This window comes from Abrus precatorius, unplaced genomic scaffold, assembly GCF_003935025.1.
Source record: "Abrus precatorius isolate BTA unplaced genomic scaffold, Abrus_2018 Scaffold7, whole genome shotgun sequence".
NCBI classification, from domain to species: Eukaryota; Viridiplantae; Streptophyta; class Magnoliopsida; order Fabales; family Fabaceae; genus Abrus; species Abrus precatorius.
Genome location: NW_020874417.1, coordinates 31,851,621 through 31,923,709, shown reverse-complemented (window position 1 = coordinate 31,923,709; position 72,089 = coordinate 31,851,621). Strand labels below are relative to the sequence as shown.

Here is a 72,089-nt window from a genome sequence, read left to right as displayed (position 1 = left end):
CACTTATTTGTTTATATGTGAAGGTGTTTTTATCAAAAACAATGAATGCTTGTTTTGGAATGTGATAACAAGAGCAATGATAGAAGAGAATGAATGGTTGATAGACGAAGGAAGAGAAGGTAGGTTCATAAATTTACTCATTTCTGGGTCTTGGATTATTTGATTCATGAGTTCTTTGCATTACCTTCCATTTACGTGTAAATGGTGGCTAAAAGATAATGTTTAATCATATATTATATTATGTTAAGTGTGTTTTGTTAATTGTATGATATAATAATTGTTTTACTGTCGGCCACTTCCACCAGATATTATAGGGTTAGTTACATTATAAGAGGACGTTTGTAAATTGAATTTGATCGATTCGGATGGAAAGGGACATTTGATTTAATTTTAATGTTTAATTACTTTGAATTTGAATTTAAATATGATTTAGATCATTTTTATTTTTCTTTAAAAAAACTGAAATATAAAATAAGTATAATAACAGTCAGTTTAAAATATTTATACCTTATAGCATAAATCAATTGATATAGATATACAAATCAATATATTTCATTTTAGATTCAATTTATCGAATGAAAAATTTTATAATGATCACCGTAAGAAAATTCATTTATTGAAGAAAAAATGGGCGTTAATATTCTCTGTTAACATGATATTTTTCTAATAAACTATTATTTACGTAGACTTGTAATATCTATACTTGTGCCTTAATTTTTACTAAACAAAAGATACCAATAGAAACTAATTCAATGTCAAATATTTTAACTTTTTTTTTGTAGTGGTTTCTAACATTTTTTTAATAGAACTTATTGTTTGATATAGAATACACAATTATAGAAAGAAAATAAGATATTAAAAGTAAATTTTCAACTGATTTAGAATTAATAAATGTATAGATAACATTAAAGCAATAAGATTTAATTTATATAATGAAACTACAGTGAAAATGAATTAGTATTGTAGTTTAATAAATATCTCATAAAGCAGATAAGCAGCATATAGATGGTAATTTCATATAGGTCTGCGTGATTTGAAATGGATTTAGGATACATTTGAAAATGTAGCTAAATTAAGTGTTAATGAACTTTCATTATATGTGAAATTATATCATGTATTTTATATAGTTTTTTTAATAAATTAAAAAACTTTATCACCTATTTATACTTGTGTGTTGTCACTTTTCCTTCAAATTAAATGTGTACATCGTTGGTATAAGTTCTACTTTTGAGCCCTTTAAATTTCTCAATATGAAGTTCATATCTACAACTACTTATAATGTATTGTCGCCTCCAACTAAAGCGTAGCAAAAGACAAAGGAAGCTAATTTGACATGGTAGGAGCTAGGAGAGTACACTTTACTGAATCCTTTAAGTGATTAAAACTTTGAATGAATAGTGTCAACTATATATGGTGACAAAGAATCACGAGGGAGGATTAGATGACCCCAACGAGGAACAGATTGCTTAACAACATAATCTTAAACATAGTTAAATTATTAAAAAACCCAGTTCAGAATTGCATATTAGCATAATGTATATACCAGTAGCAAATAGACCAAATATAGAAATCAAGTAACGTGAGAGTTTCTACCTAGCTAATTGCTTACATGTGTTTTGGATTTGTTTGTTTTATCTTGTTTCTTACATATTGTCGAATCATTCTGCTTGTTTAGTTTCTTATTGTCAATGGTTTTTTAGTACAGACAAAGATTCACGATCAGTGTCATTAGGCCATTAATTAAATTATTAAAATTTAGAAGAGCCATAGCTTTCCAAAACGTATGTCAATTCTTCTCCTGATTCGGTTAAATAATTATGGCCAACTCTCTTCTATAAACTTGTTCATACAAAGAGAATTATTTAAACCTGTACAAAGAATATTTTCTTTATATTTTTAGCTGATATAGTACGTATTAATTAACACACTCCTTTATATTTTTACATTTAAAATAAAAACTAAACATTTGCGTGTAATTCAATGTTCAAATTAGATAAATCTTGATATTATATTATAAAATACGACTTAATTTACTCTTAAAAGTTATTTCACAGTGAAAGATTGATTAAATATAAGAACACTTTAACATTTTGTTCTTTTAAGGGTTTAGGGTTTCTTTAAATGCAAATGGATGTACGCTAGCTCGGGTCCTTTCGTCGTTTCTGATTGGAAGAATGCAAATCACATCTTTACTAGGTATAGATGGCTACCCTGCCAACCCACATGCGTCTCTGATTAGTTCACACGATAATTAAGTTTACATAACTTTTAACATTATATATATATATATATATATATTCTCATATTAATGTAAATCTAAAAAATTTTACACTAAATTAGATGTAATTTTGATCTCATATTTTTTAGAGATAATTAAGTTTTTCAACTTTTAAAATTTGAGAAATTTAGTTTCTGTCAATTTTTTCTACTTAAAACTATAAATCCTTATTTTAAAAATATATTATAAATTATTTTATCTTGTATTTAACTTAACAACTAAAAGATTAAATTTTGCTTAAAGTTAAAAAAATCTTTAAAAAAATTTCATGTTCTAATTTCATTATAAATATTATAAAATTTTGGTGGAAAAAAACTTAGGATTTCAAGTAAAAAAATTTGATAAGAACCAAATTCACATAATTTTAAGAATAGAATAATTTAATTACCTTTAAAAAAACTTAAAGAAACAAATCGTACATAGTCTAAACTAAAGATAATAAGTGTAATTAAAGAAAAAAATTATAATAGTTTAACTTATGAAAAAATTAATTAAGAGAGTTTATGAATAAGATTGGATCAACTTTTAGACAAAATTTCTTTCAATTGATCATAAAATTATATTACAGGTGATTTGGATCGGCTTATTTTTAAAATTCAATTAGATTTTTTATAATTTTAATATTTATAAAGTATTAAATAAATCATGTTATTATTTATTTTAAATTATTTTTAAATAAAAATAGTATTTTACATAAATAAAAATTTATATAAAAATATATGATATGTTAAAATAACAGGATATATTTGTAAAGTTCTAAACAAAATGTAATTTTATCAATATATTTTTTTATATGTATGATTTGAATTAAATCAGTGTTTGAAATGAGAAGCAAAATCAAATATAACACAAAAAAATTTAATTTTTGTGATTTTTAATTTTCTTTTTTCTCATTATTTCCTTATTACTATTGAATGCCACGACAAAACTCTTTGGCATGAAAAGGAAACGAATCTAAATAATTGATTTTGGACCCCAAAAGTTTGAAGGACACTTGCCAGACTACACTTCCACCGTCCTCTCTTGTTAGTTCTTTGTTGGAATTATGTGATAATGATTATTGACCACTCCTCTGTCAAACCCATTTATAGATCAGTGGCTATGTATTATGAAACTTCTAAATATATTATAAACAAATTAAAGATATAAAATTTTAAAATTTATATCATTATAAAATTAATAAAATTAAGTAACAAAATTGATTGTGAAAAAGTATATGAGAATAATACGAATTTTGATTAAAAAATAAGAAAAATAATAAATTTATAATTTTTAGTAGAAAAAATATGCCTTCTGCATAAAATTAAATATATGTAATTATTAATAATTTTGACAAAGAATACGGTAAATAATGGATTAAATACTATAAATTTTCTAAATATAAATATTTTAAAAAATTGAATGTTTATTAAAATTAATTTTCATAAAAAATCTAAAAATTTATATAAAGTGATAAGGAAAAGTTTATTAACAAATTTGATCTTCTAAATTTAGAATAAAATTAACAAAATTGTGAATAAAAAACAAAATGAAAGGAGAAAGATGAGCAAGAGAAATAATAAAAGAAAATAGTAAAATAAATTAAGAGTATGTTAAAAAACTATTATTATTATTTAGTCATATTATCAAAATAACAATTACACTAATTTAATAAAAATAATAATAAGACAAATTAATTATATTTTTATAGTTCAATAAATACTTAATTAAAAATATAAATAATAACTATCATATTATATCTATCTTTATTTTTATCCTCATCATCAAACACAATTTAGTGTGAAGCAAAATGGTTAAATTAATACAAAATCTTCATTGCAAATATCTTAAGATTTATGAGATTTCAAATCATACACTAATTCATCCTATTCATTATCTCCACAAGCTTTTCACTAATTTCAAAAGTTGTATACCTGCTACCCTAAGAATGGTTCCTAATTTTTAACTATATATGCTCGAACAAGATTCCAAGAACTTGGATAAAATTTAAAATTGACAATCATAGGATTACATTTATACGTGGAGAAAAAGAAACAACAAAAATGTACCATCAATAATTATTGAGTCCTTTCATATCCAAATTGGTCATCTCTTTTGTATATGAAACTATTTTCTCCACTGTTACACACCTTGATGCATTGAAAAACAACCTTATCGCTTAAATAGTTGCACTCGTGTCTATTAATCTTCCAAGCAAATCAAATTGGGCATCATCATCGTTAAAAGAAATATATTTTTAATAATAATAATTTTAATCCTTTGAAACATTATCTTAAAATAATAATAATAAAGTTAAATATATTTTTAATTCTTTAAAATACATCAACTTTTAATTTTTGTTCTTATAGAATAACTTCTTTATTTTAGTTTTTATATTTTTAAAAATTATTCATTTTAATCACTCTTATTGATATAATTTCATAAAAAAAAAGTATCATTAAAAATTAACATATAGCAACGTATGAATTATTTCACTATCATTTATTAGTGACAATGAATTAAAATTAATAATTTTTAAAAAAAATTATAGAAACTAAATTTGAAATTTAGTGTATTTTAAAAAGATTAAAATATACTTAATACTTAATAATGTAATATTCATAATTAATTTTGCTTAATTATAAGTTCCGCGGGAAAAAGAAAATATTTATCGGAAGAGTCATTCGTTGCTTGCTACTGCTAAGAGGTTTATCACATTGTAATGACTACAGTGTTACATATTATATCTTTTTAAAAATAACTGTCTCAATTTTAAAATAAAATTATTATAATTTAAGTATTTATCAGAAAAGGAAAATATAATTTTCCAAGAAGAAAAACCATAATAATAATTGTTTATGTATTTCTTCCTTGTAGCTTTTCCTTATAGAAGATATTTTTTGAGAGAAAAAATCAAATTATTTAATGACAATATTAAAGTAAATTATACGCTTTTTTAAAGAATTACATTAATTTTCTTCTGATTTAAAAGTTAGATTATCATCTCTTCAGAATGTAATATATGTTATTATTATTATTGAATGCATGTGGTACAACAATGTCATCGTTAAATTTGGTTAGGATGTAATGTTACATAGATTTTGTTAGGTACGTGACCCCACTTGCATGTGCTTTAAATTATTACCAAATGTACACACTGCACTCTTTATCCTTTTCTCGGATCTTTCCCATAATTTGTGGAAAGTTATTGTTTGTGCTACTAAAATTATATAGTTTTTGGGTCCTTTTTTATACATTTTTTTAAAAAATAGAGTAAAATAATAAATTATTTAAGTAAAATTTTAGATTCAAAGTTTTTATATATATATAATTTTTTTAATAATAAATTCACATTAAACTAGATTCAAAATAATAATTCTTAAACAAATCCCTTCAGCATACATGTATGTCATTGACATTACCTAATCAATCATTGTCTTTTGCTGGTGTGTGGTACATCATACATGGACTCAGGTTCACAAAATTCACAATGTGTCTTGGGAAGACCAGAAAGATAAGCAAAAGCTAACCGCAGTTTCTAGGATTTTAATTAAATAATTTAAAATATAAAAATTTATTAAAGATTATTATTAATGTATTTTTATTACCTAATTTCAATGTATCTAATGATGACCTGCTGAAATTTTTCCCAACTAAGTTTGACCCTGAACCTGTACATATATCAACGGTCTTCAGGCCCGAAAGCTGAAAGCTGAGTATGTGCCAATATCATACTAAAGTAGACTGCACACACCTGAAAGGTATATATACATTGGCATCTACTTTTAGTTGTTTAAATCACTAAAAATTATTATTATTATCTTTTGTCTATCAATTTTTTAATATACGCATATTTAAAAGAATATACTCAACATGAATCAAAAAGCACATATGGGTATTTATTTTTTACAATCTTTTTAACTTATATAATATTCTATATGATAATAAGTTATATGTAGTAAATTTGTATTAAAAAGTATAGAACTGAATACATTAATACTATTAAATTTTACATTTTCTAATATATCACACACATGTACAATGTTACAAAAATTGTACTTCTATTCCAAGAACAAAGATACTTGTTAGAAACCAAGTACGGCTAATAACACCCGGTCAACACACAAAAAATGATGGAAACTAATTTCCTAATTCAGTTTTGTTTTCTCCTTTTCTTCTGAATTGTTTTTTTTTTAAATTAAAATTTATATTAAGAGATATAAGACCTGTTTGATGTTTTTTTAATTATGTTATTAATAATTAAAAAAATGGAATATTATTTTCACTTTATTTTATGTTTTAAATATCTAGTTCTCACCATTTTTTATATAAAACTCTCTCTAAACATAAAATAAAACAAAAATAACATGGCATAATTATAATTATAAACAAAAGGAAAATGTTAAACATGTTAAATTTTCTTGTGTTGCGAACAATGACCTTTTTGAAAACACTAATCAGATTTCACCAATTACTTAAATTACTTCAAACAGTTAAATATCCATTTTTTTCCCGCCTGATATGATAACTTGCCCAACATAGATTTAGATGGGTTATTAGTAAAGCTATTAATCAGCATATTGCAGAGTTTCCACCTATTTAGGCACATGCTTGTATGCATAGAACCAAAGTAGAGTTTAGATACCTCATCATCTATAGAACTTCTGAACATAGACCAAAAGCTAAATGCAAAATTGCTTCCTTAAATAAGTAACATTGTGATGAGAAACATTACAAGTACACCAAGAGTTTAGCAAAATAACACTTGGGCTGTTGAACAAACGCCCCAATGTGGGACAAAAAGGGTAACGCTGTGAATGCAGTTTCAAAGGGTTTTTGGAACATTTATACCTACTATGTTAGCATCTTTCCTTTTTTTTGGGTCAACATGTTAGCATCTCTCTTGAACATTGAATGAAGTCACAAAAAGGGTACCACTACCATCCATGAGCCATCCCAGCTCTTGCTTTCATGCATCCTGGTCATTCCAAAGTCCCATCACCCTCAAAGTATCGATGGTCTAAGCCTTAGAATCATAGTTACCACTATTGCTCTAAGTATTCAATGGATTATGCATTAGCATCATAGTCACCACGATACCTCAAAGGATTCAATGGACTATGGTTATGCTAAGTTTAGAGCTTTATCAACAACAGCATTCTCTATGCACAAAGCACCATTCATCTAATATCAAGTTTGCTTTTTTCTGAAGACACCCCACAAATAATACTTGGCTTGAAATCCTGCCCAAAGGATAACTCAAATTTCAATATAACATTAAGTACAATAAATAATTAGATCAAAATGTGCCATAGAAAAGCAAGAATAAATGAAGCTTACTCCAATATTGTATTGGAAGCACCGTAGAAGGGAAAATTAAAAGCTCTGCATTTTCAGCCATAAATCTTAAGGCAAGTTCAAGCTGAATGATATGATCAACCAACACATCAAATACCTTTTCGGCTCTGTAGGGGAACAAATATTTAGATAAATCAAATTAAAGAATGAGCACAGTAACATCACATAAAAATTGTCGAAGAAATCACCTTTCACTGTCAGGAAAGAAAAAAAGGGCAATGCTCTTATCGGTTGGCCCCCCATTCATGAAACCTCTAGGCCACACCATAGATCTGGGAAGCAATTCAGCATGAAGCACATCTGGGATGAGTACTGTCTCCTCCACAACTTTGGAGCATGCTAAATTGGACAAATGGGCCAGAAGTCCACTGACAGTACCAATAGTTTCATCACACAAGTACAAACTTCCCCTATTAAACAGAAAATCCAACTTAGAATGATATTCACCAAAATAGCTATAGAAGATCATCAATTCCAAACAAAGGTAGCAAAACAACTTTCATACCTCCAGATTGGATCAATGATAGGCTGTGCATCAACATGACCATCTAATTCTATACAAGTTAAATCATTGGTTGTAGCTCCTTGAGAAGCTGGAACACATTTGGAACCTAGATCAGAATTAGTTACTTCCCTTGGAGCTGGTCCACACTCATTTTTTAACTTGCTTACTTCTTCACAGGTTATACTACGTTGAGGATGCTCAAGCTCAGATAAATTGCGACTATCAGCTGACAGGTTCTTTGTTTTAGCAACTAAGCCAGAGTTAACTTCTCCTTTCTTCTGCTTCTCTTCAATCTTCCTTTTTTGCTGTTTATTGCTTTTTTTCAATTTCTTTATGTACTTTTTTAGTTTACTTCTGGCTTGGATTGCATTCTTTTCCAAATTTTTGGAGTTATTTGTTTCAGATAAGAGAGGTTTAGATTGGTCAAGAGAAGGTGGCACTACTAGCTTTGCTTCACAATCTTCACAAAACCATGTAACATCATCAGTAAAAATCACAGGCCCGTCTAAACAGTACCTGAAAAAAAAGGACAGTTAAGAAGTCACAGGCAAATTGAAGCCTTAAGAACTTGAATTTACAACTTTAAATTAAAAATTTTCTATTTTATAAACCATTGGCAGAAAATTTCGGATTGAATTTCAAGTTCAGGGTACTAATACACTTGTGTTGCATATCTATTCAGTAATCATTTGGTTTACCCAAACCCAACTATAATGAGTGCACTCCCAAGTCTCACCTTCAATACCAAAAGAAATTTTAAGATCATCTGATAGAGACTTCATCAGCTCCGTATGATGGTAAAAAGTATACAAGTAAATCATAATTTTAAAAGCATTTTTATTATAATTAAAAAACATATCTATGCTTTACATACATATACCATGCATACAAAAAATAACTACATATTATGGTAAAATCACAATCAGGGTACTAATATCAAACAGATCATTCCAATTATATTTTGGTTTGTCCAACAGTAGAAAGTACATCCCCACCTCCAATACTCAAACAGAAATTTTAAGGAAATGTTCAAATGACATTAGTTGTCATGGCATCTGCAGCAATATGATGATAAAACATGCTATAAGTGCATTCATGAAGGCAAAGAGAGGGAGTAAACAATAAGTACCTATGCAGAGCATAAGCCTGACACTTGGTGCAAAAAACCAATGCCTCTGGAAAACCTCGATGGCCACACTGGAGACAAAAAGTTTCCTACAACACAGGTACAGAGTTTTACTGAAATGGTTCATTAGAGCAAAAGTCCACCTCCAAATATGCACTCTTTTATAAAAGATTATAACAGATGGATGCATATAAAAGCTGTATCATAACAAGGCTTATCTTTTTGAGTCAAGTAAGTGTTGATGGAAAAAAAAATTCCAAACGCTAACAAAACTTGCCCCAATTCATGCTCCAATATTTTTGCAAGAGATCAGAATATAAACATCTATCAGCAGAAATCTCCAAATGGTAGCCAAACCAATAGTTCTTCAGATGTTATGAAGTTAAATCAACCACCAGCAGAATTGTTATTGTTAGTTTGTTTGTACAATTGGATAATCCAAATCCGCCAAAACCATTAAATTAAACCAAAAATGATACACCAGACTCACCAGAAGCAATCATTTATAAATTATAATTACAAAATCATTGTGTAGGCCAGCATGCATAGCTCTTAGCATTTACCAATTATTATGAGAAAACCATGGAGCAGGATGAAGTAAACAACATCGCAGCAAAATCAATAAAAGAAAAGAAACTTAAATCACCTAAAACCACTTTCCTTGTCGTTTAACCAGAGAGAGGGCGAGAGACCCATTAACCAAACACACTAAAGTTCCAAAATTTATTCATAAAATCACCATTTTCACAGCCCACAAAAATGGAAAAAAAAAAAAAAAAAAGGAAGAAGAAGCTGACCATTGTGTTGTGAGAGGATGAAGTAAGAGAGAGAAGATCTGTTCGATTGTCCTTTATCAGTTACCGAGAACAAAATAGAAGCCAAGCCAAGGCGCCAAGCATGTCTGTGTAAACCCTGACCCACAAAAAATTATCGGGTGATCCAGGAGTATGTAGGTTTACCCACTTATAGTAAGACACGTATGAAAATTTCACCATCTATTAAAATAATACAGTGTTTTGCTGCGTGAGTGGCTGAAAATATATGCTCGGGACCACTGAAATTCTCCCCAACTACTCCAAAACACAACTGCAAACATTAGCCTTTTTGGCTCCTCACTCACTTTGTGCAGCGTTTGTACAACTGGTGTTGTTTGTTATTTTATTTTATAACCATTTTTTTAGTTAACCAATTGATTAAAAAAATAGATCATCTTGGGGACCTTGGAATGGTTTAAAAATTGGGAGTGAACGCCCATTGTTTATACAAATTGATTGGGATGGGTTTAGTTTTATATCTATTCAATCTAAAAATTTGATAGAGATGTTTATTTGAATATATATGCAATTTGATTAAGATATCAATAATATATGAAATATTATTTTAAAATAGTTAGATCACTAAATTAATGAAATATAAACTTAAGTAAAGTACATGTTATAATATATATTTTAAAATAAATAATAGTAATATAAATAAATATATTTCCACGTTATGCAAAATGGTATGTGATTATTAAAAATGTAAAATTAACAAAAAATGGGGTCAAGTTAGATAACTTGAAGTATAACCTGAATACAATTTTAAAACACGGCAAATCTAATTTAAAAAAATGCAAACTCATCAAAAGTAACTTCAAGCAAGGTCAAGCTGATAGGAGTAACGGGTAGTATCCCTACTTCTCTTATGACTTTAAATATTTATAAAATTTTATTAAAATGTAAAAATATCTTATTATGTTTTTTTTTTTAACACATGACTTCATTTTTAAGAGGAAAAACTAGTTCAACTGAGCAACAATATCAGGATAGTAACGTATCTACATTTTGGAAGTTATTTGATGCTGTCATGAAAAGTGAAACATATAAACAATATGCCTGACACAAAAGTGCTAAATTTGTCTTACTCAATATCACATCATATCCAGTTTGGGTGTAAATCTCTCTGCTAATTTTTAGTTTGTCTCCTAACTTGAACCCCTCGGTTGTTCTCTGTCAAGCTAGTTGCTTTCTTGGAATGTATTACATATATGCACTACATATTTTCAGCATCAACGAATCATAAACAATTAATTGACTCTATTTGACATTTTATATTACCAAATAGTGCCCCTTGTGTCATCATGCAGTTGTGTTCTCAGCCAATCCTTCTTCCACACCAACTTAATGAAGAATTTGATAACCATGATCCTCCCAGATTTGCTTCTTACGATTCACTTGCCAAAAATGGACTGATTTTAAACAGCACATTTTATTGACTGAATTAAAAGCTGGAGATGGCAGAGCCTTTTCTGAAATTAAATATATGCATAGATAGAGCGTGTACTTAAACCTGGTCATCAAAATAGTAATGATCTGATGCAGCAGTTGATGGTCTTCATTTATCAATTGTGCAATCACACAAGACTTAAAATAAGAATCAACACAGATATGAGATACTTGATCCACGTTGAAAAAGTATGTGATTCTATAATTGTAATATGGGTAATGAAAATTAGTTATCACATTATAAGTCACATCACCATCATTTAACACTTCTTGTAAGCAATGTAAGGTGACATAACTTCCATAATTGAAGAAAATGTGCCTCAACCTGGCTAAAACAACTAGCAAATAATAGGAAATTAAATGGAAATTCCCAAACAGCTCTTGTTCAAGCCAACTTGAATCTCTAGATGCAAGCTGTCTACTCTTCACAAGTTTGTTTTCTGACAGTGATAGTTTGTTAGTTCTTTGTGAAGCCAGTTACAAAACCTTACAATATGCTTTTCGTGGTTGAAATTTGTTTGAAAGGATGTCCATTCATGTTCATGATGTTATCCTAATGATAGGTCCATCTTACTGAGTCTACATGAGATCAAATGGTCATTGGTTTCAAAGTCTAGAAAAGAAGCCAGTGACAAAAACCAAAAAGACTTGGTTGCCAATTTCAATTGGATATTGTTATTAAACAAGAAAACAAGAACTCTTCCTTATGCCTAAAAGCAATATAAGATCTGTAATCATATACATTCCTTAGCGCAATGATTTCTCACAAATCAAGAATCTAAAATAATCTGAACATCAATGTACAAATCTTAGTAAAACTGGCTCCTAGGAGTCATATATGGACCCTCGTCTGTACTGATCCAGTCCCCAACAACATTTTGTGTTTCAGGTGTATCATTTGGACAAATAGGCCTAATTCTCACCCTTGGTTTGTTAGGAGGCAACATTGGAGGTGGGGCTTCCTTCTTAAGAATTCTAGCTGCTTCTCTTACTCTGGGTCTTTTCTCATAGTCAGGGTGCACACAAACAAGCCCCACCAGGAGTATCCTTTCCATCTCAAGTGCATCAAACCTTCCACTCAATCTTGGATCGGCAGCATCAATGAGTTTGTTTTTTTCCCACAAGTTCCACACATAATCAGCAACCACAGTGCCATCATCTTCTACAGGCTTCCTCCCCGTTGCCACTTCTAACACCACTACTCCAAAGCTATACACATCAGTCTTTACAGTAGGAACACCAGAATAAACATATTCAGGAGCAAGATACCCCATTGTTCCTGCAGGTATAGTAGCATCCCTTGTGCTACAACTATGTTCATACACTTCTGCAAGTCCAAAATCCCCAAGCTTCGCATTGAAATCTGCATCAAGCATTATATTGCAAGTCTTCACATCTCTATGAATGATTTGCCTCTCACATTCTTCATGAAGATAGGTAAGAGCAGAAGCAACCCCCAGAATTATGTTAACTCTTTGCTTCCATGAAAGTACAACTGAAGAATTGAAGTTTCTATGAAGAACTTTATTGAGGCTCCCATTGGGCAAGTACTCATAAACCAGGACCAGCTCATTCCCCTCACAGCACCATCCCTTAAGCTGAACCAAATTCTTGTGCCTCAAGTAACCCACCATTGTTGCAAATTCAGTTGCAAAAGGGTTGTGCAAACAGTCTAAATCATTAACGCTCTCAAATCTCTTCACTGCCACAACTCCTCCAAGTGGAAGATACCCTTTATAAACCTTTGCTGATGCACCTTCCCCAACAAGTCTATTTTGATTGAACCCCATTGTGGCTGATTTGATCTCTGAAAGTGACAATCTGGTTGGCACTTTAGTTGTCTGAAATCTACAACTTTGCCCGTCCCTAATCTGTCTTAAACCACCCTTTTTCTTTGTCAAGAAAACACACACTGCCACAGCAGCTATCAAACCTGACACCAGAAATGATGTTAACCCTCCCAATCCAAGAGCCATCTCCCCAACTCTGTTCCTCCTTTGATGCCCATCATTGTGCTGATTTGATGCTCTTGAATCCCCAGCATAACACAAGAAACAGTCTCCTTCTTCCACCATGTCAATAGGACTCACTGAAGGGGAATACCCATAAGTTTTAAACTGCCAATGATGAACAAGGTGAACACCTGAACCCTGCCCATTAGAGGCAGAAAAACCAACATGCATGAAATCCTTAAACTTCTCAGAAAGGTCAATTTGTGAAGCAAGAATTGGAGTTGTAGGCCTAGTTGAAGAATAACCAACCCACACACGAACCATCTTCATGGCATCCCTATACTCTACCCAAGCAGTGATCATTTTCCCGCTCTTGAGGTCAATCCCACGTGACAAAGCATCCACAGAAGCAAAAGACACGACACTGTTAACATCAATCCCAACATGGTTTCCATTAAGGTCACCAAGTGAAGGGTCCAAACTGGTGTCAAATTCCACAGCAAAGTATGAAGCTTTTTTGTCCAAAACGTGTGAGGGAAGACCCATGTAACCTTTAGAAAGTGTTGCAAACTCGGTAGTTGAGGCTATGAGAAAGGCAATGCCATCACCTGAAGAACAAGAAGGAGATGATGAAACGATTGAGAAAGAGAAACGGCCTGAGAAAGAAACAGTGGAGTTAGTTTCAGGATCAAGAAAGCGAACTGGGTAGACATAGAAAGCTCTTCCTATCCCTGATGATGATGAAGAAGAAGAGAAAGGGCACGTGGATTGTTCTTTGGTGAGAGTGATACCGTTGTTGCTGAAGAAAGCGTCACCATAGAGTGTGACGTTGTCTGAAGGCAAGAAAGGGAGAGAAAGTAAGGGGTGGGTGAAGAGAAAGAAAAGGAACCATAAGAGTAGAAGAGAGTGATAAGACATTGTAAAAGAAAGGTTCTTGAGAAGAAGTAGTGATGATTGTTTTTGAAGAATATGGTTTCATGGTAACGGGGAAAGTTAGTTGTGGTCGTTGAAAGCTCGTGAGTCAGAAAGAGAATGGCGTTTGACTTTGAGGACACTGTGTAAGAGTTCTTGTCTTTTGGAAAAAAAGAATTATTATTTGATAAATCTGTGGAGGAACAGAGATACCAAAAAAGAGAGAGAAAAGAAAGAAAGATAAAAAATAATAATATTATTGGTTGGTTTATTATTTTATACAGATCTTCATGAGAAATGGAATTTGGATGTCTACACACCGCACTCATATTTATACATGTAGATACTTTCATTTTCCTTTAATTCAGGAAAATTCTAGAACGTAATTGAAGTAAAAATAAATAAATAATTTTAATGTATATATTATATTTTTATATGTATTAAATAATATATATATATATATATGTATATATCAGAATCTATTAATATTAAATGTTAAACTTGAACATTTAAACATTTAACAACTTTTTACATAATATAAAATTAATCGATCCAACTATTGATTTGAAATTTTTTTTATTAAATATCCTAATTTTAATAAATTGTATATAAAAATAAAATTAATAAATATTCAATCTATTAATTTATTTTAACATATATTGTATTTTTAAAATATAAATAAATATAAAATTTTGAATAACATAATTACAAATATTCAAATTATGTATAATCTAATACAGATGATAAAAAAATAATATAAGATAATTATTAATATTACATTTTATAACAAAATATTAAGTAGTATAAATGTGTAAATTTAACGTATGATAATAATAATGTTAGTGAATCCTAATTTATATATATAATCTGTAAAAACAAATGAGAGGAAAGTTTAATTGTAATTTTTATCCGGATATTTTAACATATGTATAATTTTGGTCCTTTAATTTTAATTGCTCACATTTAACTCATAATTTTTTGAATGTTCAAATTAAATACTTCTCCCAAATTAAGACTTTTATTATATTTTGTATATTTTATTTTACTTTTTATATGAATTAATTAAATGTCACACCTACATTATATTTTTACTAATTATTAAATAAAATTTTAAAATGAAAGACTTACTAAGTTAAGTATTTATAAAATTAGAGAGAGTGGTTGGTAACGGGGTCGTTTTGGTTGGCAACGTATCCTTTAGCCGCATTTGGAGATTTCTTGAATTTTGTCATCAGCCGGTGAATTTTATTTATTTGTTATAATTTAGAAATATGGAAAGAAAAACTTAATTAAATAATATGACAAAAGAAAGTAATATTCTGAAATAATATAACTCATCTCACTTGGATGCATATCCATCAAAATTTTCACAGTTTTTCTTGCCCAACATTGAAGTTAAAGAGACAAAAGAATAACTTGAGTACACTTCTAGAAAGTCATTATAAAAAAGTATAAAATAAATAAAACTCATCTTGTAAGGTAAAATAATTTATCCTTTCAATCTTTAAAAAAGTTAAATTGAAAAAACTTCTAGAAAAATACACAAATATAAAGCATTTTTAATTTATGAAAAAATATTTTTTTATACTTATTTTTTTTTCTTATAAAAACTTTGAAAGTTTAACCAGCATCTACCTTTGGTCATGCACTCATTCCACATTTCTTTTGGTCCAAACTTCCACATTTAACTGCTTAGCCATTACATTATTAATATATTTTAATAAAATATTAAAAATATAAAATATAATATTTTAATATATTATTTTAATATGTTTTGCGAAATAAAACAGCTATGGAGAATTGTAACACCAGACAGTTTAGACTGGATCTGTAAATAAATGACAATGCATTCAAGCTGAAAAAAGTATATGTAAATGAATTAAGTAATGGATGAGACTAGCAGGAGAGGCAAATAGATATTCATTTCCTTCCATAGAAGAAGCAGCACATATATATTAGAAGAAATATACAGCAAATTTTTAAGGTATTTTCATAATTTAAAGCTACTTACACAAAATATTGTAGACTTAGTATCAATGATTTGTAGCCTATTATTCATGAACAGCAAAAACACTGTAAAATGCAATTTACTTACCCTTGAAAACATGAATGCGATTACATATCCTCATGGTTGCATCATTAGAACCAGTTCATTTTTTTCCCTAAGGGACCAAGTAAAATGAAATGGAAGAGTGAAAATATCTAACACAAATAACAACATTTAACAAAAAATCACCGAGATGAACAGAAATTAATACCATCAAGGGTATAGTCACCACAGGTTACTCTACGGCTATGACCAGTAAATGTATTTAGCAAGGAATATTTATCTGTATTCCCCATCCTAACAGTGAATAGTTATTGAAGGTAAATTAGTATAGGAATTATCTAAAAAAAGATAATTTTTAAACTCATTATAAGTTTATTAAATGACTTAGATATTATTTTTACCTTAATTGTGTTATTGGTTTACACTTGTTCTTTACTGATTTTGTTTTAACAATGAATTTTTTTATGAATAATTATTCTTCAATTAATATTTTGATTAAATCTAACTTTAACAATAAAAATAAATCCACAAGAATTTTTTTTAGGAATTTAAGATTCTGACATGATATTAAAAGTTAAAAAAAAAAACCTATTAAGTGAGAAAGTTGAATTATTTTAATTTGATGTTATTAAGAGGATTGTATCTAAACATTTGTTTAATGAATTGCTCAAAGGAATTTTTTATTGCTCTACAAAAGCATTATTAAGTATATGATAACTTTGAATTCGAATATTTAATTAAACAATTGATTGTCACTTATAATAATGTTAGAGGTATTAGAGAATCAATTTTAAAGATTCTTTATATGCAAGCCAATTTTAAAGACACGTTCAACTAAATAAAAAAGTTATTCTCACGTCTTAGATTATTTACTTATTTTGTTTTTGTGTATTTTCAGTTTAATGTTCTTGACTGTCATAAAATTGACAGGGTTTCTACAACCTCTATTGTTATATTTTCACAAGGCTTCAAAACTATAAGAAAATTTTTAAATATTAAATTAAATTAAAAAAAAATCAAGCGACTTCAAGTACTTTTTTTATGTTAAATATTTATTGTTCATTTAATATTAATTTAGAATTTTAGTTTTTTATCATTTTTAAATTAAAAAATATCTCTTTATTTAAAGTAATACATTATTTATTATTATAATAATTATTATTAATGTTTAGTAATATTTTAAATTTATAAATAAAATAACTAAACAATAGATTTTTATTATTTATATAAAATTTATTTTAATTTATTACTGTGTATAATAATACTTATCACTATTAGAAACTCCGGAAAACGGTGACATACGATTTTGTAGGGGTTGCATTGACGCAAAATTACAAAAGCAAACCTACAACGTAAAAAACAACTAAAACTATTCCATTTTTGTAAAATGTTTCAGAACAAATTTATTTTAATAATTAATCATATATTATTTTGTGCAATTTATCCAAATCTACGAGATAAGAGAGGAACAGAAACGAAAGAGAAAAAAAAGAAAAACAAAAGCATATAATAAAGTGTATATAATTTCACTTTACTTTTGTGGAGGAAAATTTTAAGAACGTAAACAAAGGGAATTTAAAGATGAATATCTTAAATGAATAGAAAAATAATATAATTATATTTTAAAAAAATTATTAATTATTATTTTTATTTTATTATAATAATTTAATTATTATCATTACTTATATTTTTAGTTATATATAACGTTTACGTAAATAATTATACTAGTTAAAATATTTTAAATATTTTAAAAAACTACATGAAACTGTACAAAAGATTTACATATTTTTCTGATTATATTTATTTCTTTATGTTATTAGTTAAAAAGTTTGTTAGTTTTTTTTGTTTAAACAAGAAGAGTGTTGTATCTTATAATTTTTTTTTCTATGTATAGTATTCTACGTTCAAACATTATTGATCAGTTATTTTGAGTCACGTTAACAACAATACTATGTATATATTATATTATATATATATATATATTATATAATAATTTTAATTAATTGTTAGAAATTATTTTTAAAGATAAATGTATTATTAAAATAAATATAACTTTCTTCATAAATAATATATTTAAATAATTAATAATATAATTATATATATATATATATATTAATCTTTTTTTTTATAGATTGTAAATAAATTAGTAAGGAAGGACACGATTCTTCCCTCCTAAAAAAATCTTGTTTTATAATGTAACTTTTTCCTTATTTTGGTTTCATTCAATTTGAAATTCTACAGATTGAGTTATAGTTTTGTAATAACAAATCATGTTTTCTGCATTTTTGTGCATTTCTGACTCTAGATAGATTTATTCCTGAATTCTAGTAGGGAAATTTCACATCATTTGGTATCAAAGCTCAGTTTTAGGGTTGGAATGAATCTTACTATGGTAATCGACGTCTTGTTTTCTCTTTGCTGAATTTTCAATTCTATTAGTTGAAGTTGTTCCTGCTAATCTTTGTTTCGTGTTTCTAATTTTTTGTGTGCGTAATCCTTATTGTTTATGTGTCTTGTTATTTTTCATTATCACTGCAGCAATATTTGTCGCTCAAATTTTGTTTAGTTGAGTGCATAATTTTTTCTTTTTTTGTTCTTATTTGTTTTATTTTATTAAGTTAATTTTGTCTTCCCAATTTCTAGGGTTCAAGGTATACATTAGAAACCCTAATTTTCTCTTTTAATTTGAGTGTTCTTAGTCTTAGGTCCTTTTCTCTAAAGGATTAGAGAAACCTTATGACATAAGAAGGCAAAGGAACCAATTCTTGGATAACTCGTAATGTTGGCATCTGGGAATTTCCCTTGACAGAATTTGAAGGTGTGTTTGTTTCTCACAACAACAACACCTTGAATTAGTTTGCTGCTCAACTAAGAAAATTTAACTATACAATTGTTATGTTCAATCTGAATAGCAAGGAAGTAGAAAATATCTCTCCTCCTCACTATTTTGTAGGAGATATAGAAGGATATTGGAGTATGGGAATTCTTAGAGAATGTCTTGCGATTTATCATGAGTCTCACAAGACGATTATGTTTGGATGATGAACTAATACGGTATAATAGATTCTTAGATAAGATTATTTTCAATTCCCTGCATAAGCTTGCATCCTTTGAAACCAGTTTGCATGTTGGAGCACGGAGAGAGAGATTCTTCTGATAGGAGATTATGTTTCATTATTTGTTTACTAACCAGAGACAAGCACTAGCACATTTGCAGAGGTTGAAGGCATTCTTCCCCATAATGCTCTCTCAACATGTCATCATTATGTCTATGTCAAAAACATGCTTTCACCTTCCTTTTAGAATAAATAAGTTAGAAAAATATCAAAGGAATAATGGTTACTTAGTGGTTACTTAGTATCGTACAATTTTAATTTCACCATTCTAAGGATATACTATCGATTTTGTAAACAAAGATAAGTATATTTTTATTGTATTAGATCTTCATTTCACTATTTTATTTACTTTGTTGTCTTTGGAATGCCCATGGAATCTGAATAATTAAAAATAAAGATAGGTGATTTTGTGATCTAGTTAATAAAATTGTGAACTAGAGACTATCCATTTATATTATTTGACTGATCATGCAATCCTGTGAAGGAAATTGTGAACTAGAGACTATCTATTTGTATTGTTTGATTGATCATGCAATCTTGTGAAGAGAACTCATGGTTTTAATTTAGCCACAGTAAAGTCATAACAAACAAATAGCTTATAACATTGTGAACATTACAATAAAAAGGTTAATGACCGTTTTATCTTTTTTAATTATTTAAATCATGTGTCATGTGTTTATGGTTCTAATTTATTCTTATAAAGTCGTCACAAGTAGATCACTTGTAATTTAGCTCATGTAAAGCCGTCACAAGCAAATGGCTTGTAATGTTGTGAATGTTATAATGGAAGTAGTTAATAATCATTTCATCTTTTTTAATTATTTAAATTATTGAACTTGTAAATATATTTTAATCCTCCACTACTTTACAAGTTTAAAATTAACTTGTGTATAAAAAATATATCACAAAGATAAAATATTCTTTTAGTGTAAACTTTACAAGACAATTTTATATGCCTGTGGAGTCTGAATAATTAAAAACATAGGTGATTTTGTGACCCAATTGGTAAAATTGTGAACTAGAGACTATCCATTTGTATTATTTAATTGATCACGCAATCCCATTAGGGGAACCCATTCGCAACCTAATCGTCATATTTGTTGTTTCAATTAAAAATACTAAATAACAATTGTAGTCCGTAGTCTCATAGAAGATTCCCTAGATATCACTGGTGGTTGGATTCCACAGTTTCAGGTGCATTTCTCCCATCTTTCCAGTAGACATGACACTTATAAAACTGTGACACCATCCTATTAAAAGCATGCAATGGTGAGTGAGAGAAACATCTCTGATGCATCTGTGCAAATTAGTTTTGACAAAGATAGGATAAAAAACTATGGAATTACAAACCTTGCATATACATTTTATTTGTTCGATTTTTTTCACCAAAAGTTAGGGAAAGATTTGCCACCATGCAAAATTTTCTAAATTGTTCATAGGTGACAACCTATGCGACGCCATGCAAGGTAAGAAAGATCAGTCATAAATGTGAATTAAGCGTGAGAATGGAAGAACTTAGCATAGAGTGAGAATGAAAAGAGAATCAGACAAATAAAATGTATATGCAAGGTTTGGAATTCTATGGTTTCTGATCCTATTTTCGTTAGAACTCATCTAGATATGTGCAATGTTTCTCTTACTCACCATTGCATTCTTTTACCCTTGCATCACTTCTCTTGTGTCTCTATTTCCATCAAGTCTGTGTTTGATGTTCGGATTGGAGTCCTAAAAAACAAAATCTTACCTCTAATGTTTCGAGACTATAGTATACTAGGGTGTTGTCACATTTCTATGTTTCATTTCTACTAAAAGACAGAATAAACTCACTTGAAATTATGGAATCTAACTACTAATGTTATGTTCAGAAAATCTCTATCCATGGGATTATAAATGAAATAAGAATTGTTTCTTGGTCGTCCTATTCGAGTAAAGAGACGCATGCAATCAGGCTACGACCAAAAGATGGATTTCAAAGGCATTGGTTACAATGCCATAGATGAAAGATATAAAGTTGTTATTTTTAGATATCGTGACTCTGGAATAAGGAAGGTAAAGGTTCACCTTGGATAACTCATAACACAAGTATCTGGAGATTTTTTCTGATGAAGGTGTGTTTGTCTCTCACGATAATAACACCTTGAATTGGTTGACTGCTAAGCGAACAAAATTTAACTATACAATTGTTATGTTCATTCTGAGTAGCAAGGAAGTAAAAAATATTTCTCCTTTCCTCATTGTTTTGCAGGAGAGGAGTAACAATATTTTCTAATTTAGTTCTCCTGTATCCATGGTTCTAATTTACTTCTTGTAAAGCCATCACAAGCAAATGGCTTGTAACGTTTACATAACAATGAGAATGGTTAATGACCGTTTTACCTTTTTTAATTATTTAAATTATGTGTTCATGTGTCCATGGTTCTAATTTAGTTTCTGTAAAGTTGTCACAAGCAAATGACTTATAATTTACCTCCTGTAAAGTCGTTACAAGTAATGGCTTGTAACATTATGAACATTATAATGGAAATGGTTAATAATAGTTTCATCTTTTTGAATTATTTAAATCATCTACTATTAAACTTATAAATATATTTCAATCCTCCACTGTTTTACAAGTGCATACAAAACATATCACAAGGATAAAATATTTCTTTAGTATAAACATTAAAGGACAGTTTATATGCACGTGGAATCTTCTGAATAATTAAAAACAAAGATAGATGATTTTGTAACCTAGTTGGTGAAACTATGAACTAGAGACAATCCATTTGTATTATTTGATTGATCCCAGCACCCTCCACTATCTTTATTATTATGATTTTTTTAAATTTTATTTAGATATTATGATTTATTTTTAATTATTTAACTGTGCTCTTGGTTATTATGCATATTTTGTGAAGTGTGTTGTGTTTGGACCAAAGTATGTGTTACAATTAGTAAACTTGTTGTAGTATGGGATAATTCCTTGAAAGTTTCTAAGGAACATTGTCAAATCAACTTTGCTGCTATTAAGCATTGTCCCGCGACTGTAACCACATAACATTAAATGTGTAATAAATGCATGATCAATCAAACAATACAAATGGATAGTTTCTAGTTCACAATTTCACCAACTAGGTCACAAATTCAGATTCCACAACCATTCTAAAAATTGAACAATAGAGCGCAAAAAAACAAACAGTGAAATGAAGATATAATACAATGAAAATATAATCGTTTTGTTTACTAAGTTGACAATATATACTTATAATGGTGAAATTAAAACTATGTCAATGTATAAGAGAAAACTATACTACTAACTGTTATTTGTGAATTTTTTTTTAACTTCTTTGTTCTAAAAGGTATTGAAAAATATATAATTATATTTCAAAAGAATTTATTAATTACTATTTTTATTTTATTATTTTAATTTAATTTTTATTAATACTTATATTTTTAGTTATATGTAACATTTATGTAAGCAATTATAGTGGTTAAAGTATTTTAAATATTTTGATAAAATCGCACGAAAGATGCACAGACTTTTCTAATTATATTTATTTCTCTGAATTATGAATTGAAAATCTTACTGGTTATTAATAACATTATTTTTAGAGAAGAAGAGTGTGTTGTATCTTAGAGGATTTCTGAATACACCAAAATAATCCTTAAGATAGTATTTTACTCGTCTTAGATTAAATTGTTGATCAATTCGAGTCAATAATTCACAATAATAGGAAGGTAAAAGCATGCTTTCGACAAAAATGTAATGCTCACCTAAGAAAGCTTTCTTGGGAAGAATGTCATCAACTTTGTACGGTGTGTGTGCCAGTGACAGTCTCTAGGTTGTAAACAAATAATAAAATAGACTTCATTCTCATAAGAACCTCTTGGACATGCAAATTAGTGTTAAAGGATGGTAAATCGAAAATAATTTCACCCAAGAATTAGTTCTACTGTATTTGTTCATTATCCAAAGATGTGTACCGTGAAACTTGTGACAAATCACAAAATATCCTCTAAGAATTCCAATACTCAAATATTCTTATGTATTTCTGACAAAACAGCTAGGATGACAAATATTTTCTATTTCTTCTTTGTTAAGGTTGAACTTAACAATTGTATACTTGAAATTTTTTTGCTGCACAGCCAACCAATTTAAGGTGTTATAATTGGTGTGAGAAGCAAACACGCCCCTTGAACTTTTTCAAGAAAGGTCCCAATGCTCACGTAAGTGTGAGTTATCCAAGAACTGCCTTCGAAGTTTAGTAACATTGCTTCCCTCATTTCATATTTATGATATGTAAAAATAACAATAGCTTTGTATCTTTTTTCTATAGCATCGTAACCAATGCCTCCAAACTCTATGTTTTTGTCGCAATTTGATCATGATTATTCCAACTACGAATACTAAATAATAATTTTTTGTTTTTTAAGGATGCAACCCTAACATCAAACACATATTTAACAACAAATAGAGACACATGAGAAGCCATGAAACTGTGGTAAGTGAGAGAAACATCTACACAAATGAGTTCTGACAAAGATAGGATTAGAAATCATGGAATTCCAAACTTTGAATACACATTTTATTTGTGTGATAATTTTTATGGAAAGATAGAAAAAGATGTGCCACCAGATAAAATCTTCTAAATTGTTCAGAGATAACAATCCAAGTGTCTCAAAAATAGGACACTATGTAAGAAAATCAATTATGAATACAACCAGAAAGTGAGAATGGACGAATGGACGGACTGAGCAGAGTGAGAAGTGAGAGTAAGTATAAAAAAGACAAAGCGAGCCGATTTAATAAACATAAATTTTAATCTCTATATAAAATTCTTTGTTCATGTTAAAAATAAAAAATAAATTTTAATTAATAAATATAATAAATTTTATACTTTTTATATTCTCAAAAGAATAATATTTTAAGCATAATTTAAACTATTTTAATTGTTTGTAATGTTAATATTTTTTATTTTTAGAATGCATAATTTATTTAAAGGTATTGAAATTGATATTTTTGTCAGAACATGAAAACTTTCTCATTTACAATGTCAACAATAAATAATTTAATTGTTACGTTACTACTTACTTTTGTGTAATACATTGCAATTTACTTTAATATTTAATATTTCATACTTTAGTATTAGATAATAATGTTATGTAAAACAATAGCTTAAAATCTTTAGAAAATATATATTGTTTATTTTTTTTTTCTGAAAGGGAAATACTAATTATAACTTTGACATTAGACATAAAACCAAATCATTTTATCCTTTCTTAGCTGATTAAATGCTGTATAGTCGCCCATATCCTTCATTTACTATAAAAACATTATTTATTTGATAGTTTAATCGTATTTTAAAAAGTGAGAAAAAAAGGAAATTTATTTTATTTTAATTGTTTAAATTTAGTTTTAACCATTTACAATGAATGTTTTTTTAAAATTAACTCATTTTTCATCAAAGATTATTTACTTAAAAAGTTTCACACTTACGCATTCACGTGAAACGGGACCAACAATAGCTCATATATACATTTGTTTTATATATGTATATATTATTGATATAATTTAATCGTATAATATTAATTTAAAATAAATTATATATTCATAAATATGTAATTTAATGATAAAAAATTCTTAAATTTTAATTGATATATTCTATCGTAAAATAAAGAATTCAACAAAAGGATCAAGAAAAAATATCATCCCTATCTCTTAGTCAAAATAATTATTTAATTTATATTTCTTCTAAATTAGAAGAGATTTAAGATTCAAATTTAATTCATTAAAAAGAATAAATACCCTAATTCATGTTAAAATTTATAATACTTATCGTACAGTTCTAAATTTTCTATTTTTTTAAAAATTAACTTGTTTTGTGTTCAATTGCATGTATTCCTTGTTTGTACAATTCTATTCTTTTTTTCAAATTAATTTAATTTTGTGCACAATTATATGTTCTTGAATTCTCCTTTCTCCTTACTTTTGTTTCTGAATTTTTTACTTATTCCTTAGTCCGAAAACATGTACATTCGTATTCAATAATAGATCAAACCTGGCCAAGCTAATTCTTCGTTCAATATCTAGGGTTAAATAATATATAAAATAAATGCACTAACAATACAGTAACAATATATTACCGTAATGTGTATATTTGCTTCAAGATTCTTATAATAATTTTGTTACTGTTGTGATTTAATTATTGATTTTAATTCATATACATAAATTAAAATATTCAAAAGTTAGTATTGTTCATTTTCTTTAGATGTTATTATAAAGTTTTATATTTTATCCCTTGATACATGATGTAATGGTTCTTGTTTATTTAAATGTTATAGTAAAATTATTCAACGAAATTTATTATAGATAGATCATAATTTTGGATTAAAAAAACTGATTATTATGCAATAACTTTCATAAATTATTTTTGGGTGATTACTTTCAAATTGTTCATTTTAATCTATGAAAGTTTATTTGTTAATTTATGAATATTTTGTTTTATTAAGTATAAACTTTATTTAGTAAAACGAGTTGAAAGTTATATAAATTTATATAAGTAATTTATTAAATTAAAGTTATTAGTTATACAACTAACTAATATATGTTAAATGATTTAAAAGATATGTAATATTATATAATATAATATTAAAACTAGATATCATCAAGTAAAAATGATAATGCAATGAATATTTATCTTCAAGAGATTTATTATTTGAAGAATATTAATTTCATTACACAGAAGATCAACAATTTAATAATCAATATTAATATAAAAATAATTTTTAATATAAAATACATTTAATAGAAGATACATAATCTATGTAAAAGTAAAGAGAACAAAAAGGTAGTGAGATGAATGTATATTTTAGTTGTGTAAATAGTAAGTCGATTTCTTAAGAAAAAATAGAGTAAAAAAAAGGATGAAAACATTGATAGCTTGATTTTGAAAGCTAAATACTTCTTTAGATTTTGAAAAGTTGACTTCCAAAACTATTAACTCTTTTCATTTTTTACATATTAAATAATTCTATAAGTTTATTGATAAAGTGAATAAACTTCAAGTTCCTAAATAAGTTACCTTTATCAAATATAGCCACAATTAGAGAGTTATTGTGTGTCAAAATTGGGAGTAATTTATTAATAGAGTTGCTAAGGGCATATTAATTTTAGAAATCTATTTATTTAAAATGAAGAATTTTTTAACCCAATTAAATAGTTGTTTAAGGTACATTAGTGTTGAGACTATTATTAGAAGATAAATTTTTGAACTCATTATATATTTATTGAATGACTCATTCGTGAAGATTAATTTACACATTACTAATTTTGTTTTAGTAATGAATTTCTTTATGAATAATTATTCTTTTTTCAATGATATTATGAGAAAGCCTCGCAATATGAAAAAGTATAATTTTTTGTAATTTTAGAGTTTAAAAATTAATAAAACTAATTTAAAAGATTATATAAACATATTTAAATTATTTTGCACCTGATCATGCAATAGTCATTCTACATTTAACTATTTAACCATTACACTGTTAATATATTTTAATAAAATTTTAAAATATCAAAAATAATATTTTAATATATTATTTAAAGAATTAATAAGATAATACATTTGGATGAGTTTGAAAGTCCATTCATTTATATTTTTAACTATGATCTGGAGACAATAACTACAGCCTTGTTGGTTGTACTTGCAGGACAACAACAAAGCGGATTTGACACGTCGCTGACAAACTTTTAGGGGATTATTGTTTGATTCCTCGGGATCATGTTAACGCAACGAATTCAGCTTCCATTGCATACACACTAAATTTTTGGGTTAGTATGAAAATTAAAACTAATATTAAAGAGAAAAAATAATCTAAAAAAAAAATCGGTTCTATAATGTCTCAATCTATTGTTTTTATTTTCGGCATAAAATTAAAATCCGGCTTCTGCAGTAGAATAACAATCCACTTGTACGTACATTGGGGGCATTCCCAGAAAAGGGCTCTGCTTGGATGATGACAACGTCATATCATATGCAAAGATCCAAGACGCTTTATTCATCGGAAATTTCCAACCTCAAAAGCACGAGCTGTTCCATCATACGAATCCGATACAAGGTAATTCCCATTAGCAGACACAGAAAGAGATGAAATGACGTTAGTTTGCCCCTTGAATGTTTTTACACATTCTCCAGACCGGCTATCCCATAATCTCACTTTACCATCACAACCACCAGTAGCCACACACGATGCACCAAGCCATGACAAACATGTCACTCCATCCTGTCCACACAGCAAAATTCCTAAGAACAAAAATTTACAATTTCAAGCCAAATAATTCCAACAAGCGAAGAACAAACCTCATGTTCACAAGTGCCTCGGGATAATAAATGCTCTACATCCCAGATGATCAGTCTTTTATCCATGCCTCCTACTGCAGCCCAGGAATCACTGTCATACAATTTAAGCAACAAAATCGACAGCACACATATAATTTAAGAGTACAAACTGCTCATAACTCCAATTTTCACAGGTTTAAACTACTCAAAATTTAAGCAAGATTTGGGTCATTTTGCAATCTGTTATTCCTCGGAAATACAGTTATATATTAAAACTGCGGTTATTTATACTATAATAAACCAAGTCATGGAATGTCAGGGCAAGTCGATAATGAATAAGACTATAACATTGTATTGGGGGACCTGTTATATTATTATTATTATGATACTACCATCAACACCACTACCATCATCATCCCTTCTAACAATCTTGTGTTTCCTTGTGGACATGCATAATCCCAAAAAGTGTACAAGTACATGAAAATGTGCTGGATTGCACACAGACAGGCTACGACAAGTTTGGATGAGAACACATACCTTGGTGCAAACCCAACACACTCAACAGAATCTGCATGAGAACCAAGAGCACCATTATCAACAACCTGTCAAACATGATATTTGTGTTTCAAAATCGAACTAGGTCACAAAATCACCAAACTGAATTTCTAGTTGGTCAAATTCCATAAACAAATCAACTACAAAACTATAACTCTGTATATTTGAGTATAACATAATATACCAATCACCCATACTGAGGCTGAGATGGCAACTAGCTTTAAGCAATAAGCACCACTCAGACTAGTCTTCCCACTGTGACAATAGAATTTCAAGGAAGGTACCATACAGTCCGAAACTAGTCTTACTAAATGCTCCTTGATCTGATTCACATTCCCATACATGTTCACATGATAATTCCTTAAGCCTTTGAAAGGAAAGATGAAATTATGAGCCAACAGTAAATCTGCTAAATTTTTATCACCTAACTCATTGCAACTGATGTTGGATATTGTCATTCTTTTAAGAGAAATACTAACACCACATTTTGTTAAACACACTTTTCAATGCACAATTTATGATTGGTTCATTATAAAAAGTCATTGTAATTTACCACAGTTAAAAAACTGAACAATCACAAAATGAATGTTGAAGAGTATTGTTGACAAGAGTGTTTTGATGGCATTACTCTTTTTTAATAAATGCTAAGATATTTGGTGTCAATCACTAGGAGGAATATTTTATCTCAACCTTTTTATTTTTAGCAACTATTGGCTTCCACATTTTAGGAGGATATAGAACTTGAAAAAGTGAAATTGTATGGCCAAATTTTAGGAACATTAATAAGAGTCAAGACACAACCAAAGGTTTTTAAAATAAGGAGACATTATACCCAAAAATAAAGACACAGGGTAAGACAAGTAGACTAAACAAAATAGTGCAGTGAATATCAAATACAATAAGAAAAACACATACTCTTCCGGTGGGGATATGCACAATATGGACAGATCCATCCTTAGAACCAGTAAGAGCAAGAGTTGAGGTTGAACTTATTGCCAAGCATGTTAATCCATCATCATGATACGAATGACCTAAAAAGCAAATTCTAGCCAGTTACCAAAGCAAGGAAAAATTGTAGGGGGGGGGGGGGGACAGGGGAGAACTGATTATGAAAATAGAGTTTTTATAAATCAATTTTCTTTATGAAGAGATATATCTCAAATTTTCCCTCATGAATGTTGTCCCAAGCTACTATGAATAATTGACAATGCATTCAAGCTTTTAAAAAACAAAAAAAAAATATGTAAATGAATAAGTAACGGATGAACTAGCAGGAGAGGCAAATAGATATTCTTTTCCTTCCATAGAAGCAGCAGCACATATATATTAGAAGAAATATACAACAAATTTTTGGTAGCCAGGAGCAGTGGGCTTTTGTTTATGTTGAAGCATAAGTATTTTCAATATTGAAAGCTACGTACACAAAATATTGCAGGCTTAGTATCAACGATTTGTAGCCTATTATTCATGAACAGCAAAGACACTATAAAGTGTAATTTACTTACCCTTCACAACATAAATGCTTTCTCCACTTCTTGGATTCCATATCCTCATGGTTGCATCATCAGAACCAGTACATATTTTTTTTCCTAAGGGACCAGGTAAAAGGAAATGGAAGAGTGAAAATAGATAACAAAAATAACAGCATTTAATGAAAAATACACCGAGATGAAGAGAAATTACTACCATCAGGAGTAAAGTCACCACAGGTTACTCTATGGCTATGACCAGTAAATGTATTAAGTAAGGAAGATCTATCTGTATTCCACATCCGAACAGTGGAATCCAGAAAACCAGCTAAGAGTATGTGTCCTCTTGGATGCCATCTGAGCCACTGAGAGATTTCATGGAAACTAACTTAGTAACTATCTAAAACAGAAAAGACAAGAAAATTAAGGGATTGTTTGGTTTTAGGAAACGATGTATGCTTTACTTTATATATTTACTGTTTTTGGTATAAATCTTCTAAAATCAGAAACAAAAAGAAAATAATGTGACAAACTTGTAATTAAAAGTGAAAATAAATTTGGTTCATGTTTTCATTCTCAACTGATATTTTTTTCCCTTAATAATTACAAAAACCATCACCTTGTTTTCAGTAAGAATCTCACCTCAATGTCCCCTCCAGGACCTTCCAGTGTTTTACCTTCCCAATTGCCAGATACACCCCAGACTTTAACAATTCCATCTAGGCTTCCCGATGCAAGAAGCTGTCCATCATAGCTAAATGCTAAACTATCTACAGTGTCATTATGACCTGCAAGGAATTAATATCATACTCATTTGGACATTCAACAAATTGCATGTGATATGATCTTGACTTTGACAATTATCATGCTACACTGATTCTAAATAGAACAATATCCATCCATCAGTAGCTCATGCAAATTACCATGAATCTCAAAAAAGTCATCTTGGCCAATCCTCCAGAGAAATCCTCTGTCATCACAACCCCCTGTAGCCACCAATGTTGCATCTGTTGGGCTGCAGGCAACTGCGCACACCCCTATACAATAATCCAAGAAAGCACGGAGATATCATATATTCTTGGTAACACCTTGCATACACATGACACAAAATATCATACAAACACAAAATAAAAAAAAAAATCCTCACAGTATGAGTAGTGAATTTTGGTATAAAATCATCATTTTTCTCATCTGAAATTAAAAAAAAAATAATACTGACAAATGCAAGTAATAAAGTGAAAAACAATAGATCTTGATTCCAACATTAATAAAAATATATTATATAAAATAACAGTTCAGTGTGTTTTGAAGAAAAGACAAGATAGGACAGATAGAAATTGCTTTCTTGAAGGATATCCAGATCATACCTTTTTCATCTTCAATTTCAGTGTCCATGGAACATTCATGGATTGATTTATACTGGTCAACAAAATCTTCATCCGCTGGGAGTCCCGATATACAATGATACAAAAAATCATGGAAATATCAGAAATTAGCGGCAACCCGTGCATGCATGTGATAGGTGACTTTTAAATTTGAAAGAGGAACGGGAAAAAGCATATAAATTTGTGAATATGATTTGAATACATCGTAGTTAAAGGCTGGGTTAGAATGAGCATAGCACAAACAAAAAAGAAACCTTACGATAATGAGAAGTGAATTTGTAGATACCGTCATCGTCATCTCCCTCCTCCTCTGAAATTGTTAAAATAATATTACATCTCAATTCAAATTTGAAGAATTTGACAGAGAGATTAAAATTAAAGTTTAGAAGAGTTTAAATTAAAGTAGGTGCGTACCTTGAGAACCATCATCTGCATCGGCATCAGCATCAGGAAGATCTTCACTGTCCATGGAAACCTCATGGATTACGTCAGAATCATGAAGAAAAACTCCGCCGTATTCATCTTCATCATCATCATCATCATAAACAGGTGAAACAGGTGCATGCATTATCACTCACTCCCACACTACCCTGGGATTTCAATACAATATATTTGTCAACGGGTTACGGCTAGGCCCATTTCCTCGGTATTAATTAATACATTGGGCTCGTTAATCACTTCACAAAATTAAGCCCATCAGTGATTTTAATTATCATTTAAAATTTTATTATTATTTTATTAAACCCGACTAACTCGGTCAACTCAATTTAATCCAGCCAAACAAAAATTAACAAGTTCGGGTAAAGAGTTTGATCTCGATCATTTGTGACTCGGATATTAAGTTTGTTTTTTTTGCAACTCTTTGAACCAGAATAAACCTTATCTAAAAAAATTAAAATACTTTATAATATTTGTATTTATATTTTTAAATATATTTTTTATAACAAATCCATTATTTAAACATAAATCAATTTTTTGTATATATTTATTGATAGCTTATTTTAATTCAATTTGATAATGATTAAATTTCGTAAATTATAAAAAATATTTTATTTTTATGTAAATACTCAACTATCTAATCTAACCCAAGTCATTATATTTTATTCGAATCGAGTGAGATTTTTTTTCAAATTCAACTTAACCCAAACTATTAACTACTAATATATTAGAAAGAGAGATACGATATTCTATTTTGGTAAAATGTTTTAATGTAATTTTATTTTAATAATTAAAACTTAAAAGTATATTAGCAAGAGGTATACAAAAATAAGAGAAAATAAATAAATAGTAAATTATATATTAAATCCACTTCTTCTCATCTTTCTCTTTTTCCCACACGATTGATTGGCGTGGCCTTATTACTCTAAAAGAGCATTATTAAGTATATGATAATTTTGAGTTTAAATATTTAATTGAACAATTGATTATCACGTATAATAATGTTAGAGATGTACGAGAATCCATTTTAAAGATTATTTACGTCCAAACCAAGTTCAGAAAACACATTTAATTTAATAAAAAGATTATTGTCACACGTCTTAGATTATTTACTTATTTCATTTTTTTGTATTTTCAGTTTAATATCCTTACTGACTTGATAGAGTTTTCACAATCTCTATTGTTATATTTTTACAATGATTAAAAACATGATAAATCTTTTAAATATTAAATTAAATGTAAAAATATCAAGCGACTCCAAGTAATTTTTTTGCATTAAATATTTTTTTATTTAATATTAATTTAAAATTTTATTTTTATAATTTTTAAATTAAAAATATCTATTTATTTAAAAATATTTTTAAATTAATTATTTCTTCTTTCCACCTTTAATTTCTTTTTTTCTGTCCACACCTTTAATTCTAAATTTGAATATACATTAATAATTTAAATATATATATATATATATATATATGTAGACAAAGGTAAAATGTATTGATAATATTTGTAACTATTATTTTGATCCTTTAAAAAAATTATTAGTTTTAGTTCTAATAAAATTAATTTTTTTAAAAATAATTCCAATTTAGAAATGACATTTGCATTGTATATGGTCCTCTGATTGTGTTGGATTTTGATTTCAAGTATATATATATAATATGTTAAATCTATAATTGTATTTAAGAAGAAAGCAAATGTTTGAGTTGTATCTAAAGACCAATGAATTTAACATAGCCATATCATAAAAAGGCGCAAAAATTAACATTTTACATTATACAACATAACAGATGAATTTAACATTGCAAAAATATGACTTGCTTCAACGTATTTAAAAGCATTTGCTCCAAAACAAATGAGTGGAATCACTTTAACAAAGTGCAAGGGCAACTACATATAATTGTGTGTTCGAGTGTTGTGTGAAACTGACAGTACTAATTTTTTGTGCTATGCTCGTGGTTGATCTGAACATGATAAAGGTAGGTAAGATGTTCCAACTTAGCTATGAGAAAGCCTCGCACTTGATATGGGTTACCTGCCCCACCATTAGACCCATTCTATACCCTTTACATATAAGTTAAATTTAGGGGATTATATAGGCTTGACGTAATAATGTTCAGTTAAATTTAGAATGTACTCGATAAGGAACAAGCTAAGCTTTATGTTATTATTGTTGACGATGACAACAGTTACCTATGAGTAAGACAACAAAAGGCAAAGGCTGCCAACCAAATGTTCTTTTTAAGTAATGGCAACAAAAGAAATAGGATTCATGTTAGGAATGTTGCAAGCACACCTAGTTCTCTCTCTCTGGACCAAGTGAGTGAGGTGGGTGCTGTAAGGCCTAAGGCCCATTGGCAAAGTTTTGCCAACTTGGATGCCACTTTTCTTTTCCAATGTGTAAATTTTAATAATTTAATAATGGCACATGCTAATGGGTACTTTTAGAATACAGGTTAATTAAGAAATTATGAGTAAAAAAATATTTATTTTTTAAGTACAATGTTTAGTAAAAATGTTTTATTTTGATTCATTAACCTGTATTCTAACAAGACCTTTTAATATCAATGAAAATTGTGTATTGTAAGTGACAAGCATTTTAGTTTTATGATCTATATGCTATATGATTTTTATTAGTATTTTCTTTCAAAACATGCATATATGTGGCCCGTATGCGTCATTTAGATGTTTTTACGTAAGTATAGTCTGACTTAAGCGAGACATAATTGAAGTTATGGGTGGTACATAAAAAATTGTGTTAAGTTATTTATGTATTTATTGTATATACGAAAAAATAATCGCATTTATAGAAAAGGGTAGCTAAAGAGAAAGAAATAGTATAAAGAGATTCACGTGATTTTTTTGTTCAGTTTATAAACACAAATACTGAAAAAATAAAAAAGACACTTGCATACTTTGACTTGTATGTGTCTCGTCACAATCTTAAATACATCGAACTTATCTATAAATTATAGATAAGGTTTGAGTAATTATATTTTCCTTTAATTCCATTCCAATAATAAAAAAACTTATAATTAATATATCAGATTCTTAAAAATCTTGTTTACGGAAAAGAACTAAATAAAAATACTGATTTTTCAAAATTAGCTTAGACAAATTGGAGAGTTGTGATTTGAAAAGGAAAGGAATAAGAAAATTTGGTGTACTAAACGGCATGGTTGATCCTTTTAATGAAAATGGCTTGCATTCTATTTTCTGTCTGAAAATTAATAAAAAAAAAAGGGGGTCCCATGAGCATAGCAAGAGACCGACCAAGGGTGGTTGGTTAGTGTGATTGTGTTAAATCAAGTGGGGACCTTCGCCATATAATTTTGGCTTCTTGTCCCCAAAGCAAAGCCTTTGGATTTTGGAACCATCTTCATCTTCATTCTCTCTTTCTCTCTCATCTCTCTTTTTCATCATTCCAAGCTTTGCTTCTCTTGCATCGAGATTTTACTCACTTTTTCACCCACCAAAAATCATTCCAAATCAACAAAGTCGGCTTTCAAGGTGATCATGTTCCTATTATTGTAATTGTGTAATTATTTCCACTAACCAACATCTCCCTAGCCTACTATATGCAGCAATGCCCACCATGAAATTCTTTTGTTATCTGCAAAACTTTCTTGGCTTAATTTTTCTCCTCTTTATGTTTGGTCTAACGCAAACTAATTGTAGCGTTAGTTATAGTAAGGAGTACAAGTTGTGGTTAAAATATTTATTTTTAAATTTAATGTCTTAACAATTTGTCAATTTATTCAATGAGTAAATAAAACAAATAATGTATAAAATTAAACTCATAAATTGTTATAAATGAAAACATAGTACTTGCAACGGGAACCAATAAATTTTTACGTGATTTTGTGTGTGTATATATATATATCCAACCATAAAGCAATTATTAAAACAAAATGAAATCACAAAGTATATATAAATTGAGGCTGTAGAACAATTCTTCTCCACAATCAACAATCGTGGCAACATTGTCCAGACATAAGGTTGTTGCTCAACTACCAAATCACAAATATTGATCATTTATGGCGTCAGAAAAGCATTTTTTATCATTCTTAATTCAACTTTGCTCATTTACTTATTAAAAAACTAGCAAAAAATTTTCAGTACTTTGTACAGAAGCATTCTAACCATTATATAATTTTAAAACCAAGTTACTTATTAAAATATAAAACCAGGGTTATTTATTCGATTAAATTCAGAAAAACCAAGTTTTTATATTATATGAAATTCACAACTCTGTATAACCTTTCTTACTTTCTTAGGTTGCATTTGGTGAACAGCCTTGGAATATAAAATTGAAACAAGGCCTTTCAATGAAATCTCATCTTTTGTAGTTGTTTGGATTTGTTCACTCAATGCGTAACTCTAGAGGCTACTTCTCAATTATGATTTCTACTTGATTTTGAGAAAGACCATTGTTGCTAAACATGACCAAACCCAAAAAGCATGGAACATTGTTGGCCATTGCAATGACCATTTATGATCACCTACTGTCGTTTGTAGCTAGCTAGATCTAAAAGGTTTGCCCAAGTTACGTCGTTTCCAATTGTTCTTATTGATTATTAGTGTTGGTTATTAATTTATAATTTTTTCAATGTGTATTAAAAGACATGTGATAAAAAATAAATACAAAATATTAAAAGTATAGTATTTTATGTTTTTAATTGAAAGACAAATGAAACATCCCTAAATTTGCATGCAACTTCTTGTTAAAAAGACAAATGAAAATTGATTTGTTTGAGAGTTTGGAAGGGAAAGAAAGGGAGAGTTTGAAGGGAGAAGGAGGGAAAGAGAAGGGAGGGAGAAGGAGGTTAAATTTAAAAAAATAAATAAAAATTATTACTTGAAAAACTAACATTTAAAAAAAATTTTAAAAAATCCTATTTATAAAATAATATGAAAGAGTGGGAGAGAAAAAACTCCAAAATGAGATAACTCAAAAAATAAGCTTTTACAAGGTTTAAAAAAATCTACAAAAATTTCTCCTCCTAATTAAACAACTCCTAAACAAGATTAATCCCCTTCTAATCTCTCCTCTCTCCTCCCTTCTCCCTTCCTAAACTTAACTCTTAAACATAGCCTAAGTTACACATGAAGTCATTAATTTAACAAAATTTTATTTATTAGCTAAATAGATAATTAAGATTTTTTCAATCATCAGAGTGATTCTTAAATAAATTAAGTAAATGCATCAAACCCACACCTTATATGGCTAGATAGTTTCTTACATTTAACTTTTTTGTAACATGACTTGTGCATTTTTTGGAAAAAAAAAAATTTCCCTTAATCAAATTACACATATTGAGGGAGGGTGATAAATTGATATCGAATCTCAAATTTAATAAAATTATAACTTCAATAATATTTTAGAAATGTTAAATTTTTATATTATGATTATTATATCATGTAAATCGATCAGGACAAATATCAAATTTAATAAAATAATATTTTAATCATTTTATTTTTATTGATCTAACTGTTATATTAAAAAATCTTATGAAAAAATAAGTTTTATGTCATTGTTTTATTTCAATATGCAACATATCATTTAAATTTTAAGTTATTTTTTTTATCATTAAATTTAAACAATTAAAACAAATTAGATCCCTTTTTTCTCACACTTTTTAAAATACGATTAAACTCTCAAATAAATAATATTTTAATGGTAAATGGAAAATATGTAATCAATAATAGTGGTGCCCATTTCCTACTTCAAGGCTATCAATGGAGGATATGGGCGACTATACAACATTTAATTAGCTAAGAAATGACAAAATTATTTAGTTTTATGTCTATGTCAAAGTTATAACTATTATTTCCCTTTCAGAACAATAAATAGAAAATTAACAATATTACTTTCTAAAGGTTTTAAGTTTTTGTTTACATAACATTATCATCTTATATTTAATATGACCGGACATATTATCTATCTTTAAATGGACGTTTTACATCGGATAATGTCATTAATATCAAATAGTATATATCGTATTTATAAAATTTTTCTGTCTAAATATGTATGAAATATAAATTATTAAAGTAAATTGCACTGTATTACATCGAAGTAGTAATGTAATAATTAAATCATTTATTGTTGACATCATAAATGAGGAAATTTTTCATGTTCCAACAAAAGATATAATTTCAATCCTTGAAATAAATGATGCATTCTAAAAAATAAAAAAAAATTATAAACAGTTAAAAGTGTTAAAATTATGCCTAAAAATATTATTCTTTTGAAAATATAAAAATATAATAAAAATTATATTTATTAATTTTATTGTAAGAATGAAAGTTGATAAAACTATTAAAACCAAAATGTAATTAATATATAATAAGATTAAGATAATAAACTATTTCTCTTTGTAAAAAAAAAAGAAGGAATAATAGGCTATTTTGGGACCGATTAGTTAATAATTCGTTTTATTAATGTTCTAATCTTATTCCGCACCAGATAATAATAAGAAATCCTGCTCTTACTTTTACCAAAAACAATTCCACACTTTATTTATTTGATTTTAGAAAAATGGTAGTGTTAGTATTTTTTTAATAATTTTTTATTTGGTTAAAATTTATATTGGTTTCATATAGAAAGCTCACTTCCTTTTTTTATTTTTTTACCAGAATGGGTTAATTCCCCCAATAATTTCCAGTATAATGCAACTTAAAAAATATTATCAAAATAGAACTTACGTTATGTTGTTCTTTTCTTTTCATAAATATTTTGAGGTGGTTTTTTTTATAGTAATTATTAAACGGCCACAATTTTTTCATGATGAAATAAAATGAAAAATGGGGGACAACTTACACCTTTTCAATGTTTTAAAAAAAGTTACACTAATTTAATAAAATTTAAAAGAAATTGCCACGTTTTTGTCATTGCTATATCACTTAATAAGTTCTTAATATGCGAAAAAAATTGTCCCGCTGTATGATTTTTTATTTTTCAGAACTGATTTGGCATGATTTCTTACTTAGTTCTTATATGATGTTAGTTTTGAAAAAAATCCAAATTATATTTAAAAGAATGTAAATATTTATTGTGAAAATTGATATTATTATATAAATATGACTACGTAACATTAAAAGAATCTGAATACGATAATGCCTATTTAAATTAGAAATTTTTATGATATAATAGTAATTGTTGTACGTGTAATGGATAAAAACTATGAAATTATGAACAGGATAATCTTTTTATAGATTTTTTCCCATTTAAAATCTATTTTGTAAACTTCTGATCTCACTTTCAAGTTAAGCTACTGAATACTCAAGAGTCTCTTTGAAATAGCGTTCTACAAACATAACATAATTTATGATATTTAATATAAGATTTAAATTAACTGTGCACAGATTATAAAACACATATAACACAATTTTTTTAATTTTAATTAAAGGGTTTTCGAAAATATATAAACAGAACGTAAATATTGCGTAAGATATATGAAATGTATAAAAAATATATTTTTTCCTCTTTAGGAGAAAAACCAAAATACAAGTCAAGGACCTTTTTGCCATTCTCTTATTTATTATAACCTTAACTAAATTATTATTTAATAACCTGCCTTGCCCCCCTTCAAATTACCCAACCATCCTACTACGTGCCACTTTCCCAAACAAAAAAAACAATAAGTATTATAATTGATTAACTAGTAATTATAGTTAAAAGTGATTTTACTAATTGTTGTCTTAAATTAATAATTTAAATATGACAAATTTTATTTTATTTTGCTGATGACAAAATATTTTTTCATTGAAAGCAAAAAATAAAATAAAATTAAATGTTATATATATTTTAATATATTTTATACTTTTTAAAATAAAAAATTCTTGAATAATTTCTTTGAAGAAAGTATAGGTAATAAAACCGATTAAAAGAATAGGACTTGTGCTTTGGAAATGTCTTCTCATTTCTTTTCAACCTCTCAGGAGAGTTTCTGCTTTTCCAAATTTAATTTAATATATTTCACACATAAAACTTTTTATATTTTAAATTTAATTTTCATTTTTTCCTTCTCTATTCTTTCTTCTTCTTTTGACTAGTTGTACTTTTACAGGCTCTCTCTCTCTAAAACTCTTTATCTCTCCTCTGTCTCCTCCACCCCCCGCTTCGGCGACGCCGCCGGAACCCACATTCTTCGCCGGAAATCCTCGAAATACCTTATTCTAACCCTTCTAACCAAGGCCTTTCGACCGGGTTACTGCGGACGGGGTTGAAGTCGCTGCATGAGTTGAAGAAGCTGTGTCTTTGACTTAGAATTGTGAATGGGGTTACTGGGTTTTGGGTTTCTGTGAAGAGGAACAGATCCGCGAAGGTTTTTGGCATTCTATAGCGCGAATAAGAAGTGGGTTTTGATTTTCAGAGAGAGAAAGTGAAGAGAGAAAGAAAGAGAGAGAGAGTGAGTGAGGTTGTGGATTATGATGTACGGAACTTTGTGCATCGATCGCAGAGGGTGGTGGTGTTTCGGTGAATCTCTCACATGGAATGGCAGATCTTGTTAGCTACAGGAATGCCGACCGTGACATCGACCGAGTGAGTTACTTGTTTTTATCTTAAAGTTGAGATTTTTTAGTCAAATTTTGATGCTTCTTTCTGTTTCTGGTCAAAATTTGGAACTCGGTTTTATGGTACAAGTTTTTTTTATCCTTTTTTTAGGGTGGCTGGGAATGTTAAGAGATGTTTATGATCAGGTGCTTGTTGTGTGTTTCTTTGTTGGAACTGATTGGGAAATTTGAGGGGTGTGAGGGTATGGGAGTGAGGGCATAGTGAATGAATTTAAGTCTATTTTGTGTTGGGATATTAGAATAAGGATAAGATTTTGATTGAAAATTTCACTTTGTTCTACTGAAGTTTTTTATTTTTTACCCTTCTGAAGAGCTGTGGTTGATTAAATCGGGTTCATTTGATTAATAGATTGTTGCTTTATCAACTGTTTTCGATTGAGGTGTCTTGAAATGAAGATACGGCATGCCTGTCTGTATTTGTATCGAATGGACTAATGTACCATGATGTATTGTGTTAGCACAGGCTGCTAAGTGTTAATAGGATGGTGTTTTAGTGATAAAATTTGATGCAGCACCTTATGCTAAATGTCTGCTTAAGCTTTCCTGAAGTTTGCCTTGTTACTTTTTCATTCTGCAGGCCTTGATTGCTTTGAAAAAGGGTGCTCAACTGCTTAAATATGGTCGTAAGGGAAAACCTAAGTTTTGTCCATTTAGACTTTCCAATGTAAGTTAAATGAAGTCCTTTTCAGGAAAGTGTTAGTGGATTCTCTATTCTCTACATCACTAGCTTTATTAACTTTTTGGTTGGGCTAACTTCAACTGTTTATGTGCTCAATTTCAATTACTCTGTGAAAGATAGGTACTTTTGCATGTTATCTGATGCTATATGAAAAATATGGTATTGAAAGAATTTCCCTGTTATTACATAGTAAACCTATTTTTATGTGCTCTGGATAGCAGAGATGTAGTATTTGAAACCATTAACTAAACACAAAAGTTTTATTGAAAATTTTGTTTATATTAACAGTCATTGATACACGTAGTTGTCCCTACATAGTATGATAATGTTATTGTCCTACTAATGATATCAAATGCGATTGGAGTTAGATTTCTGTAAGTGGGCCTTACAAGTTACAAGGCACCATTCCGTTCTTCTGTAGGAGTAAGGTTTGTCATACTGCTGTGCTTTGTGTTTCCATGTCCTTAATTTTGTCAGCTGGGAGTGACTATTAAGATGTGATCTCTGACCAAACTTTAATGTATTGACAATACAGCCTGCTCCTAATCTTTTCATCCCATTTTCTTTCTTCTTTTTTCGCGCCCGCACGGAGGGGGGGGGGGTGTTGCGCTAGCCTTGTTTACTGCATTGGAATTAGATAGCTACAACTTCATGTATCTTTATTTATTTTATTAGTATGACATATAAAAAGTGCGCTTTTTGGCTAAAATCAACACTTTCCTGATTTCTTTGGCTCATCAGTTTCTCTGCTTCTCAGTGCAAGGTTGCAGGTCATTGTTTGTTATTTATTACTATTACTATATATAATATAGAGATTTAGCACAGATTTTTGGTTTCTTAAGTAACAGGTTCAAGAGTTTATGAGGTATGAAAAAGTTTGTTGGTTTTTTATACTACATTCTGGGTTTACCATAATCAGTAGTAAAGTGGCATAATGTCCTCAGTGTGGTGCTAACTAATAGTGATAGCTTTAATGTTAGGCACTTATGTTTCTTAGTGTGATTGTTAATAGGTATTATGCTTATTTTCTGTTGCTTCCTTGGTTGTAGACTAAAAACTTAATGCTGCTCGTGTATACATTATGCTTAGATTTTGACACTTGTTTGAGTTATTTCTAATTGTACTCATTAGAACATCTGAAAATCACAGGATGAATTATCTTTAATCTGGATTTCAAGTAGTGGAGAAAGAAGTTTGAAGCTATCATCCGTCTCAAGAATTATTCCTGGACAAAGAACTGTGAGATTTCTATACTACTGTTTTATATCATACTAATGTTTTGGCATGCTTTGTGATTAACTCAGTGATCTTAAAAAATTGTTCTGTAAACATTTTCTTCTCTGCTATTTGATTAATTTGCCTTATCTTCTGTCAGGCTGTTTTCCAACGATATCTACGTCCTGAGAAGGACTATCTGTCTTTTTCACTTATTTATAACAACGGCAAGCGATCCCTTGATCTGGTTGGTTATAGATACTGAAAATCCATGGATAACTGCATCATTATTTTGTTTCTATTTTGTACACTTCTCATTATTATGTAATGTTTTCTTTTTGTTTGTGCTTCAGATTTGCAAGGATAAAGTTGAGGCAGAGGTGTGGATTGCTGGTCTCAAGGGATTGATATCTTCTGGTCAAGGTGGGCGTTCCAAAATTGATGGATGGAGTGATGGAGGCCTATATCTTGATGTAAAAACACCTACTTCTTGTTGTTGTAATAATTTCATTTTACTTGTGTCATGTGTCTTGTACTATGAGGTATAGACTGGGAAAGATGATAGATCTTACTCTTGAGCCAGTAGTGATGTGTTTCATCATTTAATTGGAACAAATGTTTTGAATGAATCATAAGAACTTAGTGTTTTTCTCACTTTCTGCTTCCTTAGAAGAGTAATTATTGTTTCCTCTGAGGAAATCTAATCTTATCCTTAAAGGATTTATAACCAAGTGCCACTCACTCACTATTGCTCTTCTATGGTCCCAATTTAAGAATAGTTGATTGTGGTGTTTGCCTACTTAATTTTTCTATGGTGATGTCATTTATTTGGAAATTATGGACTGCATATATAAGTTTGCCAATTTTTTTCTATTTCTCACAATTATGGTTGAGTGACAAAGTGAGATAAGGCTTGGTTGTTGTTGTATGGTTGAGTGACAAAATACATGTAAATATGCATATAATTCTTTCTGGCTCATTTACTTTCAGGATAGTAGAGAATTGACATCAAATAGTCCTAGTGAAAGTTCAGTTAGTGCTTCACGTGACATCAGTTCTCCTGACGTTTCTGTTAGTCAGCCAAACACGTCTCCAAATTCCTTTCAGTCAGAGAATACCTTAAATTTTGAAAGGTCACATGCACTATCAAATCCATTAAATATGCAAGTGAAAGGATCTAGTTCAGATGTTTTTCGTGTTAGTGTCTCAAGTGCCCCCAGCACATCCAGTCATGGGTCTGCACCTGATGATTATGATGCTCTTGGGGATGTATACATATGGGGGGAGGTTATCTGTGAGAATACTGTGAAAGTTGGTGCTGATAAAAATGCCAGTTATTTTAGTCCTAGGGCAGATATTCTCCTCCCCAGGCCACTGGAGTCCAATGTGGTCTTAGATGTGCTTCAAATAGCATGTGGTGTAAAGCATGCTGCTCTGGTGACAAGGCAAGGTGAACTTTTTACTTGGGGTGAAGAATCCGGAGGAAGGCTTGGCCATGGTGTTGGGAAGAATGTGGTTCAACCTCGTCTAGTTGAAGCATTGGTTTCTACAACTGTTGATTTTGTTGCCTGTGGAGAATTCCATTCCTGTGCTGTTACCATGGCTGGGGAACTATATACATGGGGTGATGGTACACATAATGCTGGCCTTCTTGGTCATGGCACTGATGTTAGTCATTGGATACCAAAGAGAATTTCAGGTCCACTAGAGGGCCTTCAAGTTGCTATAGTCACTTGTGGTCCATGGCACACAGCCCTGATAACTTCAACCGGGCAGCTCTTTACATTTGGTGATGGAACATTTGGTGTCCTGGGCCATGGAGACCGGGAAAGTGTTTCATATCCTAGGGAAGTAGAATCCTTGTCTGGGTTGAGGACAATAGCTGTTGCATGTGGAGTGTGGCACACTGCAGCTGTTGTAGAGGTTATTGTGACACAATCAAGTGCAAGTTTATCGTCTGGTAAGTTGTTTACTTGGGGTGATGGAGATAAAAATCGCCTTGGACATGGAGACAAGGAGGCCCGGCTTGAACCAACTTGTGTCCCTTCACTTATTGATTATAATTTCCATAGAATTGCTTGTGGGCACAGTTTGACAGTAGGTCTGACTACGTCTGGACATGTTTTTACAATGGGAAGCACTGTTTATGGTCAACTTGGGAATCCCCAGTCTGATGGAAAGCTGCCCTGTTTGGTTGAAGACAAGCTTGCAGGAGAATCTGTTGAAGAAATTGCTTGTGGGGCTTATCATGTTACTGTTTTAACATCCAAAAATGAAGTTTACACTTGGGGAAAGGGTGCAAATGGGAGATTGGGTCATGGAGATGTTGAGGATCGAAAAACACCAACTTTGGTTGAAGCCTTGAAGGATAGACATGTGAAATATATTGCATGTGGTTCAAACTACTCTGCTGCTATATGCCTTCATAAGTGGGTATCTGGTGCTGAGCAGTCTCAATGCTCTGCTTGTAGACAGGCATTTGGGTTCACTAGAAAGAGGCACAACTGTTATAATTGTGGACTCGTGCACTGCCATGCATGTAGTTCTAGGAAAGCATTAAGAGCTGCCCTGGCTCCTAATCCTGGGAAGCCATATCGTGTTTGTGATTCTTGTTATGTAAAATTGAACAAGGTTGCAGAATCTGGCAATAATAATCGGAGGAATGCCATGCCTCGTTTGTCAGGTGAAAACAAGGACAGATTAGAAAAGTCTGAGCTAAGATTGTCAAAGACAGCCGTTCCTTCTAATATGGATTTGATTAAGCAGTTAGATAGTAAGGCAGCCAAACAGGGGAAGAAGGCTGATACATTCTCGCTGGCTCGTGCCTCACAAGCACCATCTTTGCTACAGCTCAAAGATGTTGTCTTGTCTACTGCTATTGATCTGAAGCGAACAGCTCCAAGACCTGTTCTTACATCATCTGGAGTGAGTTCCAGGTCTGTGTCCCCTTTCTCTAGAAGACCAAGCCCACCTCGTTCAGCTACACCTATTCCAACAACATCAGGACTTTCCTTCTCAAAAAGCATTGCTGATAGTTTAAAGAAAACAAACGAACTTTTGAATCAAGAAGTGCTGAAGTTACGTGCTCAGGTATATTATGCTTCCCCCATTTTTCTCGTGTAAATCAAGTAGCAGAAGTTATAGCATACCTTTCCTTCTTTTTAATTGTTTCCCCCTACTTTAGGTTTGAGTCTGGCAAATAAACCATGTAAAACATGAGCATTATTACGCTAGAAATGTTAATTTCATGTCTTTATGGTTATATATTTTTATGGTATCAAGAGAGATCTAACATAAACTTCATTAGGTTGAGACCTTGAGTCAGAGATGTGAACTGCAAGAATTAGAGCTTCAAAGGTCAGCAAAAAAGACTCAGGAAGCTATGGCACTAGCTGCTGACGAATCTGCCAAATCTAAGGCTGCAAAAGAAGTTATAAAGTCACTCACAGCACAGGTTAAATTTTTTGTTAATTTAATTTTCTTGGAGCCAAATGTCATTTTAAAGTTTATTTTCATGTGCCTGTGATGATTTATGTTTGTAGCTATATGTAATGCAGTGTTTATTTGTTTTTTTCTTGTTTTCATTTGAATAAAATGAATACCTAGATTAAACCATCTATCATATTAGAATCTATTACATAAAATTTCTAATTGTAACAGGATATCTACAATTGGTTTTTGAGCAACATAATCTTATTGCATGAAAATTTATTATTGGATTAAATGAGGCGCGTTTTTTTTCTCCCTTCCCTTCCTGTTGGTCGTTTCATTTTAAATTCTGTTCAGATTTGGTTTTGGTTTCTTATTATATTATACTTTACATTGTTTCATTTGGTGGGAGGAGGGACTAGGGAGTAACATGCACACTCAGGTTACCTTGCCCTTGTCTTCTTTAAAGTGAAAAATTCCATACATTTCCTTCTGGTTTTTTGTTCAGAACTCATGCTTATTGGCCTGTCACATTATTTCAGCTCAAGGATCTGGCTGAGAGGCTTCCTCCTGGTGTCTATGATGCCGAGAACATCAGACCAGCTTACCTGCCAAATGGTCAGGAGCCAAATGGCATCCACTATCCAGACTTAAATGGGGAACGCTACACCAGAGCCGAGTCAATTAGTGGCTCTAGTTTGGCTTCCATAGGATTTGAAGCCTCTCTGATGAATAGAACTGAGGGTACTTTGCATGGAAGCTATGGAACTAATCTGAACCAGCAAATTCGGGGGGTAGTTACCTCAAATGGCACAGATGATTACCCTGATGTTAAATTACCAAATGGCAGTGGTGCAATTCAGACAGGCAGCAGTATTATGTCAGATACTGTTGATGGTAGGGATTCTGGGAATTTCCAAGACGATGAGAACGGTTTGAGATCAAGGAATGCAGCATCGCCTGCTAATAACAGTCAAATTGAGGCAGAATGGATTGAACAATACGAACCTGGTGTCTATATAACACTGGTCGCCCTGCGTGATGGAACAAGAGACCTGAAGCGAGTGCGTTTCAGGTAAGAAGATTGCTCCTTATTTTGTGCTTATGTTAATCTAATTCTATCAGTATACATGACTGCCAACTGTAGACAGCCTCCAATAGTTTGCCAATGATAATTGTCAATATAGTGGTTGGGATTAGGTGGGTTAAAAAAAGTTTGGAATTTAAAGATGGTTATAACTCTTGGTCAATTGCTTTGTGAATAGTTCTATTACTTATGCCAACTCTGCATGTGGGTATCTTTAACTAGGTCCATGCATCATTATTACTGTTTTAAACTAATATGTTTAAGTCAACTTGCAGTCCTAGTCTTGCATGTGTAATATGTTTGGCGGAAAATGTGTTTGCAGCCGGAGAAGATTTGGTGAGCACCAAGCAGAGACTTGGTGGTCAGAGAACCGCGATAAGGTATACGAAAGGTACAATGTTCGTAGCACTGACAAGTCTGCCAGCCAGGCGGCCCATAGGGCTGAGGGTGCCAGTTCACCTGTTTTATAATCTTAGGGAAGTAGGTGGAGGGAAGTTCTCCATTAACACTTTTTGTTGCAGTGAGCTTTGTAGGAAATCAGAAATGAATATGAAGGAACCAGGCACCCTTTTTGAGTTTTGTTGTCTATCCTTTTTCTATCTTCAATCTTTTTGTTCTCTCACCTTTTCTCTATGTTAAATGTCTTCCATTTTTATTTGGGCAGGTGCCCTTTACATATCTGTTGTATTGTAGTGTATATAAAATCATCAATTGAGATAACCTTCCTTTTTTCTTGGTTTTTTGTCCCTGTGCACCCTTTTTCTTACCTCAATATGTATACCTCAGGAATAAAATGTATGCGTGGTGATATTTGTTGTAAATTATTATTTAATTACTGCAAGGAGTACTTCTTGTGCTCAATGTGAAACAATGTTCCCAGTTATGAAAAGCACTTGTAGGCTTGTAGCTATCATCGCCAAGAGAAAACATGTGTAAGCACTGCTCTTACTAATAGATGTGAAAGTTTGCACTGAACCATGTTCAAACTCTAAATTAACAATGCAAGTTTGTTTCAAATTTCAATCGCATTACTGCTAGCCATGTACATATAACGTAATAAGTAAGAATTTATGATTTGTAAAACAGGAAATAAACTGTTTCATATTGCAAATTAAGGGTAATGTTTAAAAGAGGTTTCGAAAATTGTTTATGATTTTTATAAGTTCTTTTTAGTTTATTTTGATAATTCTTTTGGTATAATTTCCTAGATTAAAAAACTGTTGACATCAAGTTTCAAACGGATAGACTTACATTATTTACTTTTTTAATTAAATATAAGATTAATTAATATAATTATCTCTTCAAAAAATTTTAAGTAAATTAATTTTATAAAGTTTTATATAAAAATAAAATTAAAGATACTTCACTGTTATTTTATTTTGACGAGTAATATATTTTTTAAAATATAAAAAATATTAATTTTTAAATAATATTATTATAAATGTTTAAATTATGTGAAATTTGATATACATAGTTAAAACAAATAATATAAGATCATTCAATAATTAGATTAATTAATCTTATATTTTATAAAAAATCATTAAATGGTATAACTATGTAATAAATACTATCATCATCGAATTCTGACTCAATTATTAAAACAAGTTATTTTGAACTTATTTTTAAAAAATATTAATAAATTTATAACATAAGTTATCATATTAAAAAATTATTGACAAGGTAACCTTCAATGCCGTTTTATTTTCTTTACTTATGCCTTTGAGAAGAAAAAGGCTTGACAAATTTCAAGTGCAGAAGTTTCCTCTGAAGTTTTGAAGATGCATAGAGTTTTGAATAAACTATGGCATCACTTTGAAATATTGTAGATGTCAAGTGCTAACTGAGTTAACTAAGAATCCCTTGGTAATATTATTGTTATAAATAATTTTTATTTTATTTTATTTTACCGTTTATCTGTATAAATCATTTTAATTATTAAATCAAAAAGTATTAAATTTTTTTAAATAACTAAGAATCCCTTGGTAATATTATTGTTATAAATAATTTTAATTTTATTTTATTTTACCTTTTATCTGTATAAATCCTTTTAATTATTAAATCAAAAAGTATTAAATGTTTTTTAAAGTTTTAAGATAATAAATAAATATATTTTATAAAATAGTAGAAAGATTATTAAGACATAACAAAATTCTATAGTTATAGATGGTCGGAATTAACTATGCCCTTGAAATCTTCTACATGTTCAGATTTTATTTTAATTTTTGGTCCTCCTCAGCCCTCAGGGAGCGGTTAGCTATTTTATTTTTTTTAGTTTTTTAAGAATTTTAAATTGAGTGTTAGATGTTCATATGAATACTTAAAAATATTTTTAGGAATATTTTTTAATCAAGTTTTTCAAAAAAAATATTTTGATGGAACGGGTGAGAATCTAAAATTTCCATGAAAGTAAATTTTGTTTTATGATATAAAAATATAATTATACTCCTCAATCATAAATATAATTTATGCTATTTTTTTCTACACACTTTTCTTATTGTAATTTAAATTTTATAAATTTTTAAAATAAAATGAATTAATAGTATAGAAAATTATCAATTGTGATAGTAAAAAGATATTTTAGAAGAGAAGTACTTTTAAAAAAAATTGGTATTTCTAAGAAATAATATTTAAAGTAAACATAAAAATATATTATTTAATACTTTTTTAGGCATACTATATATATTTTAAAATTTTCAAAAAAAAAAAATTCTTATGAAACAATTTAAAAAAAATATAATTTGTAAAAAAAATTATGTATATACTTTCTGGAATTTAATTGAATTATGACACGGTGTTTGATGGGCTTGGGTCATTTGGATGTGGTAGTTATTCGGTTTGGTCTACGTAGATGTCTAGTTAGTCCATTATGGAGGCTGAGCAAATACCCCTCAACATGAGCACGTTACCTTTGTCGTTGGCACTATTTTTCTAATTGTTTTTAAAAACATATTTAATACATTTTTAAAAATTTTAAAAATATTTTAAATAATTTTAAAAATTTAAATTATGAAAAATATTTTTTGTCATTTGAAAATTAATTTTAAAATTGAATTTTTAAAAGTAAATTTTCAGCATATTGGTTTATTACTTAGCAATAAACGGCTATCATTTTTTATGCGCAGAAGCCGAGGCACTCTTTATGGAAGTGATAAATTCTGACTTCTACAAAAATCAGTTTTTATTCTAATATAAACAGATTATTTAATTTTAAAAAAAACTAAATTTTAAAATTCATTTATAGAAATTTTATAATTTAATTTCTGAAATATATTAAAAATATTTTTTTACTAAAAAATAAATTATACAAATAAAAAAATAATACAAATAGCAATCTCGACCAAATGGAGGTAAAATGGACCAAAAACACAATTTGACCAAAAAGGGAAGAGTTGATGACAACAATATTAGCCACTTCCCACTTTCAATATTTACATTTCATAATACAATTGTGGATATTGAAATTTCAGGGTGGAAAATATGTAATCTATATTCAAATACAAGTTTTTATTTTTAAACACTTTTTAAATTATCTTAAGTTAAGACACTTTTAAGAGTTATTTTTCATTACTTTATTTTTAAATATTTTTTTTATACTTTAAGATGATACATATGGTATTTTTATTTAATATTAATTTATAAGATTATAAAAAAATATATAAAAGGATATGGCAAAACTCTTCTTGACAAGGGTCTTATTAATTAGCAAAGACCAAAGCTTAGGAAAGGATAAAAATTTCAACCAAAGAGGTGCCACTTTTTAAGAGGGTTTAATGATCGTATCAATAAATACGTGCATGGATTAATTAGTCTCACTCATATCTTACCAGACCCAAAACAAAATCGAAATCTCCCACTTCAAACTTAGTGTCAAATACATAAATAAATGAAACACACCCATTAATAGATTTGCAGTTTACAGTGTGAATTCTTTAAACATTGTAAGTTGCAATTTTTATATTAAAATCTTATTTAATGTAATTTTATTAGTTTTCAAACACATACTCAAAAGTACATTGAGAGTTGAATTTTAAAGAGAACAGAAGAGAAGGTAATTTTTTAATAAATATTTTTAATTTTATAAATTCTTAAAATAACAATAAAACAATGGATTACTATAAATTTAATGTATTAGTTTTTTATAAATATTATATATATATATATATTAATTTAAAATAAAATGTTTTTAAAACTTAATTTTCAAATATATTCTTAAAATATATTTTTACAATTTTTCTATTCTGTACCAAAAGGATTAGTATGACCTACACGAAAAGAAAAATAAATTAATAATAAAATTTAACATATAATTAATAAATAACTTGTCTCTTAATAATATTCAATGATGTTTACGCTTGAAAAATAATATTTTGTTTATGTAAAAGAGAATTTTTTTTTTTGCTAAAGAAAGAGAATGTTTTTAAATTATTATTAAAAATACCCTTGATATAAAAAAATGACAAAGTACATATCAAAATTTTAACCTTAAAAATCTTTATACATAGTAAAAAACCAAAATAATTGATTTTTTTTTTCCAACACATTTCGTTTTAGGCCAGCAAAGCCTACTTTTTGCCGTCCTAATTAAGATTACAATATACTTAAAAAAAAACCTTTGGAATTTTTTTAATTTTCTCTTTTTAAAAAATATATTTTTTAGAATGTGTGAATATAAAAAAAAAAACATATAAGTGAAAAAATAAAAAAAATTACAATTGTATCTTAAATTTATAAGATTGATCCTTATATTTATCTTAACATTCTTAAATTGAAATAGTTTATGAACCAATCCAACTTGATCATGTGAGTTGGCTTACAATAGGTTGAATTTAACAGTGAACAAATCCAATTTGGTTCACCTTCAGAGTGTGTTAGAAAAATGCTAACTGGTTCAACTCACTAACTCAATGAGTTGGTTTAATATATAAACATTGAAATATAAATTAGTTTAATTTGCATAAATATTTTAATATCTTAAGGCTATTGGATAAATACTATTAATAATAATTTAAATTAAAACTCATAAGTCAGGCCGTATAGTTAATGAATTAGGTGAGACAAGTAAAAAAAAAAAGGTGTTTTATGAGTTAATTATTTTACAATTCAATTAACTCATAAAACACTTCTTTATCGAATTCAGATACAAACTAGTTGCATACACTTTGTAGTTTATACTTTATAAACCCGATGCTAACAAGATAATGTGAGGTTTGAAATCCCTCTTCGAATATACAACAATTTCATAATAGTTAAAATCTATGGAGAATCATTGCTTGTCTCTTTTGCTTGGATGATTAGTTTAGCAACATGAAATAGTTAAAATCGAGCTTTTATTTTATTCGAGTGAGTTTGAATAAGCACTTTATTATATCCATTAACAAACAAAGGTTTCTCCAAGTTTACACATAATAATAGAACTAGTCAAGTAGTGCACCTTGAACATTGTATCTGATAATTGATAGAGAATAAAATGATTGGAAGACAAAGCACATAGACGTACAGAGAAATTAATTAAGAGAGTTTCCACGTAAAGACATCAAACAACACAACAAAAATTATCATGCATTCTCTGTCATCTCTTTGCACACATTTCAGAAAAGAAAACTTGCTAATCGAAAAGAGAAAACTTTATGAGTAAAGTCAATTGGTAAAATATATGTAATGCTCTAATATATAGAGCATAGATTTACTTACTTATTTAAAAGTCTTAATGTAAAGAAATAAATAAACACTTAACATGTCTAAATTGATAAGAATTTTTTTGTTATTTCCGCAATTAGTAATATTCACACTTATAAAGGATGTCCCATGATTTAAAGGTACATGAATGCGTGTGTTAAAGAAAAAAATTTGTAGCATTGTTCGTAATAGAACCGAATTTAAAAAAAAAAAAAACTTTAAACAAGTTTTTTAATTAAAATATTATAATTTTCTATCATAATCGTTGTTAACTAGTCTTTTCTTTTTATCTGTCATTTAAAGTTATTTTATAGAATTTCAAAAATCAAACAGTTAAAAAAAAACCGAGTAGCTACAATTCTAGAATAGTTATTATTTATTAATAAAGAAAACTAATATTGAGTAATACTTTTATTTATAAATAGTAATTTCTTTCTTAATTGTTTTATTTTACCAGTCATTTCAATATTCTGAAAAGATATTAATTTTTAAAATATATTATTATTTTTACTTTTTTTTATTATGTAAAATAAGAGAAAGTATTTAAATGTAACTAAATGTATTGATATATTTATTTAAAGTTAAATTATTCATTGGCTTTGAATCCTTATAAAAGTCTTAAACAATTAATATTTTAAATGGGAGGTAATTTGATCTATCGTAGTAATTAAAGATCCTTAAAACTCCTTCATTGGCACCGACTAATATTACATGTTCACCAAATTAAAGAGCTAAGTCACCCCTTTCAATGGAAGTTACTAATACATGTGGAAATTAAGGAAAGAAACCCCTTTTGTTAAAACCAAACCCACTTGAAATTGTCTCCTTAACGCCAAAAGTATTACATTAATCAACCACATTTGACTTAATTACATTCGAAATTAACATTTGAAATAAGGATCATTTTATCTAATGAATTTTAGGGATAATTATACTTTTAACTTCTCTCTAATTTTAATTATGTGTAATTTTACTTTTTTAAATTTTTAAAAAATAACTAAGGTTTTTATTTTTATTTTTAATTTACTCAAGTTCGGTTCCTTCATTGATTTTTGTTTACTACAAACTTTAAATTTTTAATTTCTATCAAAATTGGGGAGATTTGTATTGAAATTGAAAAATGAAAATTTTTTAAAGGTTTAAAAAATTTAGTAAAAGTTTGATTAAAATTTCAATCTCTTGGGTGAAGTTTAATATTTTAGCTATTTAATTTTAAGCAGAGTTTTATGTAGAATAAAATCGATGAAAGACCATATTTTTTAAATTTTAAAAGTCGAGCAAAACCAAAAAAAAAAAAAAAGTCTAACTTTTATAAATATGTATTTAAATTTAATTTTTCTCAAGACATTAAATGTTATTAATTTTTTATATTTTTTATTTAAAAGTAAAAGAACGCAATTTATTTGGAACAAGAAATATTGTTCTTGAAATCTATACATGTCAATAACATGAGGTTTTCATTAATATTTTAGTGCGCATTTATTAAATTATAACAGTTCCTTCAATTTTTAAATTTAAGATATTAAATATTTTCTTTACTTCCTTTATTTCCTATATATTTTGCTGATTGTTTTAAAAATTTGTTCCTAAACACAACAAAAATTATTAAGCAATAATTTTTTATTAAAAATTATAATATTTAATAAAAATAATAAGTACAAAATTATTATTATTTTTTTCAATTTTTAGATTTATGTTAACGAATGTCTGACATCAGTTAAAAAATAATAAGTTCTAAAAAGACTATTCTTAAAATATTTTTTTCATAAAAAACAACGATATGTTAATACATAAAAGAAGATGAATCCACTAACTAACTCACTTCCAAAATTAGAATTCATTAATATATATATTAAAGATAGATTATGTCTGTCATTTAATATCTCTTTTTTTCACCTACGAAGTAGTGTGTTTATAAAAAAGTTTTAAAAAAATAAATGAAATAAGTACAGTAATATAAATGAAAATATTTTATTCAAAATAGAATAAAATTATACTCTAATCAAAATTTTAAAATCTATATGCATAACTTTAATTAAATTTTAAAAATATGGAAATATTTTCTATTTCAATCTTTTAACATAATGTAGCAAATTAAATCTATAAACCATATTTAGATCCTATAAATAATATCTTAATTAATGATGATAATACATTATATATATATATATATTTCTCAATGCTTCAATTCGAAACCTTTATTTTTTTAGTTCAAAATTTGACTAGCCGTCCTTTTGCATTTGGTCTTTGAAATTGACTATTATAATTAATGGGTTTCACATGGCTTCAAAGCTAGGTTTGTAATCACGATATGATGATTTGACACGAATTGAAACGGCTTACCCACCCAGCATTATTATCATTTTGAGGGGCTAATTTATTTTTCAATTGCCTCCTAACTCGAGAAAACGCCAACAAACACAAGTCATTTTACTCTTCTCGTGATTAATTTGAACATGTCATTTTTCATCTATTTTTGTTTTGTTCATGTGTTAGCAATTGAGGATTGTTAACTGTTCCACACACCAACTTAGCCATAATTAAGTTCATTATGTAGAATCATTAAATTCATCATCGTATAATACTAGAATTCCATCCTCCTATAACTTCAAAGTACATAAGATAAGATTACGAACCTTTTAAACCGCAAAATCATATCTTTGCGATGCCATTTTCTCTATTCATCAACTCCGAAAAAGAAATTAAAAGAAAAAGTTGTGATTGCAAAATAAACTCTAAATTATCCTCGATTGGATAATTTTTACACGAACGTTTAGTTTTCAAACAATAAATATTAATCACAAAATAAAAAGGATAATATATGTATATTTGTGTATGTGGATTAAGATTAAATAATATTAAATATCAAATTTAATAATTTTATTAATTCAATTATTTAATTAAATTTTTTATAAAATAGATCAAGTTATAGTTTAACATGCGATATATTATTTAAAATGTAAATAAATAACTAGATTTATATATATTGTATCTATGCATATGTAAATTATATAAAATTTTATACAAATAATTTATATGACGACATTATAATAATTAACAGCCAAACTAATAAAATTTAATTTTAATACAAAATTATTAAAAGTTGTCATGTTATTAAATTTGACATGCATGTCGTTTGTCCTGATTATGTGTTTTGTGTGGTGTAGTGTAGGATGGCTAGGAAAACAAGGGTCCTCGTACGAACATTTATTTGCAACCTATTAAAATCAAATCAAAACGCAACAATGGACGATTCGCACGTCACTTCCCGAAAGTTTATGAGAATGTATGGTCACTCTTAGCTACAGCCACTACCTTTTATCACTTTTGCACGCATTCGAACTCCAGAAGTTCCAAGTTTAGAAGAACACAAGCATGATCTTGAAGCCACTAGAATCAATAATATAACTTTTCTAAATCCTAAGCTACCATACATATCAACAAAATTCATTGAAAGTTCCATTTTTCTTTCTCCTAGAGGAAGAATAATGCCAGCTTGCATGTATTTACCAAACCAAAAGCTTACTTGCAAGAAACAGAAGCAGAAGTAGATAGATACATCAACTTTGCAAGGTTTGTCAAGTACATACACATCAACAATTTGCAAGGTATGTCACCTTTTACTCTTTGCTTTCAAGTACAAGAGCTTTAATCTTTAAGCCAACCCACAAAACATTTCTTGCTTTGAACCCTCAAGGGTTCCATCACAAAGTATGTGACGCTAGCTAAATCTTATCCAGATATATATCCTTCACATGTTATGTGGAAAATGTAATCTACATATACCCTTTAACAGTTCATTTCATAAAACTGTTTTGTCCCTTGAAAATGATCTTAAAAATAACCATAAATAGGGAATTAAAACCAAAAACCTCAAAAGGTAAAGGCAAAATACAATAATTAATTAAGGCACAATATACATACATAAGATGGAAGGAATATGTAAGATATCCCTCTATGGTTTCCCCCTTGAGCTTTGTATTCCAATGCCGTTGTGCTTCCTAGAAGGTCCTGAAGGTGGAATAGGCATTGCTTTTGGCAAGAAACCAAAGAAATTTGAAGACAAAGCCTTATCCTTAGGCTGCACTTTGTAAACTTGATGAGTGTGTCTAGAGCCATAACTGTGGCCAACAAAATATATCAGCAAAAGCAGAAGCACTAGCAACACACTGAGATGTCTTCTATCCATTTTGTCCAAAGGGAGGGTCCTCAAAAGGGAAAGAAAGTGAATGAAAAAGAGAGACACAAAGGTAGCTCTAGAGAGAGGGTTTGTTAAAAGTGGGGAAATGTTCAAATAGGAAAGGAGAGAAGAAAGGATGGTGCAAGCTACAACATGGTTTCACACATTCTTAATAAATGAAAGGAATTTATGGAGTGCTTGTAGTGGGAAGAGTGGCTTGTTTGTGAAGTATGTGTGAAAGAATGGAAATGGTACCAACAAATGAAGCGCAAGGCCGGTGTGCGCGGAAACATGGGGGGAGTAAATGCAAGGTCATGTGCTTTAAGATTTTACTGTTGGGAGTGATATTATTTGTGTTAGGCTTTTGGTGGCTTGTAGCATTAAATGAGACAACATGAAGCAATAGTAGTACTTTTATGCAATTTAAAAAAGACTAGGAAAGCCTTTATGAGGCCTTGGAACGGGTCCTTAGGGGAGGGAAGGGTGTTCTGAAGTCATTCAAGATGTGAAAGTATAGTTGAAACTAGCCAAAAGAGCATTGCCAAATGAAAAGAAAGGAGAAAAAATTATTCAAAAATTTGATGTTTATGTAAGTATGCAATATATATATTGGGAGCAAAATAGGGCGAGTGTTGTGTGGTTAGGTGAATTTGTGGGCCAACATGGAAATTAATGGCCGACTAAGGAACTGAAAGTCCGAAACTGTTGTGCTAAGTCTCACACAACATGTAAATATGTCCCTCATCAATGACTCGGGGACTAAAATTTATAGGGGGCATTCAATGAGGTGATGTCATGGCTTCACTCTTTCCCTCTTACTACCAATTCCTTAGTGAGAATTGGTTATTGCTCCAACTATGTATATAGAAATAGTTAATAAGCTTATTGAAATGATAAAGTAATTATGTGAAAACATACGCTTGCATTTTTACAAAAAAAAATATATATATTTTTTTATAATTCTCTTAAATTTATAATTGGATAGGGTTACTTATTTTCAATGGAAAGAAAAGATCCCACACTGGCAGTAGATACACACAAGAGGGTATTGATGAATGAGGCGAGTACTGCATGAGTAGGGTAGGCAAAAAAATTGAGGTTTCTTAGACATAATTAAGAGTTGGACAATGAAGTTAGGGGGCCCATGAAATGCACATAAATAAGAAGAATCAGATAAAGTTGGACCCACGTTCTGTGTGGAAACAGAGGCAGAAATTAGGGACAGATTGATGAGAGGGTTGTTTGTGTTGTAATCAGTGCTCGTGAGTTCTTGACAGAAGGAAAGCTCTATGCTCATAGCAGAAATGAAACATGGTTAACCTTAAAAGTTTAGACACTGATGTGGTCTGAACATCTTAAGTGTGTCTATAAAGAGAATAACTTCGTAATGATAAAAGACACACATTACTATATAATTACATTTTTAATTTATAGACACCTTAATAATGTTATCACTTATCAGCTACTTGATATTATTCATTTTTTTTTATCCCTTTTTTCTTGTCGCTTTATATCATTTATTACTTTTCTTTCTTATTCTTATCTTTTTGTAAATGTAGACTCTTCAAAAAATGTTTATCAAACATTTTTCAAATTATTATTGGTGTGACAATGTTGGAAAAATATGTGGGTACGTAAATTGTCTTTCTTCAATAGATTGGAAGCTCTTTTGTTCAATCTGTATTTCATTAATATTAGAAAGAAAAATGGTCTTTTTGTTTCGCCTTTTCAGGAAATATACTTTTTATTTAGAATATATATTTTAAAAATTATAATAATTCTGTGAATTTTTAAATAAGAAAAAATTAATACTTTTCTTGTAAGTTTCAAAGACATTCTGAACTTTGAGAGCAAAATGGATTCTAAATGAGAAGGGGGGTTGTAGAGTTGCTTACATTTTCTTGGCCCAAGCACATTGGACATGATGTTCTTTTACTTACACTTCAAGTTTTATATTTTCCGTGGTAACTTTGTTTTTTTATTATTTATTTTATATAATGCTGCTTAAGTTTACTTGCACAAACAATTGAATTATTATTCACAAATACAAAAAAAAAATATACATATATAAAACATTGTATCTTTTTGCAGTCCCTTTTCTTGCTTTAATTTAGTTTGTTCTTTACAATTTGTTTCCAAAGGGCAAACAAGGTTTTGGAACTTTCCAAACCCACTACTGAAATAAAGAAAACAACAAAATTATTGATACTATAATAGATACTTGTTCTTGTACATATTAGAACTAGAGTTATACTCCACTGAATAATCATCATCCACCCTGTTGCAGTGCTCCGGGATCAATGAGGCGATACTGTAGCTACATTGACAATAATATGGAATATATTCTATCCAAAGTAGATAAAGAAAGAAAAAGGTACTAAATAAATAATTTTCCTGTTACTCACTCATTTCTATTATTCTGGTATCTCTGTTCAAATAACACTTCTTTGTTTCTTCCCTTAAAATTTGGTTGTTCACACATGACATAATTCCATGTTCCTCAAAAAGTCTATTAAATTATTAATCTCCTCGGCGTGTCCCTTTCCCAACACATTTCACAATAATTTGCACTACATATTGATTTACAAGAAGAACATAACATCAATTAATAATAGATATATGATAACATGACAAGAAAAAAATTATAGGAAGATAATTGGTATAAGAGCATAAGAGATGAGATGAAGATCATAACCATTGAAAATTTTGTCTTTCATATTTAGCTGTTGTGCGAGCGCATGCAAGAATTTTATGATTCATTTTTCACCTAGTTTGACCAATGAGGAAAAACAAAAGTAATCTTCAGAATGTTTTATTGTCCTAAATCTTGGGCTCCCTCCATGTGGTTTTGTTGAAATTGGAAGGAAATTTTGGGCCTATATGAATAAATCAATGTGGGCCTATATGATATTGTGGTGGTGACAGCTTATGGTGGTCTAGTGAAGGTTGTGTTGGTGGTGTTATTCAAACAAGAAACTTAAATGATTAATTTAATTAAAGTGATTGAATTCTTCCTTAAAATTTTCATTCACATCATTTACTTTACATGAATATTTTAAGGCAAATGCAGCCATGTGAGTAATGAATTCATTCTTGTGCAATTGTAATTAAAGATTCATCCATGAGTATACGAAGTGTTCAAGTTTACTCCTTTGTGGAAAAATTGTTACATTACTTATGGTTTGAAACTGGTAGTAAAGTTTGTTCTTATTTCTATGATGTTGTATATTTTAAGTTTCTAAATTTGATCACGGGACACATGGTTTGAACCTCTTTTCTTTGTTAAATTTCATGTCATGTTCTCATAACATCAAGTCTTATTCATGATTTGATGATCTTTGCTGGGTTTCGATTTAACTTTCGTCTCCATTTTTTCAAATAACATTTGTAAATTAACTTTCTTGTACCATAAAATTTATAGATTAACTGAGAAGTTATTCTTACTGGTAATCGAATTGTGTTAAATATTCGAGAGTTATTCCATCTTAACCTTTAAGCACTCGATTTATGCCAAATTTTAATGTTATATAATTATTTAAAATATCACTTAATTTTATACTTTAATGTTATTTATTTCACTTAATCTTACATTAAAAATGTATTTTTTTAATAGATCATCTGTACATGTCCACACATATACACGAGTTTTGTTATTTTTTTTTACAATTTTTTAAATAAATTTCCCCTATTTTATAAAATATGAACCCTGAACCCTAAATTATATATAAATAATTTACACAAACATTGAACCAAAGTAAAACTAAAAAATATAAAAAAAATTAATACTTTTTTCTCTGAAAATACAATTTCTTGTCGCAGTCCCGTTCAGCGGGACGGGACGCATTATTTTATGGTAGTAATTTTTAATAAAAATAGAATTTCGTCTTTATTTTGAGAGACTGTCAAAAATTAGGGTTTGGTTTTTCGGGCTGCGAATTAGGGTTTCTGATTGGATCCCCTTCTTCTCCATCAGATCCATCAACTCTATCATCGTCTTCTTCTCTTTCTTCTTGATCTGTCGCCATGACGGACGGCTTCTGGAACCGGCAGCAGGCGCATCTCCCTGCTTCCGGCATGCTCAAACGACCTCGTACCGAATACGGTTCGTTTTTTTTTTTCTCTCTCTTTTTCGGTTCACTTTCTGATGGCAACGCCACTATTTGACATATTCGATACATTTTCGTCCATACAAACATACCCTAATTCAATCGGTATTTGGAACTTCAAAGTTAGGGATTGGAGCTAGGTCTAACATTTGTGTATAATTAATTTGATAGTGGGTTTCATTGTTTTAGAATTCTTTAAATTGACAGAATGCCTCTAATTTTTTTGACCTTTCCTAGTCCGTGTTTGATGTTTTAACGAAGCAAAGGATGGTAGAGTTTGAGTTTGAGTGTACATAGATGCGTTGCTGGACTTTGAGATATACCCTAAAAGTATTTTTATAATTCAGTTTTTAGCAGTTGAGTTCTTGTCTGATTTAATATGTGCAAAGTGAGGTATACTGTTTTTCCTATCACTGGCATTTTTGAGCCGTGATTTTCAAGTAGGTTTGACAGTGTCTGTGTGACTGCCTGGGAAGATTGAATTTCAACTCTAAGATTATCATCCATAAATATATTAATTGGTTGTATTACTTTATATGATTGTTATGCTGGTTATTGCCACCTGCTGTAATAAAATCTCTGGAATTCCTTTTGCTTTTATATATTCTATCACAGTTTTGGCTGCAAAAATTAAAAAGAGAAATTGTAAGGGTCAAAATCATATTTCATATAAATATAGGTAACTTTTAAGGGGTAGTATTTAAAATTTTGGCTCCTTGCTTGCTCCCAATGAATCAACAAGATAGGTCCACCTTTCCCTGCTTCTATACTTTATGTGGATGTTTCTCCTACTTTGGTAAAACTTTGATGGTCATGGCCTTCTTGTTGGAGCAGTTTCAACTCCATAATGCGTGATACTGCAATTGCTCATTAAGCAAAAGGTTGCTTGCGGAATGAAGCTATCTTCCGTTGCACTTAAATCTATTCCCAGGTATTGGCACAGCTGCATGCAGTGTGAAGAATTAATCACTCTGTATTGTGCATGCAGTATGGGAAATGTTGAAGACTCAAAATTTTAAAAATTTGTACGATTCAAATGATGTTAGAATGTCTGAAGATCTTGATATGTTCATTTGATTGATCACTGAAGTCAATTAGGGGCATCCAATTGCTTGAGGTTGGGTTTTATCAAGGTTAAAATGAGGGAATTCGACACCCTGTAAAATAATGGCCTCTATTGGAGGCTGCTGTGATCAGTGGCCACCTACTGTGTGATTTTCCATGTATCATTAAAATCCAATTCCATTGGAGTGGCATACATTGTGGTAGATGAGGAATGTGAAAGGTGGGCATTACCCAAACAAAACACTGAACATTGATCCAAAGCACTTCTATTGCATAATGGTTTATAACACTGTTTAAATACAATTTTAAGTGTGAAATGCTTTGAGGTGAGGATGTCAGATGAGATAACCAAGTTGTATAGGCAGTGGGAATAGTAATAGAAACTAAAACAGATGTGGAAGTTAGAAAATGAAGGTATAGTATATGAGCAAGTTGCCTTGTTATGTAGCTCAACATTGTGAAACTGATAGAGCCCATTTGAACTGAGAACTGTCTAAAAGTACTTCACAAGTGTTGTGACATTTGACAAAAGAAGTGGGATGAAATTGGAATTTCGAAGTAAGCAGGCTTCCTTGCAAATTGACTCACTAATAAGATTTTTGGTAATGGATGGGCCTAGAAGTAGATTATCGAGGACGAAGGTAGTTTGTGGCTTTAATGGTAGATTTAAACTTGGGAGTAGCCAACAAAAGTCAGTCAGACCTTGTCCATTTCCTATCAGGATCATATCAAAACCTGATAGGGCAAAGCTTTGGAGGAAATTCCACAGGTCTCATACTTACACTGTGAGTGGCATGAGAGTCTGGAAACCATGCTTGGGTGGAGTGGAAAACCCTTCAAGTTTTGTAACTTGTAAGGCTTGAGGTATGGGCCTTTGTTAAGATATGCATGGAGTTGAATGGGCTGAAGTGGTACTAAACTGACAGACTTGTTACAGAGTATATGATGCAGTAGAAATGTTCCCAAAAATGGGTTCATCGTGGGGACTGGGTGTTGGTGATTTGTAGTCCTTGAGGTTTTTACTGCTGGGCAGAATAGTATGTTGAAGTAGGGTTGAGTGAAGTAAATAAGCTTGTGCTGGATTCAGAACTAGGTTGGTTGAGCCACCAAGTTGTGATCAAATAGATGATAGCTTGTCATGGCATCACGATCAAACTTGACATAATTGACACATAATTGAGCCTTGAAAAACCACTGGAACTTCCAAAAACTCCTACATGACTGGGTCAATCACCACTGCCTGCCTCAAGAAATGTGCCTTGTGACCCATACACACTGGGCTTGGGGTAAAGCAAGCTCTATTTAGCACCATATCCAAGTGATGGCAAGAAATTTTGGCTTGATTCACATTTTGACCAAGTGGAAAATGAGCTGACAATGGATATGTTGGTATAGAGAGCTGAATGTCCAAAGCTGCAGCATTATCCTTTGTAAAAATTTGAGCTTTGTTTTAAAAAAAGTGCATTAGTGGTATTTGTACAACCCCCGCCTTTGTTGCACAGTGGCAAAATGGAGAGAAGAAAGAAAAGAAACTGTGGGAAGAAAGAAGTAGGGTTAGGGTTTTCAACTTTGTTAAAAAATGAAATAGGCAACTTTGCTCCTAACCCCCTTCCTCTCCCCAAATGGTGCAGTTTTGAGGGCCAAAACTGTTTTTCTTTTTATTTTTGCTTCTCTGATGTGGAGCTATAGCGCTGCAAAATTAGGCTGCAAACGAAAAAAGGCAACCCTATTGAAGTTCATAGGAAGCCAACAACTGCTCTGCCACATGCTTCTGTGAAAGTGCTGTTTGTATTACGGGGCATGTGCTATTTGGTTGTCTGATTTTTGCTAGTATCTATTGAATTTATTAGGTGTATTTTACAGTCAGTAATTAGCAATGTTGGGATAGCTATGGTAGTGTATACATTTTTCAGATTTAGCTTTTTTAGCTAGGGAATTGTAATACTAGATTCTGTTGCATTGCAGATATGTCACCTTCTGGTCTGTCTCAAGGTAATGAGATGCACAATTATATTGCTCGAGATGATGACCATACTGGCCAACGAATGCTAAAGGACACTAAGACACTTGGGTCTGCTTATGACCGCTACCTTCAGAGTGCAGGGGTAACATCTTAAGCTGTTTTATATCCGTAATATGTGTGTGCGCATTTACTTTCCCAGCTTGTTTGCTGAAAACTTTCTTCCTTTTTTATCATGAAACAGCTTACTTCATTTAATTCTGGGGAAGCCAGTGCAATTGGTAGTGTTGGATTGGCAAGGGGTGTTGGTGGGTTGCCGAGCCATTCGCTAGCTGATCCTGCTGTCATGGGGCATCCTGGTGGCGGTCCTGATCTTGCACGAAATGGGCGAAGTGTCAACTATGGTGGTCAGTTACCAGTAGATGCAGTTTCCAGGCCTGGACCTGAAACAGTACCTCTACCCCCAGATGCTTCAAGCACTTTATATGTTGAAGGTCTCCCATCTGACAGCACGAGAAGGGAAGTGGCCCGTATCCTTTTAATTCTGAGATACTGTTTAGGAATTGTATCATCATGTTTTCAACTGTCTCCCAAGCTTCATTTATTTTAATATAGTTATTCAAGTTCCTTAATCTCATCTTTAGATATTTTTCGTCCTTTTGTTGGATATAGAGAAGTGAGACTTGTGAGCAAAGAATCTAAACATGTAAGTGCACTGTTTTCAACAGTTGTCTGCCTGTCCTCTTTTGACGTGGTTTGTCACTGTTCTACTTATTGGTTGAAAATTCCATTATCCTCTTTATGCTGAAATGCTTGCTTATTGCAGCGTGGTGGAGATCCTCTGATCCTTTGTTTTGTGGATTTTGCAAATCCAGCTTGTGCAGCAACTGCCCTGAGTACCTTGCAAGGTATTACTTCTTGTTGCCTGCTGAGATACAAGGAAATCAATTTCATCTTTTGATTGTGCTAGTCATCTACATAGGGAATCTTCTAGGCATAAGGTGACTTGGTGGAGGTTGTGAAAATTGAAGACTGTCCTTAGGTTTTTGACCATCTGAACCAAGACGTGGTTATTAAGTTGTCATGAATTTTGTAATTATAATTTTGAATCATAATGGAGGGAAAAAATTTCTAAGTCACTGAAGTGGAATTTTATCAGTAAAATTCCATATAAACAATTATAGCAGTATTATATGCTCATCTAACTGATAAAATTATTCAATATTCCACTAAACTAGAAGGATTTGAACTTGGAAAGTGTTAAATCAGTGTTACTCTAAATATCTATATGCAAGTTACCTGTTATGAAGAGGTTTATTCAAACTGTTACTTCATAATAACTGAAATTAGTGCCAACTTACATGGTTTTGTTTGTTTTCCTCTCTCGCTTAGAAGTACATAAAATTAACAAATACAGAGATATCCTTTCAATTAACTATCCACATCATTGTTTTCATCTCTTTTGAACTTATCACCATCCTGCTCTCTAGTGTCTTCCTTCTCTGTTCAAATGATCATCACTGATAATGTATTCCTGTCCTCTAATGGTGTGGCATTGTCAGTTTATTATGAAAATTTTTTGATGTCACCTAAGTTCCTAATTCTTTAAGTCAGCTGTGCCTGTGTTCCTGATTATCTTAGTCACTCACATCATAGGACTTGAATTCAATGATAAATGATTTTTCACATAATTATGTTCACAAATTTCATGTTATTTGCTGACATTGTGGGTGGGTGACAGGTTATAAAGTTGATGAACTGAATCCTGAGTCTAGTCACTTGCGGCTTCAGTTTTCTCGGTTTCCTGGTCCCAGATCTGGACCTGGACCTCGTGGCAAGAGGTGAGCTGGTTCAACCTAGGGCATTTAGGTTTTATGCTTATCATAGTGTGTTACGATCTTCCTTTATCATATACATGCAAATCTAGAGTCTCCCTCCTGGCTACAATCCTAATTTGAGCTCGTGAGGTGCACATATATTAACAGGCTGAGATCAAACTACAATTGCATTTGAGCATATCTAACATGGAGATTTTTGGGATGGTCCTAGTCAGTTTACCGTGTTGTATAAATATTGATAATTTTGTATGAACCTATTGTCTTATTGTCGTTTGCCTTTAGTTTCCCAAATAAAAAGGTATATTTTGTTTTTTGTTTTCAATAATATCTATCCTGGTTGTGTGTGCTTGTGGGAGCTGTTGTAACCTCTGTTATTAAACCACGGAACACTGGTGGTATCTCGCATATATGGTTAGGAATTGAAATTAAGAGTTCACTTGCTAAAGTGGCAATTGTTATTAGCTTGGCTTCAATGATGCCACGGTTCACAGCTCAAAAAAGTCGGAATATGATAGGTACCCAGATTGATCTGGAGGATTGTGTTTCTCTTCCACCGCCCTAACCTTCTTTCATCGGTTGGATCCAAAACTGTGATTTATTCCGAAGAGGTGTATGGTGTAAATTGGTAAGTTCCTACCGTTGAATGTCTACAAGGATTCGTTTTCCTATCGAGAAAGAATTGTTGGACCCTTTAACCAGGTTTTATCATGTTTTTAGGTCTCATTTTTCATTTTTATAAATTTATTTAAAATCTATATGCTAATTATTAATATTGTTTATGATGATATAATATTGTCCAAATACCTTTATACGTTACCACTATATATACATTAAATAGACGAATAAAACAAGTCACTTTTATGATAAAGTGAGGAATAAATGTTATTAGATTTTATTATGAATGGCTGATACTAAATATACAAGTGGTGAGCTTTTTAAAAAAAAAAAATTCATTTTTTAAAAAAAAAATCACTTACTTTTAAGAACATTCTAATCTTAGTATTTATGTGAAATTGTTCAATTTGAAATTATTCTTTAGCGTGACCTACTCGGATACAGTTCACATACATGGAATTTGTATACGTTGGTGTATGATTTATCGTCATAATATCATGTATAACTTTATATAGAATATAATTTTAATCAATTCATCTATTGAATTATAGGCATTCATTATGATTTTTTATTTACTTTTAAAGTATGCATAATAATTTTAATGTATAATTTGTAGAGATGATCTTTATAAAAACTTTTAACTGAATAATATTTTGTAATTATAAAAAAGAGCCTGAATTGTTAAAAAATATTTCAGTATTTAAAATTACAAGTGTCTGTCAATTTTATTTGGGAAATGGTGAAAAAAATAGTTATTTTAGTCTCATTAATATCTGTTACTTCATCTAACGATATATTTAATGCGACAGATTATGTTTTAATGTATTGCATACGTGACATGAAACTTAGTAGGAATTCACTTAAGGAGTTATGTGCTTGCTGCATTCAATTCTCTGATTTCTCTCATTGTTTCCCGTTTGAGCCAGAAGAAATCCCTTTAGGCTATGTTTGGGAAGAAGTTTTTAGAAGGGAAGGGAGAATATATTTTTTAATTTTTAATTAAAAAATTATATATTATCTATGATGGCAAATGTATTATTAATATATTAAATTTTTATTAATATATTAATTTATATTTTTTATTTTAAAAATATTAATTTTAAATATATCTAATTAAAATATAAAATTTTCCCTTCTCTCCCAAATTCTTCTTCTCAACCCCTTAACAAATTCTTTTAATACTTTTTAAAATTCTTTAAGACATAGCATTTTATAAGAAAACATTTAGTATTTTGAATGCACTTAATATTTATTATAATTAACTTCTAAATTACGTTAAAAGTGAGATATTTAATCGTTATTATTTTTTACTGTTAATTACATGTATTTTTTAAGATTAAAATTGATTGGTAAGATGAATTAATTTTTTTATTGCAATTGATTTAAATTTCATCTATCTTATATAAATTTTATTTTAAATTTTGAGATCAAACTATTTTTTTATTATCTTACATAAATTTTTATATATTTTTGAATACTAAACTTTATATTTATAGAATTTTTATAATCTTATATTTTGTAATTACAGATTTAAATTAAAATAATTATATGATGTATATAATTATTTAAAATTTTATTCTTTAATTATTAAAGCATATATATATATTTTTTAAAATGTATCTGCATTTCTTATTCTACTAACTAGTTTATTCTAAAGTAATCAACGAGATTATTCAATAATTTGGGAATCAAGAATTTAGAATATTATAGTGTAGTATTTTTAAGAAAATCGGCATGTCTGTTATTGTTTTGAGAATTCTTACATTTTTTTTACTATGCATTTGAGAAAGCGTTGTGGTTTTCAAGCAAATAATCGTATGAAAAGGCTTTATATCCCTTTCTAGTGGTAACTTCCCATTGACATTTTATATATTCTCTTAAACGGTTTTTGTGTCGGCAGGTGGTCCATTTCGACGTAGATGGGTAAAAAAAAAAAAGTGAAAGAAAGGGTATCGTAAAAGTAAAAGCATTTATTGCTGGTGTCAGAAAAAATAAAAGTTATAGACCTGCTCTGTTCTTATTATTTTTATTGCATAAATAATTCGATCATAATCTTTGGAAATCAAAATGAACATCACATATCGTCTATGACCATACTAAAAAAGTTCCAATGAAAGTTGCATTGTACCATATAGTTGGACCATGAACTTCCAATGGTGCTACATTTTATGGGCTATTAAAAATAGGCAAATTGAAATTTAATTGAATGGCCTGTTATTTATCTACCTAAATGGCTTTACTTATTAGTAGATAGGAAAAAAGAAATGCTTGGAATGGTATTAAAAAGACTGAATCAAAAGGAAAGATGACTTCTAATCCTATATTTTATTGAAGTATTGGTGGTGGTGGTTTAATCAATCTCTATCTTTCCTTGGCATTATTTGTGATTTGTGCAGTTGGTGACTGACTTTTCTTCTCATTACCTTAATAAGCACATCGCAAGTCCTTGAAAGTAATCCATCACAGATCAAAGATAATCATCATCCCTGTTGTTGCCTTGCAAACCTCAGTCAGCACTGCACAGATAATGTTTCCTTCTTATTCGTTGATGAAATTACAGTGGGGTATTGTCATGTTCAATTGTACTAGCACTGTTCTGCTTTCATTTTCCCCAATTAAATGGGGATTCCTTACCTCCACTGGTGTCCTTGATACTAGTGATTTTGACACACTAGAAACTGAGCATCTAATTCCACGGTAGATGAGACCCAATGCAAGCATTGTTATGTTTATTATATGCTTGATTCATTTTATTTTAAGTATATTATTGAATTTTTTTCAATTTTTGGAGAGAATTTAAAATTTAAGTAATTATTTCTCTTAATTTTAGTTGAACTAAACATCAATATTATATGGGGTTTCTCGGACTGTAGTGACATCACATGGAATTAGCAAATAGCAAACGAGAAGTGTTGAGAGTTGAGTTTTGAAGAAAAAATAAGAGAATTCAAAAATATAAAAAATTACATAATATACAAAAAATTGTATATTAAATTTATATCAATATGTTATATTATTTTAAAAAATGTAAGATTTAAAAGATATTTATTAGAAATAAAAAATTATCCTTTATCTTTTTTTTCTTCAAAATTTAATTCTCAATCATACTGTCAGAGTATTATGATTTTTTTTTCATATAATACAATTGGGTGGTTCCAAAAAAGAAAGAAGAAATTGAGATTATTGGCTGCCGTACATTGCAACATGCACATGATTGCGCTCAAAGCTCCGGGGCCAGGGATGAGGGGTAAAATGAAAAAGAAGGCAACATCTAGATAAACCCCCATTGTCCCCATTTGCAAAAGCATTGTTTCAAACTCAATTTTTTTTCTTTCCTTTGTATGGCATCTTCAAAGGCATATACCTGATTTGATGGTCTTGCCTAACAAATGTTAATAACCAATTACGTGCTTCCACAAAGTTTTTCAAAACAAAATTACTTCAAGTGTAATTGCTTTTGCAATTAGTAATTATACAACAATCTTTTGTCTGGCATAACTATGATCAAACTCTCATAACTATAATAAATACATTGTGCCTATGATTTGTCACAGTTATTACTGCATATCAGTCACCTTATTTATACATGCATTTACACGAAACAAGAGGACTATTGATTATATGGCACTATTTTTTATCTTCCAAAACTATACAAGAATCAATCTGTACTCTTGCTATCAATGTACATACATAACATTAGTGTCTACTCATAAAATTGAGTAACTGATGTGATTAAGAAGGATTTGAAGCAAATTAAAAGTTGCTAGTCATTAAAATTGAAGGTGTCAAAACCAATAAAGTAGATGGGGTCTTTCAGAGAAAAATCTTTGGATTCTTTACAGGGAGGTAGCAACTAGCAAAGAGAGGTAAATATGAGAGAGACTTTGCAGTCACACAGCAATGTGGTCCACAATTCCACATGATCGAACCAACAACACCACGCCTTCATCACATACGAGGGCATTGGCAAAATCAGTATTCTATTACTTTCACTGATTATTTTCGCTATCAATGTTTCTCTATCTTGTTTTCCTGTTTTGGTGACTATTCAAACTCGGGATCCTTCAAAGGGACTAAACACTATAGACCACGAAAACCAAGGGTTTGATGTGAAATAACTTTGACTTTAGCTTATGGATTTTAGACATGTGACGTGGCATTTGCACCCAATGTTGTGAGTTGTGATTCACCCACATCTTGATTCCCCCATCTGATCAAATTGTAGCCGTCTGATCCACCCCATGAGCATGATGGTGTATGCCAAAAATATGCAGTCAATTCCATGTTAACCTTTCTATGTCGGTAACTGAGATGATATTATAATGAACGAACCAAAGGCTTTATCTTCTTGGTACTTAGCAATTATGTTCCATTTTTCTTGCCGCGACATGAGTACAGCTAAACAAACTCAAAACATTGATGGTAATAATGCATATTTAGTTTTTTTTCACGTTGTTTAATCCTCTTGTAGTGCTTTTGATGCTTGTACAATCATCAGAGTCATTGTTTTCTTCTTCATTGTTTAGTATCCTATGCCTACATCTCTTGTTTTCACCCTGTTAATTGATTAGCTTCTATCTCTGTTTATTTGAATATTTTAATGTAAGAACATATTTAGTGGGAAAAATAATTATACGAGATGAATTTGAGTAAATAAATTTATTTACAATATTTATGCAAAATATGGATATTTTAATATTCATCTTGGTTTATACTTAAATATTATTTATTATATCGAACTTAAATTAAAAAGTATTATTATACTAGAGATTGAAAATTATAACCCTTTGTTATTGTCGTGTAACATTTTTTTTGTCCCTGTCGCTATAAATTTGTTCTTTTTAGTTCATTAATTGATTGTCTAACAGTTTTATTTTTACAATTAGTATTTAAAAATATTTTTACTAAACTAAAATAGTAAAAATAAATCTAATAATGGAGATGGAAATATCCATATAGTACAAAAAATTACTAGTCACATTTGTATGATTAAATAAAAAGTAGTATACTATCTTACTCAACTATGGACGAATATCGTCTTTTTAATTTTATGATGGAGAATTCGTCTTGTTGGGTTTATAGTGGTAAGAAAATAAAGCAAAAGAAAATGAAAGTTAAAATGGTTGGTATTCTAATACTGTGGTATACAAGCGTTGGTTGAATAATAGTTGTGGCACATATATAAACGTTTATATTATTCAAGTGACCATGTGATATGTTGCATATGATATTTATATTTAGTAACAGATAAAAATAGTATATTAATCCTAATTCAGAGAGGTATTTGTACGAACATCCGAGAATTTGAGCTGCATGGTGTCTACACGTTTTAATTTAGCTGTAAAAGTGGATTCTAGTTTTAAGATGCGTGGCCTCTAGTGAATTGTACACCCATCTTGCAGACATCCTGATTGATGATTGTCCAAATTCACATGCTAACTACCCTACCAATTTTTATATTCAAATGTCATTTAAATACTTGTTTAAGCAATCAATCATGTATCCTATAAATAATAATATAGTAATAATAGTAGCATTATTATATTTTCCATGCATGTTGGCACAATAGAATATGTATGGCCCAAGGATTATGAACACCTAACAAAAGTCTTCCCCAGATAAGCCAATCATGTTTTTGATGTATAAAACTCTACCAAAACTTCAGCTAGCTGGGTAGATCTCATGTCCATTAATCATTATTGAAGTTTGGACAAGATCCATTTTCTTAAAAATATTTAAATTTTAACTGCACCCAAATTTTATCCCTTGAAATTGTTTTATGATAATAAATAAATAAAATGTTCCAAAATTAATAATAATTACATTGCTAACTTCATTTCACAGTTGAAAACTGAATGACAGGCCTGGAATCCATTTTCTTTCTTGAAGCGTCTAATGGTAGGTAACTTTATTTTGGTTTCAGAGTGCATGTTTGTGTAAATTAAACATCATTTCTTTAATAA

At 29.7% G+C, this 72,089-nt stretch overlaps 5 protein-coding genes across 10 annotated transcripts; 2 read left to right on the top strand and 3 right to left on the bottom strand.

The window, feature by feature from the left end:
• Positions 1 to 6,786: 6,786 nt before the first annotated feature.
• LOC113872789 lies at positions 6,787 to 10,072 on the bottom strand. Its single transcript, XM_027510612.1, has 6 exons — positions 10,044 to 10,072; positions 9,250 to 9,335; positions 8,121 to 8,636; positions 7,804 to 8,025; positions 7,598 to 7,722; positions 6,787 to 7,500 (listed from the first exon to the last, which is right to left on the bottom strand). Exons 1-6 carry the CDS (start codon positions 10,044 to 10,046, stop codon positions 7,448 to 7,450), a joined length of 1,005 nt encoding a protein of 334 aa, XP_027366413.1. The 5' UTR covers positions 10,047 to 10,072; the 3' UTR covers positions 6,787 to 7,447.
• A 2,247-nt stretch (positions 10,073 to 12,319) lies between these two features.
• On the bottom strand, positions 12,320 to 14,380 carry LOC113873630 (L-type lectin-domain containing receptor kinase S.6). Its single transcript, XM_027511833.1, has 2 exons — positions 13,538 to 14,380; positions 12,320 to 13,486 (listed from the first exon to the last, which is right to left on the bottom strand). The coding sequence occupies exons 1-2, from the start codon at positions 14,378 to 14,380 to the stop codon at positions 12,320 to 12,322; spliced, it is 2,010 nt and encodes a 669-aa protein (XP_027367634.1).
• A 12,970-nt stretch (positions 14,381 to 27,350) lies between these two features.
• On the bottom strand, positions 27,351 to 31,891 carry LOC113873511 (angio-associated migratory cell protein-like). 2 transcript variants are annotated; one of them, XR_003505947.1, is made up of 11 exons: positions 31,679 to 31,884; positions 31,524 to 31,574; positions 31,247 to 31,321; positions 30,803 to 30,916; positions 30,522 to 30,667; positions 30,097 to 30,244; positions 29,916 to 29,999; positions 29,326 to 29,441; positions 28,393 to 28,457; positions 27,877 to 27,950; positions 27,351 to 27,799 (listed from the first exon to the last, which is right to left on the bottom strand). XR_003505947.1 is itself a non-coding variant. In XM_027511660.1 (11 exons), the coding sequence occupies exons 1-11, from the start codon at positions 31,830 to 31,832 to the stop codon at positions 27,575 to 27,577; spliced, it is 1,251 nt and encodes a 416-aa protein (XP_027367461.1). In that variant the 5' UTR covers positions 31,833 to 31,891; the 3' UTR covers positions 27,395 to 27,574. The 2 variants fall into 2 exon arrangements, 1 of the variants encoding a protein (XP_027367461.1); XM_027511660.1 differs by having other exon boundaries at positions 27,395 to 27,799; positions 27,877 to 27,967; positions 30,522 to 30,649; positions 31,679 to 31,891.
• A 7,839-nt stretch (positions 31,892 to 39,730) lies between these two features.
• On the top strand, positions 39,731 to 47,657 carry LOC113870795 (PH, RCC1 and FYVE domains-containing protein 1-like). 4 transcript variants are annotated; one of them, XM_027507256.1, is made up of 9 exons: positions 39,731 to 40,244; positions 40,854 to 40,940; positions 42,105 to 42,194; positions 42,331 to 42,417; positions 42,524 to 42,643; positions 43,161 to 45,260; positions 45,478 to 45,624; positions 46,142 to 46,674; positions 47,009 to 47,657. In XM_027507256.1, exons 1-9 carry the CDS (start codon positions 40,197 to 40,199, stop codon positions 47,154 to 47,156), a joined length of 3,360 nt encoding a protein of 1,119 aa, XP_027363057.1. In that variant the 5' UTR covers positions 39,731 to 40,196; the 3' UTR covers positions 47,157 to 47,657. The 4 variants fall into 4 exon arrangements, with proteins under 4 accessions (XP_027363057.1, XP_027363059.1, XP_027363061.1 ...); XM_027507258.1 differs by having other exon boundaries at positions 39,760 to 40,244; positions 42,524 to 42,599; positions 43,171 to 45,260; XM_027507260.1 differs by having other exon boundaries at positions 39,760 to 40,244; positions 42,524 to 42,599; positions 43,171 to 45,260; positions 45,484 to 45,624; positions 47,009 to 47,299.
• Positions 47,658 to 60,423: 12,766 nt separating this feature from the next.
• LOC113872265 (RNA-binding protein 2-like) lies at positions 60,424 to 66,031 on the top strand. Of its 2 annotated transcripts, none has more exons than XM_027509689.1 (7): positions 60,424 to 60,644; positions 63,679 to 63,818; positions 63,918 to 64,203; positions 64,318 to 64,379; positions 64,500 to 64,581; positions 65,415 to 65,514; positions 65,928 to 66,031. In XM_027509689.1, the coding sequence occupies exons 1-7, from the start codon at positions 60,566 to 60,568 to the stop codon at positions 65,932 to 65,934; spliced, it is 756 nt and encodes a 251-aa protein (XP_027365490.1). In that variant the 5' UTR covers positions 60,424 to 60,565; the 3' UTR covers positions 65,935 to 66,031. The 2 variants fall into 2 exon arrangements, with proteins under 2 accessions (XP_027365490.1, XP_027365489.1); XM_027509688.1 differs by having other exon boundaries at positions 63,915 to 64,203.
• Positions 66,032 to 72,089: the final 6,058 nt, after the last annotated feature.

Excerpts from the sequence above, each read along its gene's own strand:
- LOC113870795 (XM_027507256.1), top strand. The coding sequence starts at position 40,197 with ATGGCAGATCTTGTTAGCTACAGGAATGCCGACCGTGACATCGACCGA. Across the intron at positions 45,261-45,477 it reads TGCTGAAGTTACGTGCTCAG|GTTGAGACCTTGAGTCAGAG; the intron begins GTATATTATGCT and ends AAACTTCATTAG. Across the intron at positions 46,675-47,008 it reads CTGAAGCGAGTGCGTTTCAG|CCGGAGAAGATTTGGTGAGC; the intron begins GTAAGAAGATTG and ends ATGTGTTTGCAG.
- LOC113873511 (XM_027511660.1), bottom strand. The coding sequence starts at position 31,832 with ATGCATGCACCTGTTTCACCTGTTTATGATGATGATGATGATGAAGAT. Across the intron at positions 31,322-31,523 it reads CAAATTCACTTCTCATTATC|CGGATGAAGATTTTGTTGAC; the intron begins GTAAGGTTTCTT and ends CGGGACTCCCAG. Across the intron at positions 29,442-29,915 it reads AAGCATTTATGTTGTGAAGG|GTCATTCGTATCATGATGAT; the intron begins GTAAGTAAATTA and ends TTTGCTTTTTAG.
- LOC113873630 (XM_027511833.1), bottom strand. The coding sequence starts at position 14,380 with ATGTCTTATCACTCTCTTCTACTCTTATGGTTCCTTTTCTTTCTCTTC. Across the intron at positions 13,487-13,537 it reads GTTATGCTGGGGATTCAAGA|ATGGCTCTTGGATTGGGAGG; the intron begins GCATCAAATCAG and ends AGAGTTGGGGAG.
- LOC113872265 (XM_027509688.1), top strand. The coding sequence starts at position 60,566 with ATGACGGACGGCTTCTGGAACCGGCAGCAGGCGCATCTCCCTGCTTCC. Across the intron at positions 63,819-63,914 it reads GCTACCTTCAGAGTGCAGGG|CAGCTTACTTCATTTAATTC; the intron begins GTAACATCTTAA and ends TTTATCATGAAA. Across the intron at positions 64,582-65,414 it reads TGCCCTGAGTACCTTGCAAG|GTTATAAAGTTGATGAACTG; the intron begins GTATTACTTCTT and ends GGTGGGTGACAG.
- LOC113872789 (XM_027510612.1), bottom strand. Across the intron at positions 7,723-7,803 it reads TTCTTTCCTGACAGTGAAAG|AGCCGAAAAGGTATTTGATG; the intron begins GTGATTTCTTCG and ends GTTCCCCTACAG. Across the intron at positions 7,501-7,597 it reads GCTTCCAATACAATATTGGA|GATTTCAAGCCAAGTATTAT; the intron begins GTAAGCTTCATT and ends TCCTTTGGGCAG.